This window comes from Callorhinus ursinus, unplaced genomic scaffold, assembly GCF_003265705.2.
Source record: "Callorhinus ursinus isolate GAN/ISIS: 27379988/994484 unplaced genomic scaffold, GSC_fseal_2.0 scaffold54, whole genome shotgun sequence".
NCBI lineage: Eukaryota > Metazoa > Chordata > Mammalia > Carnivora > Otariidae > Callorhinus > Callorhinus ursinus.
Genome location: NW_027397116.1, coordinates 6,720,261 through 6,792,349, shown reverse-complemented (window position 1 = coordinate 6,792,349; position 72,089 = coordinate 6,720,261). Strand labels below are relative to the sequence as shown.

The following is a 72,089-nucleotide window of genomic DNA, read 5'->3' as shown; positions in this document are numbered from 1 at the left end:
CTTTTAAAGTAGACAGCACCGAGATAATCCCATTTGCTTGTATCAGTCCAGGAAGAGTGTGTTGTGTTTGAGCACCGTGCAAACTCTTTTATTTGCTGTTTTATAAGCCTAACGTTCCCTTCCCACCCAGAATGGCCAGTTAATATACCAGGGCTAAATGTTTGGAGAATTACTCTACCATATGGAAGTAGCAAATGAAGAACATAAAAAGCAGAAAGATCTATGCCCTGGTGGATAGTGGTCTCAAATTCACTCATTATTCATATGAATGTAAGAAACACAGGGAACAGGAGAAGGTCAGTGGGGTCCATGGAGGCCATTCCTTTCCAATATTCTCTTTTTTTTCTTGGGCAGCATCTAATTGCTTCTGTGCTGCATACAGTTGGGCCTGGAATTCTGTTCCAAATATTTATTATTCTAAAAAAAAGAAGAAGAAAAAGGTTCCTGGTGTCTGTTCTGTATTTAGATTGTTGAGTTTCAAGTTGCTGGCAGACAAGGTCTGGGCAGAGGTGGGCTTCAGAGGAGCCTCATGCTGCTTCCCGGGAGGTTCCATCCCTCTTGGAAAAAGAAAAGCCTACTTTAACCCCAAGGTTTGTTTATCATTTTCCATAGGAGGTGTGCTACTGGAAAATGTTAGGGAGTAGGGGGCGGTCAAGGGAGACAGACATTTTTCAAAAAGAAAGCACGTTTCCTGGTTTTCGGGAAAATAGAAGGGTGTAAAATGGCCTAGGCATTACCTCTCCCAGTTATTGAAGCCCCTCTTCCTTCCTTCCTTCCTTCCTTCCATCCTTCCTTTCTTCTCTCCTTCTTTCCTTCCTTCCTTCCTTCCCTCGTTCCCTCCCTCACTCTTTCCTTCCTTCCTTCTCACATTTTTTTTTTTTTTAATATCCAGAGCCCACTCCAATAAGGCGCCTTATCTGGGAAGTCATTATTTTACCCTGGTCTTCCTTACTCCGGGAAAATTTCCAGTGTCTTCAGAATAGCTCTTGACCCTTGCTTGCTTATACCTTCAGAGGTCTAGGATGCTAACCCCCACCAGCACCTCAACTTCTTGACACTAAATGCCTCGGTGACCAGAGACAGCCAAATCAACAGCAGCTAAAACTGGGAAATGAGAACAATAAAACTTAGACTAACCCTCAAGTAACTTCCAGCTTTGCTAAGACAGCAATATCCATGCATATTAACTAATTCATTAAACAATACCTGATAATATATTGAGAGCCTGTGAAGAAGCTTTAAAGCTATTATGTTAGAATCTACTGTCACATAAATCTAAGTCCAGGTTCTGAAGCTCTACAACCAGCAACTTGGAAATGTTATGGGGTCTCCCTCTTACTACACAAAGATTTTCATACTATTGGTCCTTAAAGGATGGGTAAGAGCCATGCATTCTTCGTCTAGTAAATAGAATTACTAATACTCCGGGGTCCATAATTTCTTTATTTGACTCCTAGGAGTTTTGGGAGGCTTCATGCCCTGGTATATGCAAGGCAATTGTATTATCAGACAAAAGGATCTTTCTTTTGTAAAAATCTCAGTCCATCAAGTAACAAAATGATGCATTTGGGCTGGAATTCTCTCCTTCCTGAGACTGAACATTAATCATCCCATGAACGGGTCTGTTCTTCCTCAAAGCAAGGTTTGGTCCATCTAGAGCACTATTCTCACACATGAGAGCTAGAAAACTTTTGACCACTATGCGCTGCCTGCAAAACAGGATGGAGTTTTCAAGGAGGGCTATTCATTACCTCACAAATCCTACGGTATGTCTGCCTTGGGTTTATTAGTTCAGTGAAATTTTGATGGATTTTAAAATATATATAAATAACTGTAGTAAAAAGCCTGTGCAGCTTTCACCCACACATGAACTGAAGAAACTAATAGGCCCAAGTGCTATGAACACAAACACACCCAACTGGATTTGTTTGGTGGGGTGATGATTTCACTCTTGGAAGCCCTGCCTGCTACTCTTGGATATGCTTTATTTTTTTTTTCTTCTAATATAATTTCACATTCAACAAGGTAAAGCCGAATGGCTTCTCATTGACGTATGCCTCTATAAATACCTACAAAAAGAGAAGCAGCTTAGGTTAGAAATGAAACATATAAACCTCAGTCAAGGCAAAGGGGAGAGATTTATAAACTTCCTAATGAATTTTACCACAATAAAACCTTGATCGTGTAGAATGTCAAGTATATTTGTTGACACTGTGGTCTCAGGCCCTCAAGATAGAAGAAGCAAGGCAGGTAAGAGAAGTTTAAAAGTAACAAAAAGAGAGGAGGAAGAGTGAGTAACAAGCACATTAAGGGAAGTGGGAGAACGTTCTGCCCATGTTAAGCAGTTTAGACTTCCCTGGATTCGGGCTCTATTAATCCCTGCCTTAAATATGGGGACGGGGGTGATGAGCCCTATGAACTACCTTAACTTCCTAGACCTTGTGGCCCATTCAGAATAAGACTTGTTATCTTAATGTGTTAGCACTGGCAGAACCTGGGAGACTTGCTAGTTCAACCCTCATGTTCTACAGATGAAGAAATTATGACTCAGAGAAGGAAAGGGACTTTTCAAGGATCTTTCAGCCGGTCAGCAGAAGAAATGAGGCTAAATTAGATCTATTTCCTCCCCCGTTTGCATTTCCACTCCGCTCCCTTCTTGATTTTTGGTGGGCCCTTCTAATTCCCCATCATTCTGTGTACGCCCCTCCTCTTCACTCTCTACTGCATCCCCGCAACACACACTCCACTGCATCCCTGCAACGTGTGCGTGCACACACAACACACTTGCACTTCTGCTGTACGTACGCTGGTGCAATAGGAGCTCTCCATCAGTTAGGACAGGCTGGCAAAAAATAACAAGGAATATATGTTGACAGCCCAGTATTTACACACTGAACACAAATGCAATGTAAATGACCTTCTGGCACTCCCCGCTGTTACATATGCTGAAATGCAACCTTTGAGAAACTCCTGATGGAATTCACCAGTTCTTTCCCTGAATCCACCAAATTATTGCACAACACAAATCCAGCTGTGCTAGCCCGCCCTGTGGAGGAGAGAAGCTGTGGGGCTAGTGGCGTTTCCCAGTGGATTCATTTGTTGAGGCAATCCTGCTGCGGTCACCGCTGGGAAATAGCCATTTGTTTTGTTAGAATTTTTGGATTCGGTTGGCTTCTTCCATGACACACGACAGATACATAAACCCTCTGGTTCAAACACTTCACCTCCCGGGCACGAATACTCCCCACCCACATCCCCACCCTCTGAGGTCTTCACCCCTACACCCCACCCTCTCTCTCCTCTCCACCCTAGGCTTAACAACAATCCCTACTAACTTATTGTAAAAGGCCAACATGAAATAGTAAAAAAAAAAAAAAAAAAAAATCCTTCATTCTAAAAATTTTTAAGAGGGCTTCTGTGAAGCACTCTGCTCTCCTTGCCATGCTCATTGCTGCCACTGACAAGCCATCAGAGAAATTTTAATTTTGAGCTGTTTTCTTAGTGGTAAGAACGGATTTAGACAATTGAAATGGATGGGTAGCATTGTGGGGGTCCGGTGGAATGGTATCCCTCCTTAAAATATTTAATAATAGAAGAGCAAAAGTTCAGGCCAAGAATTAGGAAGCCATTATGACTGCTATATGGAAGAGTAAACTCAGGTTTAAGACAAAGAAGGACTTTCTGCTGAAAAGGACTAACTACTATACTCTCTGTTATTGCAGTGAGGTCAGATGACCATCTATGCAGATGCTCCTGGCAGGAATTCTTGGGAGAAACCCTGGACCAGACACTCTGAATCCCCTCCCCCCCAGCTCTCCACACCTGTGGTCACAGAAACCCCTCTGACAGTGGGGTTGAGAACAGACTGTAACATGGGTTTGGAAAGGATCACAGGAATTGATGGATGTAGGGATTAAAAATAGACTCGTTAGCAGGATGTTCCAACCAACTATGGGGTGATTCTGCCTCTCACAGTGGACACTGGAGCTAATAAAACCTTCAAAGACCTTCTATAACGAGCAAAAAGAATATTTTATAAATATCACACCCAAAATTTATTTCACTTCTGAAATGCACAAGCACACTTGAAAAGTTTATTCCCTTAGGTAATATAAATAGCAACTTTTAACATAAAATTGAGGAAATAATAGTCCCTACTTCATAGAGAATATGATGTTTGGAGGAAGTGAGGCATGAAAACTGCTGGACAGATCGTCAAGCATGGTCAGTAATTAGAAAGTGCTAACAGTTTGTCTTACTTACAGTCAATATTGCATTTCTCAGTAAGTTATTTCTTTTTTTTTCAAGATTTTATTTATTCATTTGAGAGAGAGAGAGCCCAAGCAGGGGGGGAGGGGCAGAAGGAGAGGGACAAGCAGACGGCTGAGCGGGGAGCTTGGTGTGAGGCTTGATCCCAGGACCCTGAGATCATGACCTGAACCAAAGTTGGATGCCTCACCGACTGAGCCACCCAGGCACCCCTCAGTAAGCTATTTCTGAGTAGATATTGCCTAGGTGGATACCCACACTAGGTCAGAAGTATCCCGATCCCAGCTGCATCTTCAGTCACAGCCCACAGTGTTGAACACAGAGCAGTGCAGAGAGGGAATGCTCATGCACGCACCATGTTGGCATCTTGGTGCATCCTGGCGACTATAAACGTAGAAGGAAGTCACAATGAAAGCGAGCACTGAAAAAGCTCCATTTTCCTCCAAAAGTAAACAAAACCTAATGAAGGTAGAATAAAAGGGGCAAATAGAAAGAACTGGGTCAAGAGAGATTTGGTACATAGATTTGTGTGTGTGACTAATTTAGCGGGTTGGTGGTGCTTTGCAACTCCATGGTATTTTCCAGCTGGCTCGAGGGAGTAGAGAACTTAGGGCCAAACATTTGGTGAGTTTCCTAATGAAAGAAATTAAACAACAGCCACTCTGGCTTTTTGTAAGCAATGCTGTGTTAACCAAACTCCAGAAAGAGAAGCAGTTCTGACTCTACTCCATGTCCATGGGTCTATAGGCTCAGACCGAGGTGAGCACCCCCAGGGGTCCCATGTTGCTGCTGGTTCCCTTCACCAGGCCAGAACAAAAACAGCGACATATACTGAAAGAGACTCTCAAAAAGTGACTTCTGAAAAGTAAGCAATAGATACTTTTTAACCTCCAAAAGCAAAGGCACAAATTGCCCAGAGGCAAATGGGTCAATGCCCAGCTAGCTCCCAGCCAGAACACAAGATCGATGAGCTGGAAACCTTCAACTCTGACAGGACTCTGGACTCAACTCAAACTCATTGGATGACACAATCCGATTTGGGATCAACGCAGCTAACTAACCACCCAGCAGAGGTCTCTACTCCAGGGACAAGCCTCGCGGTGACGGCCTGTTTCCTCAGCTAAAGTCTGTGCAGAGTAAGTGGAAAAGATAAGGTTCCAAAAGCCAGATGTTCCTGGACATTCATTTTTAGGAACTGTCTGAGACATCCAGTTGCAGTGTTCTTAGACACAGAAAAGTTAAAATGGTCTCTGGCTACCTCGACTTCACCCAGAACAAAAAAACTGCCTGCCACATGCACAATCATGACTCCTCTTTCAGCACAAATGATCCAAATTGAAACCCCAGAGCCCATGGTAAACTTTTAGTGGCATATCTTATAACTAGAATATTGGTAGGTCCTGGGAGTCTCAGCATTTTAATGTAATGATGTAATGGGGAACATGACTCCCCAAGGTTCCTGTCCCCTGGTGTATATGTCCCATATAATTCCTTTCCCTTGAGTGTGGGCAGGACATGCGAATATGATGGGATAATCACGCCCTTGATTAGATGACATTCTATAAGTTTCCACTATAAGATCAGAGAGAGAGATTCTCCTGCTGGAAGAAGTACGATGAAGAAGAAAAAGTACATTGAAGCAGTACATGTGGAGAGAAGACCATGACAATGTGGAGAGAAGTCCATGGCCATGTGCAGAGAAGACCACGGCCAGGTGGAGAGAAGACCAGGTGGCTAGAACCTGAGAGTGGCTTCCACTCTCTGACAAGACTGACAAGACCACCCAGCCAACAGCAAGCAAGATGACACCCCTTTCCTGTAGCCACAGGGAAAACAATTCTGCCAACAGCAGGCATGGGCTTGGAAAAGAACTCTGGGTCCAAAGAGAACACCACCCCATTGACACCTTGATTTCAGTCTTATGAGACCCTGAGCAGAGGACTCAGTTAGACCATATGCAGACTTCTGACCCTGGATACCGAGAGACAATAAACATGTCATTTTAAACTGTTAAGTTTGTGACCATTTGTTACAAAGCAACAGAAAACTAATACAGAGCCCCTGTTGAGTGACTATATGTTCTCATTTATCAACTGTGCGACCTCATGCAGGTTAAAGAATTCTTCTGGGCCTCCCCTTTGTTGTCTCTAAAAATGTGAATTATAAACACATCTGCTCAATTATTTTCATATGTTTAAAGCAAAGATTAAAAGAGATGTTATTTGTGAAAGATGTTATTTTGGACATTATAAAGCACTAATGAAGTAATTGGTAATATTCAATGAAAATCTGTGAGGCCTATGAAAATTCAAAGGTCCTTATGGGCTAAAAGGGGAAAGATAAACTCTGACTCCAGCCTTTCAAGACAGGGTGGGATTGTGAGAGTCCCTGCTCCTGTGACCTATCTCCAAAGCAAATGCCAGAGGAGGTTTGGGTTCATCCAGTAGAAGGTGTAAACATGGGGAAATTCCCTCTTTCATGGAAACTGCCAGAACCTCACTGTGCAAATGATCTACTTATCCATGTTGTATATATTTATTTTACTGTGCCGAGTCTTAGGTATGCAAACTGTGGATAAGGAAGCAAACAAGGCTCAGCTTCTCTTTTTTAAGGCAGTTAAAGCACTTAGGAAGACACAGATAAGAGATGAACAATTACAAACAGGGTAAAAATGTTATATTAGATGGAGGAGCACCTGCCTGTCATGGGGATGTATAGGAAGGTATCCCAGAGAAAGGCAGGCTTGACTTGATTAGTAAAAGACAATTAAAGGTAATTAAACAGGTGAGTTTGGCAGGATATTGGGAAGAGGCATTTTATGGGAAACAGTTAAAGACACAAAGGCTTAAGAACGTGACACTTTTAGGGACAAGCACATTAGTGCCAGTTGGCTTTATAAAAGAGAACATAAAGGTATGTGACAAAATTACAGAGTTTAGAGTTAGAGAAAGACCAGACCATGAAGGATCTTACATCCTTTGTTCAAGAAGATGAGAGGAGTCTTAGGTGGCTTTTAAACAGATTGGCATCTCAAACTTGGGCAGCAGTGTGGGTAATGGATTAGAAAGAAGAGAGAATCCACCTTGAAGGTAATTTAAGAAATCTGGGTAAGAAAAGGTAATGACAACATCAGTGCAGATTAACAGAAGGGTGAATTTAAGAGCCAGCCAGAAAGTAGTACAAGCAGACCCAACAGGCCAGCATGAATCTAGGTGAGAAAAATGTCATGGTTAGATCCGAGGTTATTCTAGCATGAGCAACTGGATAATGGCAAGACTCACGAGTACACCAGCTCTCAGCCTTCTAGAAGGGAGAGAATTTAGGTGAGGGCTTCAAGAATTTCCCAAAACTTGTCAGGAAGTTAGAGAAAGAAAATTATTAATACAGATAGCCACTTATGTCCTAGGTCCACAGAGCCCAAACATTACCCAGGAATGTTTTCTCACTAATAAAAAAGTGGGTTAAGCAAAAAAATCCTTTCTGGGACTAGAACAAGGTAGTAGCGCTTATGTGTCCCCTAATGCCTTCAATGGCTGGGCATTTAGATGTTTGATAAGCTTCTCATAGGACCATTTCTCGATGGGTATGTCCCATCAAGCATTTAGAAAGCAGAATCTGACATTTGTTGACTGACTGGCTTATTGGCTTAGGAATTTAAGGTAACCATGCTTAGTTCAGCACATATGTGCACTTTAAAAAGGAATCATAAAGTATCTCATATAACAAAAGAAATTTTAGTCTCCAGAAGTTACTCTTGCAGTAAAGGAGGTGAGAGTGGCCAGAACTCACAAGGATTGTCAACACTTTTTTAAATTCAGTTTTTAGAACCACGTCATTCAAAATGATGTTTTCAATTATTCCTGCTTTCAAATTGAATCTTGCTTGAAAATAAATACACCATACCGCTTTTAGTGCGAACACCCCGTAAAAGGCACTGAGAATGTGGAATCGATTTTTAGATGGTGCACGAGACCTTATATTTGCCAAACCACCCACTCCTTTTAAAACAGATCTCAAGTTGGTCATCTGCTCGGGAGCATTGCTTCATTATTATTGATCTCGCTCCAACCCACCAGCACTAACCCGAAAACACCTTTCTCAGTATTCATTGTTGTGGTTTTTGTATTTCACTGTCTCCATGCCTATTTTTTGACCAAATATGTTGTCTCTTCTGTCTCTTAGATTGGGTCCAACTTCATTCTTTACTAAGTGCCCCCAAAACATGACATGGTCCTATCATGGCTAATCACCTAGTCTTTTGTTTATTCTTATTCAAGCAATACACAAGCAGATTGAATAACCACAACCAGAAAGGAGATGTTTTTTATTATGACTTGCTTCTTCGCCTATCACCCAGAAACTGATGGTTGCCTTCTTTTTATTTTTTTTCCCTTTCTTCTCCATGAGAGTAAAAGGAGAGAGATGCAGTGACAGAAATCTTGGATTTGGAATAGCAAAGTTCAAATTCCCATTAGAGGGGACGGACTCAGCTTGGTGAGAGCTGAAGAGCTGGGGAAAGGGCAGCCAGGGGGGTGTGTTATGGGAATGAGAGCAAAGAGGAGGCCCTGCAGCACCTACCCAGTGCAAAGCCCAAAGAAGGAGGATGAATACAGGAGAACGAGTAGCTAGGGTAGCACTTAAGAGGGTCAGACCCAAGATAGAGTGATTGAAGGAAATGGTTAGCACCAGTAAGAGTGACTGCAATTATTTTTTTTTTAAGATTCTATTTATTTATCAGAGAGAAAGGGCACAAGTGAGAGAGAGAGAGCATGATCAGGGGCAGTAGCAGGCAGAGGGAGAAGCAGGCTCCCCACTGAGCAAGGAGCCGGATGTGGGACTCAATTCCAGGACCCTGGGATCACAACCAAAGGCAGACGTCTAACCGACCAAGCCACCTGGCAACCCGAGTGACTGCAATTAAAGAGCAATGTCTATTGCAGCTCACCCTTCTACATGGTTCTCAGATCATTTTGGCCGGTGGAGGTAGGTGGCATTAACCCAGTGAGCGAACGCAGGGAAAACATCTCTACTCCGTGCAACTGTGGGAACCACACAACCAAAAATAACTAGGGTTTTATTTTTGCGTAGCAGGTGAGGAAACACAGCCTGTGGTCTCTTACAGAAGACTGTGTGTAATTTTTCACACTTTACTATAATCCTAGTTCTGTCAAACTCAACACGAGCCAGCCAGCACGTGCTTGCCTCTGAAATCACCGCCTGATTTTATTTTCAGTTTGAGATTCTACACCCATTATTCCATTCGCTAACTCCCCACTAAAGCTTTGACTAGGGGGTTTATTTATTCAATGAACAGTTGAATGACTTGGGGGTGGGGTGAGGTTAGAAAAAAGAATGTAATTAATCAACTGATGCTCCATCTATAAGACATAAATGGCTTGACCGTTCCCTACCTGGATTTAGTGCAAATCATAATCGTTCACTTGCCCTCTTCCTGACAGTCCAAAAACATAACAAGATGCCATATGTCCTAGTATGTTTTCTAGATTTCAGTCATTTCTTTTTTCAAACGTTTCTGTTTTAGGTGGTTTTTCACAACTTTGGAAAGTGAGCACTATCTGGCTTCAGATGGCTTCTTGGGCTTTCCTCTATGAACCTTTTCTTCCAGAGCTAGACAGGGGAGACCATGCTGGAAAGCTCAGCTTACAGAACCTCATTTGACAAATACAATACAAGCCAAAAACTTGATATTTCACAATACGAACTTTTATGGAGCAGCTTTATGTTTCAAATACAATATAGCATTCAAAGAGCGTATGATCATCCAACCACCTCCCCAAGTCCCAAGGGTTCAGTTAAAAATATATGGGGGAGAAACAAAGCTCCTTCACATAATGGCATCAAATCTATTGCTCTCCCTTTGATTCCTTCCTCTCCCCTCTGTGTTCTCCCGGGTGGCCAGGTGAATGTCCTTGGAGATTCACTTTACAGCATAACCAGGGGCTGGGGGAAAGCTCCCCACTTTAATCTAGAAGGAGTGCATTGGAAGCCCCCTCTGGAGCAGTGGTATTGTGACCCAACTGTCATTATCACAGATGAGATAACGGATGAGAAAACGTTTTGTAAACCATAAAGTCCTAAATGTTAGTGATTGTTTTCTCATTGTTAGTAATTTACGTATTAATGTTGTTACTACTCCTAATAAAAGGAATCACCAGCTTTCCCGGTTCAGAGTTCCAGTTTAGGCTACAAGGCCTCAGAAAGATACGACTTGACAAGCTACCAGAAAAACGGGGAAAAAGTACTAACCATCACTGCTGTAGTCTCTGGAAAGAGTTGCCATGTTTCCAAGAGCCCATCAGGACCCTAGCTGACTCTAAAAGTAATCTTCATTGCTGAAACGATTCTCCTTTATCAATGATCACACATCCACATATTCATATCGTGAAAGATGTTTGCTGCTGAGGTCTCTAGAAATTCCACTGAGAAAGGCTTAAAAACCTGGCCACCTTCTTCTGGGCCCCCCACCACCATCCATGGCCTTTTTTTCAGGCCTGACTAAATTTTCCCAACCATGTCACAAGTTGGGATTACCCAAAAAGAAAAAGGAAAAAAAATGTGATTCAACCAAAACTCTGAGTAAGCAAACAAATTTGGCACTGAAAGATGCAAATAGTCAAGTCTGCAGACAGAGGTGGTTACTTGACTTACACAGACAGTGATCTTGGGGGAGCTCAGATGAATGTAATGTGAAGCACTTTCGAATTTTTGCTTTGAGTATTTTTCAGTAAATAAGTCCATTTAAGCTCCGGTGTCAAGCAGCTTGACAAACTACTTTCTCAACCATGACTTAAAAAAGAAAGAAACAAAAAAGAATAATTTATAACAATCAAAGATAAAATATTAGTCTGAAAGAAATACACTTTCACATTTAGAAGTTAGTTTTATGAAGAGGATAATCCTCCCCTACTTTTCCAGGCCTATAAATGCAATTTTTATTTTATTTTTTTCCCCAGCCTGGATTGCTACAAAAGATCGAACACGGGGAAGAATTATTTCATTTCTTGGGGCGCCTGGGTGGCTCAGTCGTTAAGCATCTGCTTTGGGCTCAGGTCATGATCCCGGGGTCCTGGGATCGAGCCCCGCATCAGGCTCCCTACTCAGCGGGAAGCCTGCTTCTCCCTCCTCCCCTCCCCCTGCTTGTGTGCCCTTTCTTGTTGTCTCTCTCTGTCAAATAAATCAATAAAATCTTAAAAAAAAAAAGAATTGTTTCATTTCTTTTCCATGGGGGGACTTGGAAACCCCTTGCTAGATGCTGCTTGCCAATGGATCCAATCTACTTTTACAGTCTAATGAAGACCCAACCTTCTTCTATCTGGGGACAATCTGCATGTGGTCAGTGTCTGCCATTGTGTGTCTTATGCTCATTTTCAGTAATTAACCCAAAGAACAGATAACATCTTGGCTGTTTCAGCCTTCAGGGAAAGAATAATTTTTTAATGCCAATTAGAATATAAAACTTGATACCAAACCACTCATATTAAAGTCACAGGCAGTTCTGAAATATGTCCAATATAAACAATAACCCTAGTTTATAAAATTCTGCTCGAATTTCTCCTTTGCACTTCAGAGGGTCCAGTAAGGTACTCTTCCAGAACAGGAAAAGAGATGTCACGCTGGTGTTCAGCTTCACTAGAGCATTCCCCTGCCTCATGAAAGCCAATTCAGGAGGGAGAAAAAAAAAAAATATATATATATATATATTTTATGTATATATATATATGGCCCAATATTTATTTTTTTTATTCCACTTGGTAATAGCTTATTGAGTTTCATGGTAAATATCTATATTCAGGCAACTTAGGTGATCCACTTTTGACTAAAAGAATGCAAATGAGAAAAAATGGCACTGCTTCTCAACCTCTAAAATTTTCAAGTACAGCCATGACTAAGAAGTGGACAGAGAAAGAAAAGGAGTCCATCTTTTATGCTATTTTAGATTTCCAGCCATACTGGGCAGCTAGCTTGAGTCTACTTAACCGGCAGGACAGAAAGGTACATATCAATATACAAAATATTTCCACAAACGTCCACCAAGGAACTTTTGCCATTACAAGAACTACAAACCAGTCACCTGTCTCATTCAATGTGCTAATAATATATTTTGAGGAGATCTCAGGACAACAGAGATTTAATAGGACAACACGGCAAATGTATAATACAGGTTATTTCCAAGGAATGCCCTTGGTCATGCAGATGGGTTTGATTTTGATTTAATGTGAAATGAGTGCTTTGTAATCAGTCAAACTTAGGTTCAGGAGCAAGCTCTGGCACTAACTAGCTGTGTGATTTTAGAAAAGTCACCCAAACTCTCTGAGCCAGTTTCATTACCTATAAAAAGGGGATAATTATATGTATCTCATAGTCTTATTGTTAGGATTAAGTGAGTTAATAGAGATAAAGCAATTAAAGTAGTGTCCGGTACATAAGAATCACTCTATCACTCATAAATGCTAGCCATCGTTATCAGCAATATTCCCAAACCTTGCTCCTGCTGTGTTCTGATTTTCTGCAGCCATCATTACTTCTAGCTATCACTGAAAGAGGTCAATATATGCATTTCTGACAAAGAGATCGTTTCGGAAATAGACAAGTAAATGGAGAAACACTAATTGAAGACCAGAGAACCCACCATTTTCCTGGACATCCAAAGAGACCTGGAGAAAGTAGAGCACAGTGTTTTCATTCCTGGCCCTCTTATATGTCTGTGAACAGACTCCAGTGGTATGTGCCTCAACAGGGAAAGTGGCTTGTTTGCCAGAGCATTCCAGAGAAAATGGCTGCAGACCTGAATGCCCCCATCTCCCAACCCGCCACCGAATAAGCACAGCTAAACTGGCTTCTCACCACACTGCTAAAAATGGAGGGTCTGTAGTCAGTCTCTATGTATGTTCTACTTCCTCAGAAGGACCTTTCTAAGAACAGAGAGAGGCTGAGTCTTTTTTGCTTGATAGAGAACTATGCTCCCAGCAGATTTTGAAACCAATGCTTTCAGCTTAGAATGGTTAATTAAACTATCAAGGAAGGATTCCAGAAGGAAAACCTTCCTTCTAGAAGGAAGTGCAGTTCAAGCATGGGCTTTTGAGACAAACAGATCCTTAGATCATGCTTCCATTTACTAGCTTTGAAATCTTGAGCAAATTAACTTATTAACTTATCCTACCCTGTTTCCCCATCTAGGTTGACTATCCATGTCAGTTTGCCCAGAACAGTCCTAGGGTATATCTATTACCCTTAGTAATTAATAAAAGCTGCCCTATTACTCCAAGAGGGTTCCAGTTTGGACAATAAATTATATGGCTACCTCACTCTTCCGCTAAATTTAAAATATAGTCACCTCAAAGGGCGGTTGTGAAGGCTAGCCATAATGTATATTAATTGCTACCACGGTGCCTTATACATAGAAAATGTTCAGTTAAAACCAGCTTCCTGGGTGCCTGGGTGGCTCAGGTGGTTAAAGCGACTGCCTTCGGCTCAGGTCATGATCCTGGAGTCCCCGGATTAAGTCCCACATCGGGCTCCCTGCTCAGCAGGGAGTCTGCCTCTCCCTCTGACCCTCTTCCCTCTCGTGCTCTCTATCTCTCTCATTCTCTGTCTCTCAAATAAATAAATAAAATCTTTAAAAAAAAAAAACAGCTTCCTCTTTAATTTCTTCAGATCCCTACTGTCCAGTCTAGTAGTCATCAGCCTCTCATGGCTACTGAGCACTTGAAGTGTGGCTGGTTCAAGTCGAGGTGTACTGTAAGTATAAAATACACCAGATTTTAAAGATTTAGTAACCAAAAAAAGAAGATAAAATATCTCATTAATCATTTTTGCCTTAATTACATGTCCAAACGAAATTGTTTTGGATATATTGAATTAAATAAAATAAATTATTAAAATTATATCAGTTTTTTACTGTTTTACTGGGTTTTTGTTTGTTTTAAAATTACTACTTTGAAAAATGTACGATTACATTGGTGGCTTTCATTATATTTCTGTTGAGCAGCACTGCTCTAGATGGTCTGTTTATGCCTCTGCTACACCCTCACACACTTCATCCCATCAATGTCACCCCACCTCACCCACTGATTTCTTCCTTCTAACACTCAGGGCAAGAATCAAGTATAATTTTATCATATATGTCAGCAAGTTCTTAAATTATTCTGGGTTTTTGAAGGTAAAAGGGTAATAAACTAAGGGGCAAAATAAAATTGACTTTGAACATGTCTCTCAGCAATGGTTTCTCCTTAGGGATAGAAACATTGACCTTGAGTACATTAGGAAAGCTGACGAGCCCACGCCAATTCTGAAAAATGTCCATGTTGGCAAGAAAAAAAGGAGCTTGGTTTGCCAGAAAAGATATCGCAATCTCTCCCTGGATCAGATTTGCTAATTCTTGTGAATGCTTGTGAAACACCTTAGGTCCCAAATCCAAATAACATAAAGAACTGGGACCGAGGAGCATCCGTAGGCACTGCCTCTTTGAAAAGAGGAGTTTCAGGTCAAGAGAAACCACCAACTGTCAGCCCAAAAAATATCTTCTAAGAGCATTGAAACAGCTTCTAGCCCGACTTTTGTAGATGCCCCTGACTAAGAGTGGGAGAGTTGCAGAACAGCAAAGTATAGAGCAAATTCACTCCAAAACAATAATTTAATCCAATCAATGCCCATGCCACACTGATGCAACTAGATGGGGAAAAAAAAAAAAAAACCCATGTTCAATTTTTAAAATATTAGCACATTGGATTTTTAAAGCATTTTTATCAAAAAGTGTACTTAATAAAACCTTTCCGGGTATGCAATGTATTTTTTTTAAGATTTTACTTATTTATTTGAGAGAGAGAGCAAGAGCAGGGGAGAAGGGCAGAGGGAGAAGAAGACTCTCCGCCAAGCAGGGAGCCCGATGCAGGGCTTGATCCAAGGACCCTGGGATCACGACCTGAGCCAAAGACAGACACTTCACCAGGTGCCCGGGTATGCAATATTTTTTTAAAAACTGTTTTGTCTAGAAGAACCATGTTGGCTGAGGTGGTTGTCCCGGCATCACATGCCAGCAGTCCTCGACATAAAGACCAATGACTCAAACTGGTTTCTTAGTACAACCAAGAGATCTGTAGTCAATGTTTTGAACTTTTCATATTTTAACCAGTTGCTTTAGTGTTGCGCAGACACAAACGTTGACATTCCTCCTCAAAAGAGCATCATCTTTACTGATGGCCTCGTCGTTTGGAAGGAGGGTAACGACAGACGCTAGGAGAAGTATGGGCTGGGTAATCTGATGTTTAACGTGTTCCGTGAGACGCTTTGTGTCTGAGCTCCACCAGCTCTCATCGGCTAACTCCCTCACCCTTTTACCCCCACAATCAAATAATCCCCCTCCCTTTGATGAGAAGCCAACGCAAGGAGGGAGAGGAGTTGGTTTGGAACAAAAGCATCTGAGGCGGAAGAAAACACAGTGGGCCTCTCACTTTCCCTCTCTAACCACAACAATTGGAGGAGACTTTGGCCTGGAAAAAAATAATAAATCTATCTGCTACCAAATGGTACCCAGATGGAGCCCACAGCTGGTCTCCGGTACCAGCTGTACCTACATCCATCCATCTTCAGAACACGCCTGCCGCTGAAGAGAAGAAAACCGGGTTGACAGAGCAGTTAAAGAGCCTCTCTTTTCTTCCCCACACATTTCCTTTTATCTTTTCCCCTTCAATTTCAGAGCTTCTTGTTCTCACCTTCATGCTACGGCAGCGCTGACACAGCAAACGGCAGCCCTGCAAGCCCGGTGGTGAGTAACAGCCCCAGGCTCGGAATGCCTAATGCCTATTGTACGTCTGCGTGGGTGGGGAGCGCCAGAGGGAGGGGGTCCATTTGGTCAAGTTGCCTGCAGAGGAAGAGGACCTTGTGATGAGGACCCCAATGCATCCAGAGAGTATCTGACTTTTGATACCTGTCTTCTAATTAAATCCAAACATCTAATATGCAATGGCCTTGAGGAATGCATTGTTCAAACAGATTTGGTTCCTGCCCGGAGCCTTTCAAGCCACTGACCACTTTGAACCTAATTAGAAAAAGCAGAGGACACTGCAGACATTTAATAAAAGGAATCGGGTTGCTGCTTCATCTTCATGACCTGGGATTTATAAGGGAATTTCACTGGCTTTGTAGCAATGTAAAATAAATAGACATTAGATGATGACAGGGAAAACAAAATTGCTGCCAAAGCTAAAAAGAGCTTGGCAAAAGAAGAAAGAACTAGTACATAGTCAGTCATTATTTACTGTACAAACCTTTTCACAAAGCACAGAGGAGAGATACATAGGAATAATGGACCCTTGCAGAGGATGAAAAGGGTTTTCTATAGCTACATTATCCCCTGACAAAGACACTGACGTGCCCCCGGTGGTAGGAGATCTTATTGTTCTCCTCAGCCATTCAGAGAGCTAAACGAACAGCCCTGCTCTGCAACTTTGGAGGGCTGAAATAAACAGTCCGCAGGATGCCCAGGAACAGACTAAAACCGTAATGGATGGAATTAACTAATTAATATGTTAATCCTGGCAGACCAGCCACAGTCAACCGCGGATGCTCTGCCCAGCTCATGATTCTTTAGCCTGTAATGTTAAAATGTAAATAAGCGCAGTTACCTAATCTACCAGCTCCTGACAAAAAGATCCAACTGTTCGTTATTTAATTTAAAAGGAAGAATGCTTTGCTTTTTGGTGGTGGTGGTGGTGGTGTTGAGATGTTAGCAGACCATTGTGATCTGAAAGAATTCCATCTCATCACAACCTAAAGAAATGGTTTCATTCGACATTACATTCCCCTTTTCCCACCCCAGAAAACCTGAAATCCTGTGGTTAAAGTTGTGTGCATCCAATCCAACAATAAGAGATTATTCTTAAATATTAATGAAAAAAGATGTACTTTATAAACCGTAGGGTGTTCATAGTTGTTAAAGCACCTTAACTATAAGCTTGGCCTAGACTAGAACAAGAGATGCTTGACAGAAGATTTGAAGGACCAAAGTACATTATTTATTAATGCTAATTAATAGTCTATTGTTCTACCAGATTGCATTGCAATATCTAAAATCATAGGGAGACTCAGTTAGCCTTTTAAATGTGTATGTGTGTGGTGGGGAAGGCAATTGGTACACAGGGGTAGAAAATGAAAACAAAATGTTCCTCTTGCACCTGAGAAACATAAAGTTTGAAAGTAAAAAATGTATTCAGGAGGACATGCAACAAAGGGATCTTTCTAACAAAGATAAGAACATTGATCTTATAAGCTGTACTGATAAATTTTATATTACCCAGAGCAAAGCAAAACCCCATTTAAATAGGACAGTCAGAAAATGGTGGGGTCTGATTAATCCCACCCTCTAAAGCAGTATGGGGCCATGTAAACACGTCTAACTGAGTGCCCACCCTGACTCTGTAACTTTATGACCACAGGACCTTGGACAAGACATTTGCCCTCTCTAAGCTACCACTTACAAAACGGGAAAATTTGGAAACTGACACCTCCTGCCTCACAATGTTGTAATTTCAAAGATCAAATACCAAGATTGTGGAAGATGTTCTGAAAGCTGTAAATCCCTGTTTGAAGATGTAATTTATTATAATAAAGGAGCATCATATATATGAGCAATAGATTAGTCAGTTTCAAAGAACATGAAACCACTACAACAGTCTTGAATATAATTTAATCTTTCTTTGGGGATTTAAAAAGTATTTTAGGAAGCAGAAATGCCTCCTTCTGCCATGAATGTAGGCATCAATTACAGAAATATCCAATGGAATTCTATGGCAAAAATTAAAATTCTGATGATTTCATATATGTGGTTGTTCGAAATATTGACGATCAATAACTATTGTATCTCTTTATGCCTTTCAACTTTTTCATATAAGTTGTATGAGATATATGATGCATCTGTTAGAAAGAATGATTTAGAACCACATTAGTTGACTGAGAGGATTTCCATATTATTGATTGAGCAATATAAGGGACAAGGGGGCCCAAGTTTGAGGAATAATCAGAGATGCTGCCAATTGGAGAACTCAAGATACTTTATTTCTACCTGTTAGAATGCTTTCATAATACACTGTCATCTGCTAGAAAATCATTGTAATACATATAAAAACCTTCACTGTCTGCAATATGACAGGAACCCCATTGGCTGTGATGCCCTTGTTCAGTTCCCAGTGTTCCCAAAGATGTATGGTTGTCCTGAGGTGTCTAGTTTTACCTTTTACACCCTCCTTTAGTATTATTACATGTGCTGCAAAATTTATGAACTATAGTTGCAACTTGAAAACCACCAAATAGGAAACATAAAAAAATATACATCAGTGGGCCCTACAATGAATTATAATGGCAATGATAAACCTAAACCTCTTAGGGCAGATTTTTGAATGTCTAATACAGACATGGGCTCAGAGTCTAAGAGTTCCAGCTCGATTTTTCAAATATGTACTGTGTGTTGGACCCCATCAATTAACACCTTTGCTACCTCCTTACATCATTCATATATTTTATAATTATACATTTTTATAATTATATTTTTATAAAAATATTTAATGTCTAGTGATGGATAAAATGACTAATCCATAATCTTCAACTTATATACAACTAATCTACCAGCTTTTATAGAAGAGCTTCAAGTGTTTTTAGTTATTATATTTTAATCTTTTTAATGTGTGTCATGTCAAATCATAAATAGATTTTAAGGCTCTGCTACAGCCAAAATAACTTTCTGTATTCCTCTTTGTGTTGTCCAGTGTCACTTCCAATGTTTTAAACAAGTATTAAAAGTGTAGTAGTATTGGAGACCACTCAGATGACCGTGAATAGGTTATTAGCTATAATATATTCATATACTGGAATACTAGAAGGCCAATAAAATGATGAGGCAAAGTGTATAAAGTTTAGGGGGAAAATGAAGTTCAAAAACCATGTGCATAGTATTCTAGGTAGAGATCAATGCTGATAAAGGATGAATGTATAGACATTCAGTGTATCTGTGGAATAAATCTGGAATGACATATGACACACTGTTTCAGTGGTGATTCATGGTTGGAACATGGGTGATTTTCATTTTCATATTTATATGTTTCTGTAACTGCTAAACCTTTTATAATCATGAAATTTTTGTTGTTGGGAATTTTGCTGGCAAGGTTGTACAGGGAAAATTTCTATCTCCCACAAACAAGTATTTTGGGGGAAGGCTCTTTGAACAACCTGGAGGATTATTCAATATTTAACTTAACAAACAAGTAGCTATATATAGTATCCACTATATTCACATTGGCAGAGATTCGTAGAGTTTGAGCCTTGCGTTCAGTAAGTGTCAATGTTAATTTTTAAATGTGTTTTCTTTTAGTTAATTCTTTAACAATCTTCCCCAGGATATAGAAAGGAAAGGAAGTTGTGTCTTGGCCTGTTGGTTTAGAATGGTTGGCAAAGACCCAAAGGAACAGTGTGAAGAGCATCCCCACTCTCTCGGGGTGATGGCAGCCCAGCTTAAATATAGTTTTCTATATTATCTCTTTATTTACACCTCTATCTGGATATGGATAACATAGCCTATTATATTCCTGTTTTCAATTATGAGAATACAAAGATAAGAAAGATCATTGCTGCCCTCAAGAGGCATACAATTCATCCTGTGTCTACACAGTCCTGAAACTCCAAACATTGATATAACCAAGAGAATTAGCCAGAGGACCAACTGTAAAATAACCACCCATTTCACTAAAATCAATGAAAGTTTCTTTTCTTTCTTTCTTTCTTTCTTTTTAAGATTTTATTTATTTGAGAGAGATAGAGGGAGAGAGCACAAGCAGGGGGCAGAGGGAGAAGGAGAAGCAGGAAGCCCGATGATGTAGGGCTCCATAGCCATGTGGGTGTCTCTCTGCAGACCTGCCAGTAAGCAGGCATAACACTAGTCCCAGGGAAGAAGGCAAATTGGAAAACAGTGAGGAGTGAGGACAGCCTTGGAAAGCTAATGGGGAGATCTGTTTCATGCGTAAGCTATCATCTGCACATACAGAAGCATCCGCATGCTTATGAACAAAGGGTAATTGCCGGGTGGTTTATTAATTGAAAGTAAATGTTCTCTCTTCTCTGTGAAATAGCTTGATATTGAAAAACCAAACACATGATAAAAGGATGTGCACAGTCAGCAGTGAAACCTCAGCTTTGAAAAATCTGCCAGGAAGGAGAAAGTTTAGAATGGATTTGTTTTCTGGCTCCTCACAATAAATAAACCACCAAGAGACTCTCAAGGATCTGAATAATGAATCAATGTCTCCCTTCTCCTCCCCCACTTCACTCTGCCTCCCTAGCTCTTGCTCTTCTGTGTGGTCATCTGCGCATGGTGAGCAAGTACCCAAGGAGATGCCATATTTTCTGTCCTTCTTGAGAGGCAACTAATACCTGGTGGGGGGGGAGAGAGAATTCCACGCATCCCATACCAAACAACTAGGAGCTTACTGAGACAAAACAAAAATTAGATTTCTAGTTTATGAGTCATTTTCCCCATTGTTGAATCAATATGGTGGACATTCAACAACTGTGTTCATGAAGTGAATGTATGGCTATATTGCAGATTAGGTTTCCTCACATGTATTATTCCTAGGTTCAGCATCAGTTTGCTAATTTACACAGTTAACAATGTGGCTGCATTAGAGGGACCTAACTGGCTATATTGACCAAATCCTCTACAAATAAATTGAAGTTTGCTGCTGAGTACTCCTGTCAATGGGTGTACTGAAGTATTCTCCTGGGGAGATACATGGCTTTGAGCCTCTAAGACCTGAGCCCAAAGTATCCTTTCATGATGCAATAATTAAAACGACAAAAACATTATTTCACTATGAATGTTTGCCTCTGAACCAAAACAGTACTGGGCTTAGGCAAAAGCCACACATATACACAACACACCCTATGGGATCCAATACTTGCTAGTTTTCTCTCTTCCCTTAGACACGTAATTTGTGCCATGATGGGAGTTTAAGTCAATGAGGTACCTTCTCAAGATAATATTTGTGGGTAAATGGTATCTAAATGTGCAAGGAAAGACTTTAGTCACCCTTGCTCTTTATCAGTGTTCCAACCATTAAGGAAAGGGTTGGGGAAGTAGCACTTTCAAGAACCTGCACCATGTTTTCCTCTCTTGAGTGAACCAGTCTTCTTTACAAAAAAAGACAGACATCTCAGCCCAAAAGGAGGCAAAGGTAACTGTGTTCTTGAAACGCAGCCCTGCCAAGAAGTCATCTATTCTTCTTGGTGTTGGAAAAATTCAACCATATTAAATGTATTTTCCAATCAAGGGTTCGAGGGCTCTGGAAAATTCTTCCTGGACTACATACAGAACAACTGAAGGACATGATTTTGATGTCTCATCCATTCTTCAATCCAATGTTATTTCTGGTTTTTTTTTTATCTCTGGAAATCTAAAAATCACATCCCTGGGCTTCCAAGTATGAGAGTCTCTTTGACTACCATGGGCACAAAGGTAGATTTTTACTTCTTTATTTGATATTGCTATTTTCCTTCCATTTTCTCCCCAGTGCTAACAGAGAAGAAGAAAAATCCCTTCAGAAGAGTTCTAGATCGGGCTTGATGGTTAAAAAAGGAGGTAAGGGATGTGAAAAGCAAAAGGAAAGGGAAGATGCAGCCAGGGGAGAAGATGGAATGTAAGCAAGAGCCAATGCAAAACTGAGCGCACCAGGGAGAGTCGATAGGCCCAGCCAGCCTGGGTGACATGGCACAGCTGAGCTTACATTGCCATCTGTGCCTCGTGTCATGGAGGTGCATGTAAAGGTTGCCATTTTTAACGCTGAATAAAAGTGATTAGAAAGATTATTTTATAAACCTCAAAAGCAAATTATCCCCTTCACCCCCATTGTTGTTGTTGTTGCTGGTTTTTTTGGGGGGGGGTTGTTTTGTTTGTTTTACCATAAATGACATTCACTTTTTCTATTAAATAAACTTAAAAGATCAAAGTCTCTCCAACAATTTCTAAATCCTCTGATGCTGGAAACAAGGTTGAACAACATGAAAAATCATTCCAACAGCTGTTTCTATACAATAGCTAATCAGAATGGAATCTCATGGTGTCACTTAACCAGCTGTCATACTGAGGAAAAGTGAATGTACCGATTGATGTAATGCTCCTGGGAGATGGAAGGAGGAGTGGTTTCTTTGAAAAGAGAAGGAGAAGGGTCAGGAAGGTAGGGCTCTAACCTGTGAACAGTGGTTGAATTGTTTGGAATGTTGATTCAGGAACCTACAAAGGCCCCATTATCCCTATTCTCCAGGTCGATTGTACACCTGACAAATGGTAATGACAACATTAGCAGACCAGAGAGAGTTCTCTGGTTCTCTAATGTGAGGTCAATATTAAGAGTGATACCCTCTCTCTCTTTTTCTCCCTCAACCCCACCCTCCATCTTTCCCCTATTTTGATAGCTGTCTACTGTTTAAGCAAAGCACTGGGTTTCCTTACAGCTAAGACCCAGGTAGCCTCAGGGTCAATATAAACAGGTTGATGTGAAGTTGATCTTCCCCGGCTGAAACTAGGTGAGCTGGTGTCAGCAGAGCATTCCACCTTCAGTAAAGATAATTCTTTCATCATCAAGGGTGAGGGGTGGGAGGACTAAGAAGAGCTGACACAGGTGTCCAAGTTGCCCGCTCGTATTTGCTTTTGAAGCTCCAATTGTGATGACATCACCCTATCAAAGGACTGTGTTTGTTGATGTTTGTTTATGTGGGTTGTCAGTATATAACCACACACAATTACAGCTGGAATCAACCCCCTATATTAAAAAGATGGAAAAATTGAGCCACTAAAGAAACTACTTGGGCAGAGAAATGTTGATGGAAGCAAACAAGGAAAATGCAACCTGGGTGGAAAATTCCATAGTTTTAAAAACAATCTGGACAGTGTGGGCAGACTAGTGGTTCAGAAAAAATACATATAGTTGACTCTTAATCATGCCCACCAATAAAATCCAACCAATAGAATAAGAAATCCAGAAATAATTTTCTATTTAGGTTTTCAAATCAATATGTGAATTTTTTAGAAGTAGACTTATTTTGTTTAACTATGTTTGGCTTAGGACTCTTTTGGCTTTGGCACTTCATTAATCTTCGGGCCAGTATGTAAATTCAAAATAGAAGCCAGAGTGACCTTTGTGTTTGCCTGAACCTAGTGTTGTCAATGGAAAAACACACACACACACACAACTTTGTAGAGAGAAAATGAGTCATACTCATGAGTTTAGTTTTGTGGCATGAATAGGGGCATTTCTTTCTTGAATCTCACTGAGTTGGAACGGCTGGAAACGAGGCATGACCCAAAGCTGCGATGCAGGAACAACACTAATCACTTATCTATAAGACCTGTCCTAAGATAAGGCTAGATCTTAAAATCACTATGAAAACTGAATGGTAAGTGAAAAATTTAGATAAGCAACTGGTTCTTCAGTTTCTGTAATACTAGAATGAGTTGATGTTGGAAAGACCCAGACTTTTCCACTTAAAGAATGTTCTGGAAACTCAACATCAGCCTATAAAGATGGAAAAAAAATCTACATTTAAAAAACCAACCCAATACGTTAAAGAGCATCTTCTAGTTTCAAAAATGTGGAATGAGAGCTAGCAAATGTGTAGACTGCAGAATCTCAGAAAAGTTGAGCACTCGTAGTAAAGGATCTAAAGATACACATTGTCCCAAGCTTGCTCTGTGACTCTAGATTGCCTAAAACTGAACATGTAAACTCTTGTAACTATGATCTGACTTTACCCCTAAAGCTCAGTAGAAGTAATGAAGAACACTACCAATGTGGTAAGAGCATTGGTAAGATCACCAGGGAAGTCAATGGTTGAACATTGTTGAAGAATAGAAGGGGGACACTATTTGAAGTCTTATTCCTACACATTTAAAGAGGTAAAAGAAACTGTCAAACTTCAGTTCAAACCTACACCAGAGGAACCTTTTCAGAAATGTCTCCTAGAGCTCGATGAGAAAACGTTTTGGGTTAGGGGAACTAAAGACATCTCGCTTTTTTTACTTCATCCTCCACACACCAAGTTGCATGAGATTTTCCACCCAAACCTAGACAGTACTAGAAGCCACAGAATTTGGTGGGCCCATGAGCAAACTGAAAAATGAGATAATTTTCATAATGCAGTTTCTTCATGCTGGCAAGAGAGAATAAGGGCGTGATGCTCAGCATTTTGCCTAATTTCTTTGTCTTGCCTTAGTGGATGATATATGGACTAAGAAAGTCCTCCCAAAATTTATCAATATACATGGATCCATATGATAAATCAAGTTTGTTGTAGCACTGAATATTTTCTTCTGATCACTGCTTAGCAGAGGAACTTGAACCAGAACTAGAGGTATTCTGGATCAGTTCTGTTCAAATGCACTTTTTCTCCATATGTATATTTTTTAAATGTACCAATGTCTCATTATTTTTGCACCATAAAGGTACAAAATACACAATCTAAGTGAACACCCTAGATGACTTCTTTACCACTATATTCTAGAATCGAGTTCAATTCTTGGCCAGTGGTAAATGTTCAAAATACCTAATTTAAGCTTGTCCTTTTAATAGCATGCGTTGCTTTTAATACGAGTTGTTTTTAATTCTAACCATTTTTATTACATACATTTCAATCTTAACGAATAGGGGATTCTAAATGTAATTCCATGTTTTGTCAACAAATGAGGTTTACATAGAAAGCCTCAATCATTTAGTTGTGCTAGAGTGGTGGTGCCTTCAGAGAGAGAGCTGGGGAGTACAGGGCAAGTTTCCTCCCTGACATCCTTTCATGACTTTGCACTCAACAGTCATGCTTCCCTTGGAGTTCTGCTCCTCTCCACACATCATCCGTCGATTTCATAAATGTTTATTGAGCACCTACCTTGCATTATACCAGGCATGAAAGTCCTAAAACTCCTATAGGCTTTATTCCTATAAAGGAAAGTGCTTGTACTTTATGATAATGACTTTCCATGTGGCTCAGAAACTCTTTTAACTCATGTATGATTTTGTGCCTGTGTTCTAAATGACTGGGGTTTCTAGATTTCCAAATTCTAGGTTAGTGGGGGCATTATTGGAGTTAATCTTCTTGCTTTCTACTTTTACTCGATGCTGGCATGTTGCTCTCCAGCATGTTTTATGTCTTTGATTCTAATGACCCATAAGTCAGGAGGCTGCAAAAGTCTCCCTTACTCTGTAGTGCTGATTCTGGAAGTATATCTCAAAAATATTCAGGTTTGATGAAAAGCTATAACAGAGTGGGATTTGATTTTTTGAAAGCCTCAGGCTCCACATTCATATAACTCAGAGATTACAAGCCTAGCTTCTTTCCAAATTGTTGCTCTGATTTCATTCTCAGTGATGTGTTCTTGAATTCATTCTCCAATCACTGCCATTTTGCTGTCACACTGCACCCAATTCATGCCATGCCCCAACAAGAGGTGCATGCAACAGTGTTGAGGGGCCAGGCAAATTTGAAACAGCCCATTGGCTATTAACTAGTTTTACAAACAACAATGAAACAGGAAATAACAAAGCATGATCCCTGAATTAGTACTTCAGCAAAAATACTCAAGAGTTTTTCCACAGACTGTAAATTGCTCCAGCTGTGTTTTCACGGTTTATGAAATTGAAAGAGGCAAACTCTGGAGACAAATTACAATCTTGTAGCTGGTCAGAGATGATTTTATAGTAGAGGTGCTCAGTAATACAGCAGGGTCTTAGATACACACAGAGCTAGGAGCCAAGCTCTACCGAAAATGCAAACAGTTTACCTTAGGCATTGTCCACCGAGAGGGATAAGGACTGGCATATATCAAAACACAAATCAACCCAAAGAATAAGGTCTGTTTTATTGCTATGTTTTACCAGGAGAGGTTGAGGGTATAATATTTTATTATGAAAGAACTTATAGAAGGAACAGAAGAACAAGAGCAGGTGGCCTTACTCTGGAAGGACAAAAATGGTGGGTGAGGAGTGCCACCTTTTGGCCACTGGATGCTTTGACATTTTCTAGGTAAAAAGATTTTTGGCTTAGTGAATACTGAGCTTTGCAAGCCAATTCAGAAATATTTCTAAAAGTTCTTTCCAGGTATCTCTGGGTCTCATCCTGCTTGGAATGAGCCTTCTCAGACTTCCTCACGTTCTGCCCACTTAGTTGCTGGCCAAAAGGTTGATGTTAGCTATCTTTGCTCCCTATTGCTTCCCAAAGTACCATGGAGGTAGCCAGAAAACCAGGAGAATATTGAAAATCAGGATACATTTTTAAAAATCGCCATGTACCCCTGTGGCTGAAATGGCACAGAAGGAACAAATACAGAGTCTGATTAATCTAACACAGTCCTTAGAGTCCAATAGCCCTGAACTTAACCCAAGCTATGACATTTTGGAAGAGATTTATGGCACCTGGTTGGATAAGCATGGAGTCCTCCAGAGAAAGAAATTAAACATACACGTAACACAAATAACACACAGGTATTGATGCATGTCACAGGGGCTCCCCACCTGGAGAAAAGTCTTAAAATACCCACATGAGTGCCCATTAACTGTGGCAAACTGAAAAGATGTTGGACACTAAGAACTGACCAAGGACATGGGTCAGCAAGCCATTGTGGGACAGGAAGTAACCCTGCTGGCTTCATGGTCTCTGGGGAGAATGAGGACTTCCAAAGATCAGAGCGAACAGGAGTTCTTGCTCCCACCCCAAACAGGACAAACATAATGAAAAGCGACACTATTGAAAAAGTCTTCCCTCCAGAAGTGTTTCCTGGAAGCCCCAGAGATTTCCACAACCATTAATAGGTTTTTAAAAGGAAACAACAGTTCTTTGAGGCCCCACTGCCCGCCCGGGAGAGAGCACAGGTGGACTCCATATGGTCAGAGCCCTGACTCCATCTCAGCAACAGCCGTGCATCCTCCACCTTGTCCCCAAGGGCTTACGAAGTCCCTCCTGTAGGTCCTTTGTTCTTTGTCCTGCGAGAGTGCCACAGGCAAGACAAAATCACAACAGCCGGAGACCCGTCTCTGTATTCCTTCGGGAGGCAGTCAGAAGCTGTCCATGAGAAAATCCAAGAGCCAGTCCAGACAGGCCGGTCCTGGGTGCTGAGATGCTGAGGACAGACTAAAAGGCAACAGGCTGGGAGGAACTGGACTAGTGTTGGGCACATATCACACCCTCAGAACAAGCCAGCTCACTGTTCCTTCTCTCCTCCTTCCATTCAATCTCCCCTCTTCCCTTCTAATCACAGGGCGGGTCAGACACACCTCGATCTTTGGGGCATGGCTGCCACACACAGGTCTCACTAGATAGTCACTGAGCGCTCTTCTGAGGATCATTGTCAGGCAGGACTGATGGGAGTGTTAGCAGCAAAGTTCCCAGAGGTCACATCTTCCCCTAATGATGCTGAAACACTTGGCTAAGCCCCATCGTAAGCACAGGTGCAGGCAGAGCCTGGCAGCCTGATCGACCCACTGCCTGCTTGGGACACAGGCTGTACATAGTGACACAGCCAGGAAGGTGGGTAAATGGACAGTTTCCTTATTTCGGTTCCTTTAAGTTTTTACAATATGCTCTTTCGGACCGGGTCAATCCAACCTGACAAAGAAGGACAGGGTTTGACCAAGAGTAGATCTAGATGATAAATTTCATTTTCTCACCATTGTCAAAATGGCGTTGTTCGCCACACAGTTCTGGGCTCGGGCCGTGGCCCCTCCAAGGTGCTGAAGACCTGGGCTTATAATCAGAACCAGGGAAACAAGCAACCCAGAGGGCACAATGCACCTGGAAATCCATAGGAGGAAATCCACCCACTTACCCCACAAATATTTGCTGAGATCCTACTAGGTTTCCTATGGCACTGTCACCTCAAACACACCATCTCATTAATCCCACAAGCAACCCAATATCATGGGCATTATTATCATTATCCCCTTCAATGGGTAAGGAAGCTGAAGCTCAGAGAGATGAAATCAATATCTGAAGCCAGAAAGAAATTTTCTTTGTGTGTCCACAGAATGGAAAGAATTGATGGCAGGAAAAATTTAGGTAAAAGGAGCTCTGGAAATATAGGACGTATAAGCAAGGTCAAGGTAGGGGGAGGACCAGCTGTGCAGGAGAAAGTCGAGATAAGGGCCTGGATACAAGCACTATAAACGAGTTAAAAATAATTCTAAGAATTCTCCAAAAGTTATTTTTAAAAATTGTAAGAAAAAATGTGTTCATGACTGCAAGTATTTCTGATTATGATCATTCACCTTCCTATTGTGCTCTGTGGTTTACATGAAATGTTTGCATCTTTTCTCTTATTTGTTCCTCCTAACCCAATGTGGAAGGAAAGTGGGCAGGAAAGAAAGTTCAGTCGCCATTTTGCAAGTTAAGAAACCAAGATTTGGAGCAGTGAAATCCCCTGACGGGGATTACACAGTTCAAGAGCAGCACGGGGGGTTGGGGTACAAACTGGGTTCTGCACTTGGATTCAAGTATTTTTATTTTACAATGTTTATACACTCTGGAAAAGCTGAGTAAACCCAAGGTTGACATTCTCAGGTGTAGTTAAAATAGATGGTTAAAAAGAGACTCAGCCCAACTGACTGAAGCCAATATTGTTAACACTCTCTCTCTCTCTTTTTTTTTTTTTTATGTCCCAGAGAAACAAAGTACTAAGGGTAGGAGATCAAAGGAGAATCACTGAGTCACAGCCACATGCTGAGGAGCCAAAGCCAAAGATGTTTTTGGATGGGATTTTGTTCAGCATCTAAAACATAACAAACTAATTACTAATTTTTATTCAATTCTATTTTTTCAATTGATGAATTTTCTTCCAGATGAAAATGTGCACTGTAGCAAAAATATGAATCACCACGTCATTTTATTATTATTCCCTAAAAGAACAAATTTCACCTAAGGAGAGATTATAGACAATTTACCTCAAACACATTAAGTTAAAAATATATATAGGTATAGATTATGGGTCATGTTAGCAGTAACCCGCCCTTCCAGAAGACGAAGATGAGTCTCCAGTTTTATGTCCCAGAAAAAAAAAACAATAAGAAAATGATTTTAGAATAAATTATTGGTAATAGATAAAAGATATTGAAGAAAAGTAATTAATAGCAAGTTTAAGAAATAAGATGCAGAATTATTAATTATTGCATTCTTTGGTAAATAAGTGTGCTTTTAAAGATTTCCTCAAGGCTATAACATCAAGAGTAAAAGAAAAAATGGTGGGAAGAAAAATGACCATTTACTTCATTTCTAAATTTAAAAGGAGTATGGTTATTAGCAGTATCAGGAGATTAATAGAGCTGTCAGTATAATCATTCTCAGAGAGCTGGCGCATTTCCAACTGGAACTGACATATTCAAGATACAATAATGGTTTTCTGGCTTCCTAACTAATTTGGATTTGGCTCAGTTTTTTTTTCTTTTTTTACTTTATCTTTTTTAATAGTTTTAGATTTAACAGAAAAATTGCAAAGATATTACGGAGTTTCCATATACCCTACACCCATTTCCCTTATTAGTAATCTCTTACAAGAGTATGTTACATTTGTTGTAATTACTGATACAGAATTCTTAACTAAAGGCCATAGTTTATTTAGATTTCCTCAGTTTTCCCTAAGTCTTTTTCTGTTCCAGGATCCATCCAGGACATCACATTACTTTGAGTTGTCATGTCTCCTTAGGCTCCTCTTTGCTGTGACAGTTTCTTTGACTTTCCTTATTTTTGATGACCTTGTCAGTTTTGAAGGGTACTGGTTGAGTATTTCGTAGAATGTCCCTCGGTGGAGACTTGTCTGATGTTTTTCTCATGATTAGACTGGGCTTGTGGGTTTTGGGCAGGAAGATTAGAAAGGTAAAAGTGTCGTTTTCATCACATCATAAGAGGACACATACTATCACCATGATTTATCACTGTGGATATTGACCTTGAACACCAGGCTGAGGTAGTGTTTGCCAGGTTTTTCCACTGTAAAATTATTTCTCTCTCTCTCTCTCTCTCTTTCTCTCTATCTGTCCATACTGTACTTTTTGGTAGGAAATTACTACATGCAGCCCACACTTAAGGAACAGAGAGTTATATTCTTCTCCTTGAGGGCAGAATATCTACATCAATTATTTGTAATTTTTCTGTGGAGACTTGTCTCTTTTTTCCTGATTACTTAGTCAGTCATTACCTATATCAGTATGGACTCATGGATTTTTTTTCATGGGTATTTATTCCATACTTTGTGTTGTAATTCAATGCTACTTTATTTTGTTGCTCAAATTGTTCCAGCTTTGGCACTGGGAGCTCTACCAGCTGGTTTCTGTATCCCTCTGACATACCCCCATCAATGTAAGGGTCTTTTGTTTTATTTTTTGGTTTGGTTGGTTGATTAGTTGGGGTTTTGTTTTGTTTTGTTTTTTCTTTTCATACTTCCTCAATTTCTGGCACTAGAAAATACTCCAGGCTCATCATATGTATTTCCTACCCAGTCGTAGAATCAGCCATTTCTCCAAAAAGCCCAGTTCCTTTTATTTGAGGATGATATCAGAAATCAAGCTCTGGATGCTAGGTGTGCTCATTGCTGCTGGGGTGACTTAACTATTTTTAATGTCAGTTGAAGAAATTTTTAAAAATATTTATTGAACATTCACTCTGTGTCTGAAACTATATTGAACACCCAGTCATGATTAAGACAGCCATGGTTTTCCCTCATGAAACTTACATTTTACTGGAGCTTAAGTAAAAAAAAAAAAAAAAAAAAAGTATATATATATATGAAGGTGATGAGTACTCAAGAAAACTAAAACCCAGAAGGGAAATAGGAGGGAAGGAAGTTGTAATTTTAAATAGAGTGATCAGAGAAGGCCTCTCTTGAGGCAGGTAAGACAACTGAAACTGAAAAAGCCACAGGGACATTTGAAATAGAAACATTCCAGGAGAGGGAATCACCAGTGCAAAGGCCCTGGGGTGGGAGCAAACCTGGCATAGCATGGAACAGAAATGAGGCCAGTGTGGCTGGATCATAGACAGCAAAGAGAAAAGCAGTTAAAGATGAGGTCAGAAACCAGGTAAGGGCATAGTGCTGCAAGGAGGTGGGAAGGAGGTACAAATTGTGTAGAGCAGGTGGGCCATTGTGAAGGCTTTGGTTTTCTCTAAGAAGAATGGAGGGAGCACTGGAGGGTTTAAATATTCTTGGCTAATTATAAATAGAAACTGCTATTCAAAATAAATGAAAAAATATATATTTTTATTCTTAACTTACACCAAGGATCATGAAAACACATTATGACTCCAAGTCAAACCAAAGAACATAACCAAGACGGGGCCCTACATTTTCCAACATGGCAGTAATAGAAAGTGGTGAATTCATCTTGGGACACCCCAGGTACTTCTTGGCCCTGGGATATTTCTGTGAGCTCCTGAAGGCAGCATGGGGAGACCCCTTGGTGGGGAAATTCCTAGGTTCTTCCTTCAAAGATCTGAGAAGGATCAAGCATCCAAAACATTCCCCAAGCTCTTCCAGGGTACTCAGGAAAAAGGTTTCATTATCAGCCTTATCATTAGAGTGTTTGCTAAACTGATCTAAAGATTAAAGGCAGGTTTTAGTGGGTGAGGGGAAAATGCACTTGGAGTACTCAGTGACTTTAGATGGGAGAGCAGCTAAGCACACAGGTGGCAGTTACCACCAACCAGCTTTCCACTTGCCCTAGCTCCGATTTCTTATTTTCCTCGCTCCCACCTTCTGGCTTCATTCTTTTCTGCTCTCCCTTTGCAAGACCCTTCTTGCTTTGCATTGGGCATTTCTATGGCAACCTAATCAACAATTAATGAGAGTTAAAAGCTTGGCTGCTTGATCTGGAACAAAACCTTCCATAATTCCAGAGACTAGAATAAGTGTCTCCCCCCACCTCTTCATGTGCTCCCTTTCTCTCTGCCTCTCTTAGGACACTCCTAGGGAAGCACTAGATTGGAAGAGAGGAGGTAAGACCCACTTCACCACTTTGAGCTCTGTGATCTCAGTTAAACCTCTCAGTTGGAAGAAGGGGGTGCATGGAAAGCATCCCCTTCAAAGGGTTACTTTGAGATTTAAATGAATTAAAGAATGTAAAGTGCCCAGAACGTTCATGGCAAGTGCTATGCGTTCACTACATTTTCTTTGCCTCTCCCTTCCCCCGTTTTGCTCTAGTGTAAGGTCTGTGGACATAAAGACTGTCTTGTTCATTTCTGTATCTCCTTCAAAATCTAGCAGCAACTTGTAACCTTTGGAGATTCAAAGGCTGCTAACTGAGTTAGTGAATGCATGAAGCCCTACGGTGTCACCTCGTACATGTTTAAGGAAGAATCCACACCCACACCCCCACACAGACTGCTCACAGGAATCATAGTGCACCTTACTGCACGTGTTCCAAAGCTTTCCACAGCTCAACAATGAGTGGGGGTTCTATAAACGGTGTTGACTGACTGACAGCACAGACTCCGGGAGGAATGGAGGACTATTAGGGTCAACAGTTACCACCTGTGTGATCCCTGAACCGCGCCCTCCTCCCCACCCCCTGCCTTACTCCACACAGGAAGGCCAGGAAAACCAAATACTCAAGTGGCCATTGTTGTCAAGGACACAGATTTTACCCAGGACTCACACTGGCTATATTTATGCCCCTGCCATGTGCTTTTCAGCTCCTTAATTAAAGTAAGAATTGAAAGTGCATATTGTAAAAGGGACGAAGTTGAAATGATGGATGAGCTGCCTCTGAGAGAATTGCCACTCTGCCACCATTTGATCTCTTTCTCGTCGAGTGGACTTTCCAAAGCCTGCTTGTTTGCCTGTAAGATGTGCTGGCACAGAGACTGCCCAGGGCTACCTGAAACTAGGGTCTCAGCGCTGGCACGCAGTCCAAATTTACATTACTCTCTGGATATAGTGTCTCTATATTGATAAGAGAAAAAGCAAAGTGCCTCTGAAAGTTGACTTCAAAGCACACAGTAAGGCCTCACACAAGACCTGAGAGACGCCAGTGAAAAGGCTCAGTTGGGTTACACGAAGCCTTGGTCCTGCAGGCAGCTCTGCTCAGCCTGTACAGACATGACCCTTCGTGCCAAACAGCACCCTCTCCCGATTTCTCCAGGATTAACCAGTGGCAGCTGCACTTGGGGGCTGGGGGAAGGTTGCTGCTCCATCTTGGGAATCCCTTTGAACTAAACCTGCTTCTTAGGTTAGTTGTTGGGAAGCACTCGTGTGTGTCTGAGTAGTCAAACCAAAGAAAAGTAGAGGTTCGGCCTGAAGGGGCAGGATATACCATCTCAATATTCTCTTCCTCTAGGCTGGTCCTGCAGTTAGAAGTAGAGCCAGGCTAACAACCAAGGTCTGAAACCCAGTCTCATCTGCCTTGGTCTTGCTGGCAATCAGAGGGAGCACAGCAGGGAAACAAGGCACCCGAAGAGCCAGCAGGTATGTGAGGGGAGTTTATTCAAGCCAGTAGAGCTCATTTTGTTGCCATTAGAATCACCCAGAGGCTTTTCAAATATCCTAAGGACCAGGGCCATCTCTATGCTCTCTTGGGGTAAGTTCAGGCTTCAGCGTTTTTTTTTAAAAACCCTCCAGGTGATACCTGGGAGAAGGCAAGTTTGCAAACCAGCATTTCAGACTGCTAGAGTCCACTGGAAAGGCGGAGGCTGGAAGATTTGGTGTGGGCCTCAGAGCTCCAGCGCTCTGGAAGCTAGCCAAGTCTATCAGCACCCCTCACCCCAAGGCTGACACACATCGGTTGGCACATATCCCACCTGTTTCTGTTGCCTGGAGGGTGGAATGCTCCTGGGAGTGATTTTCTAAGAGCACCAATTTCTCTATGCCTAACCAAAAGGCTATAGACATATCAGCTGAGGCTCTTCTGTTTCAACACAAAGGACTTTAGTAAGAAGAGTCTAGAATTAGTCTCTGCTCAATTCATGAGGACAAAGAACAACTGTTGTACCACCATCAGTGTGATCCTTCCATGCCAAGGGTTTGGTAAAGGCTGGGTTTAATTGTGTCTAAGGAGAACAGGAAATATTTATTTAGGATTAGCAGCAGCTGCTTCAGTGGTACAGCTGGGGACGGTGGAAGATATAATTAAGGAAAATTAAGGAAATTGTGTGAGGGAGGTCTGGAAAGGCACCAGAGGGTACAGGAGCCTTGGTAGAAGTTGTTTGTATAGGCTTTTTGTGTGGGGGCATTTGAGTGTTAATAGGCACTTAGAAGAAGTAAAAGATAAATACACAGTCTAATTAGCAGCTGACTTCAGCTTGCAAGATCAAATACAGGTAGAATCCCATTATACCTACACCACGGGTCCTCAAAATTGTTTTATTGAGTGAAATTGCATCATAACGAGCACATGCTGGAGATCATCAGATCTCCCAACTTTTTCCTCACAGTGCTCCCTGGAATCACCTAGAATGCTCTTCGAAAACAGGAGCATTTGGGAAGGGAGTAGCAGGTAAGTTTATAATCATGGAAAATACGGTTGAATTGTCCACAGTAAACGAAGTGAGCTGTATAAATAATGAGCAGAAGTCATTCTATTTGTTCTCTAGAAATGTAAATTTTGAATTGCTTCAGCACGATAAAAAATAAAATCAATTACTGTGCACAAATGCTCTGTGCCCTTAAGCCAATGGGCTTGGTCAAGCCTCTAATTCCTCACTCCATCGACGGCTCCAGACTCTTTCAGGCCTGAGTAGCCACAAGGCACCCACCTCGCCCACATCCCGGTGAAAGAATGGTTCTCCTTTCTGGCCCCATCGCACACTGCCTGGATGGTGCCATGAGTTTGTTTCATTCTGCCCAGGGTCCTGTTGAGTTTGTCTCACCTACCTCCCCTCCCCAACCAGGTTATAAATAAAAAAGCAGAGAATTTATCTTAGCCATCCTTCCTGGGACCGTGTTCATAGTCAATAAAGACTGAATGCTTATGAATTTCAATTGTGGTAGCCCAGATTCTCGCCAGAGAAAAGAACGTTTTTCTGACTCTTAAGTTTCCCTCCCTCCTTAGTCTTTCAACCATGCTAGAATCAGAATGGCTTTTAGATGTGCCCACCAAGAAAAAGTGATCTATAATGAGCAGGTGCTCTTCTTTTTAAAAGATGGAATTTTACAAGACCTCAGAAGAAGAATGGCCCGGTGCCGTTGAGTGGTTTGCCCAAGGAGACACAGAAGGTTAGATCAGACTAGACCCACCACTGGAACTCAGAGCCCATGACTTCCAGACTCTTCTAGATGTCCTTTACCGAGGCTACTGGTTATGTCAGAGCCATTCTGAAAAGGCACTCACTAGTATTCTTTTTTTTTTAAGATTTTATTTATTTATTTGACAGAGAGAGACACAGCGAAGAGAGGGCACACAAGCAGGGGGAGTGGGAGAGGGAGAAGCAGGCTTCCCGTGGAGCAGGGAGCCCGATGTAGGGCTCGATCCCAGGGACCATGACCTGAGCCGAAGGCAGACACTTAACCGACTGAGCCACCCAGGTGCCCCTCACTAGTATTCTTTTGCTCAATAAATGCTTGTGTGTCAATCGAATTAGATTTCAGAAAGAACTCATTCTCTGTTCTAATTAAAATGTCATTATCAGTGGGTCTACCTTTCAACTTGTTAATCATCAACAGTAAGCTCTATCAGATGTACCAGAGCCCCTCCTCCCTCTGATAATAGCCACTAACCACAGGCAGGCAATCCCAATGTACATTAATTAAAATTAAATGAAATTTAAAATTTCATTCCTTAGTGGCCATAGCCACATTCAGATGCTCAATAGTCGCACATGCAGTGGCTACCACTCTGGACAGCACAGAGATAGAGTATTCCCATCCGCACAGAAAGTTCCTACTGGAACAAATTGCTGTGATGAATGAAAGATCCTCATTATGTGAATAAACACCGCCAGATATAGCTGCTTTAAGTCAGAAATCTGCTACTGGGGCTTCTGGGTGGCACAGTCAATTGAGCATAGGACTCTTGATTTCGGCTCAAGTAATGATCTCCTGGTTGTGAGATTGAGCCCCACATGGGGTTCCACCCTTAACACAGAGTCTGCCTGAGATACTCTTTCTCCCTCTGCCTCTCTCCCTGCTCACTCTCTCGCATATGCGCATTCTCCCCCACCCCTCTCAAAAATAAATAAAAATAAGTCAGAATTCTGCTACTGGGTTTTCTTAAAGTAGGCAACTGTGTGCACAGTTAGCAGAGAATTTCTATAAAGTTCAATTTTAGGTTCAGCGCATATCTTATTCAATAGAGATCCAAAATCTATCACTGGAAGACTTTGATGGTTAACTGGCAAATGCTCGGAACTCTCCTTCGGTCTAGAAAATTGTTACTCCTTGTCATCACCAAACACTCCATCCAACCAGAATAGGTACTTCCTAAAGCAATTGGCCCAGCTTTTTGGTATAAGGAGCCTCCCATTATAAAGTTTCACATCCAGGAATAAGCTATTAGTCGAAGCCATGATTTTCCAGCTTCTCTTATAAGCCAGGCTTGTGCAGCGTGCTTCACACTTTATGGCTTTTAATCCCCTCAACAACTAAGGTGAGCATTGTCATCCACATTTTATAGTTACAGAGTGATTAAATCACTTGCTCATTTTAGGGTTGACCAACCCTCCCATGGGCAAGAGCCTGGGATTTTCCAGGTGCAGGTCTTTCAGTGCTATCAAGGGGAAATCCTGGACAAACTGAGATGGTTGGTAAGCCCATCAGGTCATAAAACTACAATAATCTCACAACAAAAATCAAGCCGAAGCCTTTCTAGGTCCCAAATCCAAGTGCGGAGACCCCCTAGAAAAAAAATCTACATGTGGTTGTATAATAAAGATTTCCTTCTTATGTCCCTCATATTCTTGTCCTGCTTCCTTCCTCTGTTTCTAGTTGGCCTTTGATTAGAAAGCAATTTGAAATTTTCGTCTATGTGATCAGATTTTCTTTTTGTTAATTCCCAGTTTTATTCCTACATAAATTAAGCTTTGTGTTGACACTCCAGTTATTAAAACAATCCCACAGAGTTTCAGGAGTTTGTTTACTGGCTTGGCACCTCCTCGAATACAATCTAACATTTCTGATGCATCCCCTTATAGGATTTAAGAGAGGCCCTTTAAGAGACTCTGGTGAACACATCTGACAAGTCACTTTTCCTCAAGAGTCTTCCCCTGCTCTGCCTCTTCGAGAGACAGATAAATGAGCTACCCCAGTGCTATTGGAAGTGTGGTCATCACCTGCACCACCTGATGGAAACTGGTGTGAAAAGCACATTTCTGAGCCCCAACCCAGACCCGGAGAATCAGAATCTCTAGGAGTGCAGACCAGCAATCTGTGTTTTAACAAGCTCTCCAGGAGATCTTCATGCACTTTAAAGTTTGAGAATCACCAGGCTATACTAGATCAGTGGTTCTCAAATGTTGCTGAACATTAGAATCACCTGGGGAGCTTTTAAAACTGAATGCCCATGCCACACCCAGACCAATAAAATCAGTCTACCTGGGTTGGAAACCCAGCGATAAGCATTTTTATTTTTTTACTTTTTAGTTAAATTCAATTAACATATAGTGTCTTACTAGTTTCAAAGGTAGAGTTTAGTGATTCATCAGTTGCATAGAACACCCAGTGCTCATTAATTACATCAAGTGCCCTCCTTACGCCCATCACCCACTTACCCCAGCCCCTCCCCCAGCAACCCTCCAGCAACCTTCAGTTTGTTCCCTAGAGTTAAGAGTCTCTTATTGTTTGTCTCCCTCTCTGATTTCGTCTTAATTTATTTTTCCCTTTCCAGATGATTCTAATGTACAGCTCAGGTTGAGAATTGTTAAAGGGGGATAGAAGCACATTGTCTTCTGTAATTTTTAGAATAATTTCCTGCCTCTGCAAAATAATACAATGCAAAATAATACAATGATACTTGGAGTGATTTCTAACATATTTTCTAATACATCATTTTTGGGAATGATAATGAACAAAGAAAATAATAGCAAAATATCTTTTTCTTAATTTTGAGTGGAAAAAAATTGTCTCCTTCAGGAGTGGCTCGTGGTAAACGCCCAAACACAATTGTGTATTCATGACAAGTTTCAGTCTTTCCAACAAGTAAATAAGCCAATACTGCCATAGGCAAGATTATCTTTTCTTCCTAAGGTCAAATTAGATGGCAAGAGTAAGTTGGCAAAGAAGTGACTGTTAGATATCTGTTTTCTATTACTCTCATTATGGAAAGTGATGATAGTCCGTTTGCTATTAATGTCTCTACAGCTCTGTGATTTGTGGCCAAATATTGAAGTTTACTTGATGGTGTAGTGAGTTTCAGCATGGCCAAAATGATTGGAGATAAAGGAAAAGTGTTGACATGGGGCATTTTTGAACACTGGGAGCATGGCTCTCCTCTCTGGCAGTTGTAAGGGATGGTGTCACCTCGAGAGCCCACAGCTGTGTTTGTAAGCCCAACCCTGATCGACAAGATTTAGCTAAATTAGCACCTGGCCAATTTATTCATCCCATCAATTTGCTTGAAGTTAAATTTGATGAAAATGAATTGAATCAGATCTGCCCAACTGACCAGTTTGCTGTTGTTGTGTTGTTGTTCTTACTCGAAGGATAATGTGTTTCTTATTATAACCTGAGGGATGATGCCAAAGTCACCAAAATGAAATGTCCTAATTGAGGAGGCATGCACTATGGTAACACTGAAGCTTCGTGACGGCCTCTGGATGAGAAAGCTGTTTTCATCTGGCCAACAATTAGGAGTCATCTGCCTGGTTGCCTCTTTAAAGACAAGAAGCAATGGGAACCCTGTAAACTCCAGGCTGCTTTGGCAAATGGTTCTTCTTGTCCTAGAACAAAAATCTCTTGATCATAAGAGTGGGGGTTCCCAGCAAGAGGGAGTTAGATCAACCAGTAAAATAGGCATAGCCTAGGTGCCTGTGATCGGATAAAGTAGAGAAAAGCCATGAGAATTCAGCAATACTGCTCAAAGGAGATAGAATACCTTGCTGTCTGGGTTTACAGACCACAGGTTCCAGAACAGCCAGGCCAGTACAACGTCCTATGACTTAATACTTCATAAATAGGAAAAGAAGTAATATAAGTGGCCTGGAGGTATTCTAAGACATAGTGCTTCTTTTTTTCTTCTTGCCAAGAAAAGCTATCACACGTTAGCGTGGTATGTACTTACTCCTCTTGAGACCTCCTTCTATCCAGTGTTTTCCCAAGCACAGGATTTGGGCCACTGCCAGGACCTTAGAGAATTTTAGGGACATAGCATTTTTATTTTTTTAATTTAATTTAATTTTATTATGTTATGTTGGTCACCATACAGTACATCATTAGTTTTTGATGTAGTGATCCATGATTCATTGTTTTCGTATAACACCCAGTGCTCCATGTAATACATGCCCTCCTTAACATGAGCTCAGGATAAACCCTGGGAAGAAGTACAGAGGTCCCCAGCATGCCTTCTTTGCCCACCTTGAATCCTGTCCTACATTGCAAGGGGTCTCCTGTCTGTGGACCCCAAACCCTACATATCCAAGCACTAACTACATCCTACTGAACAGCCTTCCCTTGCTCATCCCACACACACAGGGACCAGTACACCAGCCCATCCTCAGGAGGACAAACATGGAGAAGCATCTGGGGGCCTTCGGTATCTGGAGTGAAGAGTAAATGCCTGGACATCTAGGAGAACTGGTCCCCAAGAGAACATGGACCATGGACGATTCCCATGGTTTGAGCACAATTGGAGGAGGGCTAAAGCAGGGCCTCTTACAAAATGGGGCCCAGAGCAGGAGCCCGGTTGTTTTTGCCACGGGTATACTAGCTGCTCTATCTTCAGCAGGTGTCCTTCCAGCCTCCCGTGGAGCATCTCAAAGGGCAGAGCGATCTTCACTTCTAAAGGTGCTTCAGTATTTACTAAGAATCACAATCTCAAAAAAGCTGCAAGAGCCAGGAAGTAACCTAAATGAGTGAAGGAGGCTGATGTAGGTCCAAAGAAAGTTGTGGGGAATGCAGTGAGCTGGAAAGAACAAGTTCTTTCCAAAGGAAACAGCCTTCAGCTGGGGATGGGATTTGGGGGGGGGGAGTTTGGGCTCAGTGCTGATGAATCAAATTTGCAACAACAACAACAACAAGAAGCCACCGATGTGAGATCCTAGTACAACTCCTTGATCCTAAATGTTGGCAACTTGAATTAGTTGCCTGAATTGGTTTTGTCTTAAACACTCCGGGGGTCCAAGAAGCCACGTCTGCTAGTGGTTTTCCACTCACGGGCTACTGGTTTGCAACCTCTGAATAAATACCTTCATCATTAGATCGCACTGAAATCTGCTTCCTTGGGAAGCCATGCACCTGGAGGAACCAAGAATTATGCTTTGGCACATGCCGTAGTTTGAAGCTAACCCTCATTTCCCAAAATACCTCCTCTTTGTGCGACCACCTTCAAGGTCCCATGCGGCCACCGCCACCCACCCCTGGAAGCCCTGCCCCCATCTGAGTTCCTGAGTGGGCCACACCGTAAGCGACAAGCTTCCACAACGACTGCTCTTCCTTGCTAGTAACCATTTTTCTTGGGTTTGCATGCCTGGCTTCAGAAAAGGAAATGATGACTCAGTCTCTGAACTTCTTGTACAAGGCGGGTGATTTCAGTAAGTGGAGGGAAGGCTGACACTGTGAACAGCATTGCTGATTAGTCGGAGAGTATAAAATGAGGTGTGTATTTGATCTACTGTCGGAGTAGCAGACGGAACACAGCAACCATGACATGGTCGAGGTAGGACTTAATGGATCATCCTGAAGTGCCTGGGACTGATTAGCCGTGGTACAGCTACACGCAGTTTTTAATTGATTGATTTGAGTTTGTGGTCAGAAAATGACTGTCGGCTCCAGCTTATCTATAATTATCGGTAATCAGAACCAGACTTCTCTCTCCTTAATAGGCCAGGACTCCTCCAGCATGCTTGACTTTTCTGCTTTTCAGGCTGCAAGTACTACCTAATAGCTTTCACTGCCATAACATGATACCTGCTGACCGTCAGGGAAAAAGACTCTGGAGGAATGAGTAGAAAGGTAACAGGAACGGGGCTCATTCATTAGCTTAATAGCTTGTCTATTTTGCGTTCAAGACAGTTTCAAATTAATGAGAGGTCTCTGATTCGCCATTTAGCGAGTCTATTGTCGGCAAAAAACAAATGAAGGATTCAAACAAGAATCCCTGTAACTCTGGCCAACATCTCGTTCTTAATGTTAAAAAAAGAAATGATCCTGATGCTAATTAGGGGCTGGAGCTATTTCTGGGAGTCAGGGTGTCCCAATCCGGGGGAAGGCACCACTAACTCTCCAACAGACCACCCAGATCGGAAACCTAGAAGTTATTCTAGAGCACTTCTCCTGCTCACGGCCCCCAGTCCCCACCACAGCCAGTCAACAAGTAAGGAATACAGAACAAGTGTCTCAAAGCCACATGGACCTGGGCTCAGATCCTGATATGATCCCGTATGAGTTGCAAGGCCTTGAAGAAGTTTTTTCCCTTCTGGGCCTCATTTCCCTCCAGTCCAATACGGAAATAAGCTACTTTAAGGGAGATTAATAATTAAATGAGACAGTGTATATATCAAATGCTATGTATGTGCTTAATGCTTTAAAATATTGTTATTGATTTATTGTCTATATCCCCACCGATACAATCTTAAGTCCTGGGGAGTGAATCTCTTGCCTACATGAAGGAGGAGGGGGGAGGGGTGCGGGAGAAGGAGGAGGACCGGGGAGGAGGGGACGGGAAACAGGTCAGACGTGACGGTGGTGAGGCGGGGGACGGTGGGGACTGAGATGGAGACGTTTGTGAAGGTGGTGCCCGCTAGCTTCATTACCTCTGAAATTCTGTGAATTCCCCTTGCTGCCACTTCCGGGCCCCGACCGGCCTTTTAGGGGCAGGATCTTTGCCAGTGGTACCACCACTTACTAAAGCTAGGGGGCGCATCTGCGGAAAGCCTTGCCACCACCTGCTAAAGCGGACTGATTAATCATTGTTCTCAATTAGCTTTTACTGTTGATCTCTTAAAGCCACGCTTTGCTACTTCCATCCCAAAGATGGAGTATCGAACTCCCTCCAAATCTCCCTGGGATTTTATGGGGAGACAGTTCCTTTGCACCCCCCCTTTTTTTTTTACTTAGAAAGTGACTCTTCTACCACTCTAAGGGAAGGTCATTGACTCCATTTTAGAAATGAGAAAACCCAGCCCAAGAGAGGTTACAATAAACTTGCTCCAAGTCACACAGCACAGCTAGGATTCCCTGACCTCAAAGGCCTGGTAATTTCACCATAGAAATGGTCCATCAGGGACGCCTGGGTGCCTCAGTCAGTTAAGGATCTGCCTTCGGCTCAGGTCATGATCCCAGGCTCCTGGGATCGAGTCCCACATCAGGCTCTTTGCTAGGAGAGGAGGCGGCTTCTCCCTCTGCTGCCACTCCCCCTGCTTGAGCTCTCTCTCTCTCCGTCTCTCTCAAACAAATAAATAAAATTTAAAAAAAAAAAGAAATATTCCCTTCAGTTCTTCCTTATGAATCTGTCATTATAGATGCTGTTTTCTCTCTGCCTCATCTTATTTCCTGAGGGGAGAAGTGCAAATGCTGGTTTGACCTTCTGAGGAATGAGTCTGCCTTGATTCACTTCAATCATTCTACTCTCAGCAAGAGGCAAGAAAATGGGATTAATAGAAATAGAAACGTGGTATGTAAGTACCATACCACTGGTACTTAGTGTATGTTCCTCCCTTTAAGTGGCTCTGAGCTATTCAAAATGCAAGAGGAAAACAGCCTGGGCCTGAGACAAAGACATGCAGTGGAATTCTGGCTCCTTCCTTCCTATCATTCCATATGAAATTTTCCTTAGCGGGCCAGACCCTGCTTTAGACCTGGAGATAGAACAAGAAACAAAGCAAAGTTTCCACTCTCAAGCAGCTCACATTCTGGTAGGAAAAGAGAGAAAATAAACAAATGAAGAAATAGATAAATAAATGTCAGGTGGTAATAAATACTGTGAAAAACATAAAGCAGGGTAAAGGATAAAGAAAGTTGAGGACTGTGCTATTATAAATAGGTTTGCCAGGGAAGAGTTTGAAGGGGACGTGACATTTAAACAGGGATGGGAATGAAGTGATAGATTCCAGGTAGTGTAGACACTGCAGGTGCAAAGGCCCTGAGGTGGGGACACATCAGTTATGTGTGGAGAATGGCAATGAGTCAAGGGAACAAGAGAGAGAGTTGGGGGAGGGGGAAGTCGGAGTGGAGATTGGGGTGATTGGGCAAGTGGAGGCAGGAAGAAGCAGATCACAGAGGGCCTTACAGGACACAGTAATTACTTTGGATTTTTACTCTGGGAGCTTTGTCGGCGAAGGATTTAAGCAGAGGAATGACACAATTGGCCTTTTTTTTTTTTTTTTAATCGGCCTTATGTTTTTTAAAGGCTCACTTTGGCCACAATATAAGAGCAAAGATTACCAGTTAGGGAGCTACAAGACACCAGGGTGGCTCCAATAGGGGCTCAGGCATGATGGCCATGAGTGATAGTAGTGATGATCTTGAAGGTATCAATGGCTGGCTCTCCTTCGAAGGGAGTCGTGTAGCAGCTGGGCTACTTTCACTGAGATACTTAGCCTCTCCTGGCTTCGGTTCCCTCATCAGGAACATGAAGATAACAGTACCAACCTCAGGAAAGCACTGGGCAGATGAAATGCAATCATCTATAGGAAGTGTTATGTCTGCTGTTGGTTTCCTTTGTTATTTGGGACAAAGTCTGCAACATTATGGAAAACTCTATTGCCAAGATACCTAGCCCAGGATGTGAGATACAAGCACTTTGTGTTCAGAGTGGCAAAAACAAGTTTGAGTCCATAGCAAGATTATAGACACGTCTATCTCCTCCTTCAAATAAGAAAACAATGATGGCTATAGATACATCTGCCAGGTTTTACAGGCCCTACGAGGACCATGGCCCATGAAAAATGATAAAATGATGAGCCAAGTGAGCAAGGAGGGACTCATGAGAGTTTTATTCATAGAATAAAAACTGGAAATATTTGTGAAAACAGCTTAATAGTGATTATACTTGGTCAGTGACGTTGCAGAGAATTTTCATTTGCTTTGTGCTTTTCTATATTTTCCAAAAAAACACAGTTCCAAGGGCATTTTAGGACCATTTGCACCTATACCCATCTAGCAAGAAGGATTAGAAAGTCTGAGAGAAAAAGGGAGACAAATTAGTTAGGATGAAATTATAGGGGAGGGAGGGGTTAAAAAATGGGCATTTTGGGGGATCAATTCTGCACAGGACACTCCAAGTAGCTATTTAATTTATGCAAATTAATTTAATGATCTCTGTCCTGCCCTAACTACAGACAGGATGAAAATGACAATGTTTACAAATGTATGGCTGATGACAGGAAAAGGGTAGGACATAGTGTGCCATTCCAATGAAGGTATGCATCCAAACGAGCTCTGAAGGAGTCAGGCTTGTGCTCCAGGTGCCCTCCCGTAGGGTACAGAGCCAGGATGTGCTTCTTTCTAGATCAAGAACCCCTGATGTGTGAATGGAACCCATCCACACTAGTGAGCCCCAAGGGAGTCCCAGCCTGGACTTCCTACACCCTGCTGGTCACACAGGCACAGTCCTGCTGTGTAACCAGCCCAACTGCAGAGCCTTCCAGGTTGGACTGAGATCAGGGGACACATCATCAGTGTCACTGTTCCCAAAAGCAATGCTGACAAACTGGTACAAACCTCCCTGGGTGGCTCCTTAGATATGTGGTTACAAGGCAGCACTCTTGATCTGTCCGTTGTGTACCTTGGCTCCCTAGAGTCTCACTTCTTCTTGCTCTTGAAGGCAACGCGGACCTCTGCAGTCCGTCTGGTTTCTCCCTCTGTGGATATATTGAGATCCTTAGATCCTGCATGTGTGTGGACAGGACAAAGAGAAGTGGTCTGCCCTGTAAAGGGTCTGTAAGGTACGCCTTGCCACTGCTACAGTGAATCACTTCATACATAAGTCTCACCAGTATGAGGCTGAAAGCCTCCACCTCCAAGGTTCTCAGCCTTGCCAAATAGCTCATCTGGTCATCATATCTTGGTATGAGGACACTGCAGAGGAGTAGAGAGGAGCCAACTATCCTGCCACACAAATAAGGAAGAAGAGACTCCGAAGGTTTAAGTGATCTGCCTCATCCTACTGAAATCAAACTTATTGAAGCCTTTTCTCCTTCATGAACTTTCCATGGCTAATCTAAATCAAATGCATGCATTTAACCCCACAACACAAAATCTCTCTCTCTCTCTCTCTCTCTCTCTGATTTCAAGACAATGACCAGGGCCCCAACCCGCTCATAAAACACTTTCGTGCAAGTCATGGAAGGTGCCCCATCCTCTCTGCAGATAAGCCCCACTGAGGCTCGAGCTCAGCCTCCATTCAGCCATGGGCATGAGGCCCTGCTGCCGGTTATAGCCTGACCACCATATCTGAAGTCCCTCCACGTGGCTGGATAATTTAGATGGCTCTCAGCAGGCTGAAATTTCCACTTAAATATCTTGTTGACATTTTAAATTAGGTATTATCCTCTTGCTTAAACCTTTTTCCATTGTGTCTCTTCCCATCAGCAGCGCTCGCAGACACCTCCGCTCTCAGCTTTGGAATCAATATTTATTCTAGCTGGCTTGTCTTCATCCTCCCATCCAGGTTGACACCAAATATTTCCAATTCTCTTTTGAAAAATAACTTAAGTATATTTTCTCCCTCCAACTACAACCCTCTGTTAGCCTGTGGATTTCATTCCTCGACTCCTGTAACAGATTCCCAGTCTGTTTTATATTTTAGCCTCTTACACTTCCAGATCTTCCAACACAGCAACAAGAATCATATTTCTTGGCCACCACTTTCAATAATGTTAATCCCTTTCTCAGAATACTGCATCTGCTAAAAATAAAATAAAAAATAAAAAATTCCCAGGCTTTTATAACGCTTGACTAGTTTTAACCCCACAAAAATGCCCCCAGTCATATAACAATTTGTAGGTTGGGTTGTCCGGCCACAGAGCTGAGACCAAGCTTGGTGTTCAGTGTAGAAGGTGTTCCCTTGGGATCAACACCTGTGGAAGGGAGGGGGAGAGCGGGATTGAGCAGAAGGAGATATAGGTCGTGATCCAGACCCAGAGACCTCGCAGGCTTAGCCAACCCCACAGGGAGCTCCGGAGCCTGTCAATTATCCCACTCAGGGCTAAAATGGCTGAGCCTTTACACTCCTCCCTCCATCAGTCATTGCTCATGAACCACCCAAGGGAGGGGTGACCCCTGAAGAGGCTGAAAGCTATTGTCTGCTGAAGATAACAATAGCTGGAGACACATCCTCTCAGAAAGGAGATTGGGATGCACATCTCCACATCCACCACAGCCTTTTATGCCACTTGAATCCACTTCTTCATATACATTCAAGGAGCAGTTTTCCCACTGGTCTACCAAGTATCTCTTCCTGGGGAAAACCAAGAAGAGGAGAGTCATTGGGGTGAAGTACAGCCCCTAATCCTACACCTGGAGACCCAATAAAAAATTAAAATAAGCATTAGGAGGCACAATAAAAAATTAAAATAAGCATTAGATGTTAGAGGTAATGAATGCTATGTAGAAAAATTAAAACAGACTAAAGAATGGGGTGAGGTTGTAATTTTAAATAGAGTGATCATTGAGAAAGGGACATTTGAAAAAATACCTGGGAGTGTTCGTTGAGCATGCAAAAAAAAAAAAAAAAAGGAAGGAAGGAAATAAAGAGAGAAAGAAAAATCTGAGGGAAAAGCAATCCAGGCAGACAGGACAGCAATCGCAAAGGCACTGAACAGGGAAGGTGCCTGGCTTGTCCTATCAAAAGCAACATGGAAGTCAACATGGCTGGAGCAGAGTGAGTGATGGGGAAAGTGTTAGGAGATAAAGTCAGGGCAGTTGCTAGGGGTCTGATGAGGTACTGCTTTGTGAACCATTATAGGACTTGGCCTTTTACTCCTAGTGATTTGGGAGCTCGTCAAGGTTTTCCAGTGGTGGGTAGCATGCTCTGACTTGTGTGCTGAAAGGACTACTCTGGCTGGTGTGCTGAGTACAGACTAAAGCAGGGAGACCAGGTAGGAGGTGAGAAGCACTTCAACAAAGTGAGAGGTAAGGTGGTTTGGGCCAGGTGTTTGCAGTGAGGCTGATGAGAGCTGACTGGATTCTGGATATATTTTGAATGTAGACACATATAGACAGATTTTTATTTAGATAGTTTGAACACGTGGTATGAGAGTAGGAGAGGAGTCAGAAATGACTCCAAGATTTTTGGCCCGAGCACCTAGGAGGATGGAATTGCCATTTATTGAGATGGGAAACTGAAGAAAGAGGGAAGAAGGGAAGAGCAGAAGCTGAGATTTGGACATAATATGTCTGAAATGCGTTAATCTTAAAAATAAAACTGTCAGTTTATTTTACCAGCAAAACAAAAATGGGTTTATTCAGGAATAGCTGAGAACTGCACTCCAGCACAAGCAAACCACAACAAAACCACAGGGGGTCCAGAGAACAAAGAGAGGAACCTCTTTTATAGGGGAAAGGAGGGACTTAGGAGGGGCTGTTATAAACTAAACGTCCATTGGAGTAAACTGGGAGTCGAAAGTATAGTAGCCTCCCATTGGCTGAGCTGTGACTGTCTCTCATTGGTTAGGCTGTTGCCAGGATCAGAAGAAATCTTCCTTCCTCCTGCTGGGATAGTAGCGTCCCCTAGCAAGGTCTATTCCTTTTGGGTCTGCGCAGAATTGACAACCGGTGCTGGACCCGAGAGCTCCCCCTGCTGGCCTCGCAACTCTATTCTCAACGAGGTTTCCTTTTATTAATTTTCACTGACGCGTAGTGGACATCCAGGTGGAAAGTTAAATTGAAAAAGTTTTGAGTTCAGGGGAGAACTTCTGAGCTGATCCTTTAAGCTTGTATCAGATCCCATCACTTCTTTACTCTAAGCCCTCCAATTAATTCCCAGATATAAACTAGGGAATTGTCAGTGTAAGGATGCTTTTTAAAGCCATGACAAAAAGATGAGATCACCAAGGGAATGAGAGTACCTAAAAATAGAGAGGTGGTCCAGGGATGGGTCCCTCAGTGACTCCAACATAATCTCTTTCCAGCCCTTCCTACAAGAAACTGAAAATATCCCCAGCTAGAGGGCCCGGGCCATCTGAGGTTCACAATACTCTCGGAGGTCTGAGGAAACCTGGGGGCCACCTCCAGGATTTGTGTCCGTGTTGCTGGTATTCTGCAAGGCTGTGGGAGATGTCTACTGTCCTAGCTGGGGGTTGAGTATTGGAGGAAGCATGATGAGAAGCTGTTAAAGTAAGGGATGTAATAATGACAGATAATTTAAAGATCTCAGCCAAAGACCATTAAATCTTCCTCCTAGAGAGCCAGAATTTTGCTTTGAAATTGGCATAAACTACAACTAGTTGCAGGGAGGTTGCACTAGGGGCTGCCCAGTGAAAAGGAAACCATTACATTCCGGCCCCATACTCCTGAGAGCATAATGTGACAGCTTTGACCACTGGGAAAGGAAATAAGCTAGTAACCAAAATGAATCGAGTTGCTCGGGACCTAAGATAAGCAAACACAACTTGTCTAAGTGTAAAACATTTACCTTGCCAATTTGGACATTTTATCCAAAAATCATCCAAAGCAACTCTCTGGAGCCACTGTGCTAGGCTTCTTATCCCAAGACAATGCTGTATTGTGGGGAATAGGATCCAGGCTTTTGTGGAGCCGAAGCTTATACAGTTTGGGATAGCAGGGTGGTGGGGGCAATTTTAAGAAAAAGGATGCAAAAATAGGTATAGGTCTTAGAAGAAACCTACGCAAGTTGAAGGCCCTAAAGCTATAGTTTCATTAGCTTTACAGAAAGCCCATCTCTGACCCCCAAACCAGATGACAGAAACCCTGGGAGCAGTAACTGATCATTTAATCCACTATGATCGAGTTTATCATAGAAATGCCAAGAAACATTCAGAGTTAGCCGGACATCATGGGGAAAATTCATCTTGGTGTCTGTTTCCCACTCAAAGTCACTCAAATCAAAGGAAACATATATTAAAGTCACATAGATGAAAGGAGAGAGCGTAAATATTCTCATTTCTTGGGACACAATAGAGGAGGCCCACCTCAACCGCCACAACACATCCAACAGTCTGCACAATCTAGCGGCACTTCACTGAGGCTGGTACACTGTAGTCTGAACCAAAGCACCAGGGATAGTATCAGACAGGAATTTGGAGAGTCCTACTAGGCAGCAAATCCAAGGAACATGCTACCAATATTGTATTGGTAGGTCACACTGTTACTCCCACACTTGTCCTAAGAGGTATCATTATTCATATAATGCTCTGTTGTGGTTTCAGAATTTGTAAGAAGAGAACTGAGGACTTTGCAGAATTTGTGCACATTTGTAAGGGCAAACTGATTGACTATTCCCATTGAACTGGGGAATAGTTTGAACAGAATTGAATGATGGAAAGGATGAAAACATTTCTGCATAAGAGACAACATTATTGCAAACGAGATATTCCACTGCGCCCCCCCACCTCCCAGAGGGATAAGACATTTTGTAATCACTGGAGTATAATAATGAGTCAAAAATGCAAAAATCAGTCTAATTGTGAAGAGTAAGTCATGAGTACTTGTCCAACTGAGTAAAACTCACTTATTTTCTCCTAAGACAGAAACTAGAATTAAATATAAGAGCTAAAGTCTCAGCTCATGGAGACACTTATCAGTACTATGTCCAAATACTTTTTGTACCTTACAACCATTTTAGTGATAGGTCTCTGAATAAGATTTTAATGCTTTACAGTCTTAAAGTATATATAGATATGTGTATGTTCTCTTATTCCATCCTTACAAAATCTAAAAGAAAATATCATCACCCCATTTAAAATTTATTTATTCATTTGACAAATATTTACTGGGTACTCATTATGTGCTTAGAATAGTGAACAAGACAGACAAAGTCCGTCTTATGGAACGTAGCCTCTAGTAAGGAAGAAATAGTATTTTTAAAAATAATAAAATTGGGGCGCCTGGGTGGCTCAGTCGGTTAAGCGGCTGCCTTCGGCTCAGGTCATGATCCCGGGGTCCTGGGATCGAGCCCCGCATTGGGCTCCCTGCTCGGCGGAGAGCCTGCTTCTCCCTCTCCTTCTGTCTGCTGCTCTGCCTACTTGTGCTCTCTCTCTCTATCTCTGTTAAATAAATAAATAAAAATCTTAAAAAAAAAAAAAGAAAGCTCTGGATTTTAAAAAAATTAAAAAAAATAAAAATAATAAAATTGCAGATGGCAAAATTGCCATAAAGAAAATAAAACAGGGGCAGAGGGCTGAGAGAGAGCAAGGCCATTTTAGACAGGGTAGGGAAAGCCTTTTCGAGATGGTAGCACTTGAGCTAGCCACAGAGCTTATGTACTATGATGCCAGGCCTGTGGAAATGGAGGAAGAGCATCCCCTGAGAAAGAAATGAGTTTAACAAGTTTCCAGTCATGGATGACTGCAGTGGAGTGAGTAAGGTATGGAAGGGAAGAAGGGTCAGGTGTGCCTGAAGATGAGGGCAGACAGGGGCGAGTTCCCAGGGAGCTAGGAAGGGCATGGAGAAGGGTTCGTATGGTATTCCAATGCAATGGGCAGGAAGTGGAGGGTCGGAGTAGGGAAGTGCTCTAATCCAATGTACACTTAAAGGATCAATCTGGTATTCAGCCAAGAAGGGGGGAAGACAAGAGTAGTCGTTTAGAGGCTAATTGTCTAAGCCAGAGATGTTGGTACTTTGGATTTAGGCAGTAAATGCGCAAGGGAGAGAGGTGTTCACATCTATTTGAGAGTAGAGCCAACAGGGGCGCGTGGGTGGCTCAGTCCGTAAAGCGTCTGACTCTTGGTTTTGGCTCAGGTCACGATCTCAGGGTTGTGAGATCAAGCCCCGCATCGGGCTCCCCACTCAGTACAGAATCTGCTTGAGGTTCTCTCCCCCTGTCCCCCTGCCCCCCAGCTCGTGCTCTCTCTCTCTCTCTCTCTCTGAATTAAATAAATAAATCTTAAAAAAATAAAAGAAAAGAAAAGAAAAAGAAAAAGAAAGTAGAGTGGACAGGACAGGACTGCTAAATAGGAGGTAAGCAGTGAGGGAAAATGAGACATGATAGATAATCCTTAGGATTCCTACCTGAAAGCTTTGATGTTTTTACCTGAGATAGAAACTGAAGCCCATTAAAATGAAAATACATGTAATCTTATCATCACATCTTAAGTAACAGAGCCAAGATTCAAATTTAGATCTTTCTAGCGCTCCAACACTCTTGGACTGGCAAATTAAGTCTACTGATTTGTTTACTTATTGAAAAGTTCCCCTTTTAAACTGTGAGCTCCTTTGTGACCAGGATCTGGCAGTATCTGACCAGGATCTGGCAGTATCTGACATCTAACCATAGCAGTCAACGACACATTAATGGTTTTTTGATGGTGAGAACATTTGTAAGAAGGTATGACAAGTCTATCAGCTCCCATGTCTCCCACCATCCTTGACTGATTCAGCTATCTGATTCTTTCAGAAGGCTTTATGTGCTTCTTATCTTGTTGGCTTTGGATTCTGCTATGAGGTACTAAACTTATTTCGGAGGCCAGCAAACATTCTCCTCCTAAAAAACGTTGTGTGGGTGCAATTGCAAACATATGTTCATGGAGATAAAAACACATGCTAATTATTGTCCTACAGGCAAAACTGTCTTGATAGAATCAACAAGAGCCTCTATTTATTTGAGAAAATCAAATATAAGATCTCATCAGCTATCTTATAACATTCTATATTTGATTACTAGCTGAAAATTCTAAACTCAGTATTAGTTTCTTATAAATTTTTTAGAAACCTACAGTTTCCAATTATCAGTGCAATTCTCAGTCAATCTTAGCATGATTTTGATCTCCTTATAAATCAGAGTTCCACATATTTACCAACCATCTTTCAAGAGAATATTTAAACTCGACACATCAGAGCTTTGATTAACCCAACCACTATTACATTATTCAACTGGTTTTTCCATCTCAGGTCTTCGACATCTTTTTCAGAAAATCAAAGGAAATTTTTCTTCACACTTCATATAATCCTCTTTACTCTGTGTGTAATATTAAGACTTGAGGCCCTCCTCAAAGTTATCTTGAACTAATTTACAAAAAAAAAAAAATCATTAGTTACCAACTTGCCTCTTTCAACGACAAGGTATAATTCAAACTGCATTATTCCATCAATTCCAATTTTTCTAAGTACCCTTCAGAGAAAATTGAAGTCTAGGAGTGAGGGAGTTAGAACAGGAAACACATTCCCCCTGGCATTTATTCTTGCAACATTGAACTGTGCCCGGGGTATCTACTTCAATCTGAGGAATTTGGCATTCCTCGTAAATAAGGGGAATATTTTCTGATAAGGCCCGTGAAAACCGAGATTTTTCTCACTCCAGATACTGATCAACTTAAAACGCTTTGGCTCAACTCCCTTTCTGATAAATACCAAGACCTTACCACGTTATTAAGAAGTTTACTGATACAGTAAACTGTACAGATAAAAAATAATCTGATACAGATAAAAAAAAAAAGTCCACTGAGACTTCCCTAAGTGAGGATATCTTTAGCTATCCTCGGTGAAACTTTTTGGAAAGTTACCTAGGGGTCTGTTGGGCAACATTAGGTGTGTCAGTGTTCCTCATTCTTATGATTTTATCCCCTCAAAATGAGGGGAAATGATTTTTACACTACCCACTAAATTTGAAAACTGAATTCTTTCCCTAACCACTAAAGCCATGGCCTCCGAAAAACACATCCTATTAATTTAGGGGAGGAGAGGGGATGATAGCAAGCAGAGGAGGAATGATGTTTGTAAAGCACATTAAAGTATTCCAAGTGATTGTCGATATATTCAAGAATAAATGGATTGGAGCTTCCCAAAACTACTAAGAGAAACTGAAGAAGGAAACACTGATCATTCTGAATAGATCTAAACATTTTTGGAGCATATCTAGGGACTGCCACTTCTGAATGCAATTGAATAACTGGTACCAAATTTGTTCCCCTGCTGTAAGAAATCAGGAAACTGAATATAGGAAGCAAGAGTTTGGGGACCTTGAAAAACAGACATAGTACAGCATTGCAAGTTCTGACAACAGGAAAAAAAATGAAGGACATCCTAGGATCAACATGGCTTTCTGGCTAGAGGCAGCTACTCCCCAGACAACAACAAAAGGAGGTGGAACCCTAGCAGAGCATAGGCATCTTGCTGAATTTAGGAGCCAGAGATCAGAGTTCAAGGAGGCCAAGCGAGCTGAAATGTGAGGGACAGAGTACCAGAGAAAAAGAGCTCTGGAGATATACCTAGACATTACCTTGAGTCCTTTGTCAAATATCTACTATACACAGAGAGGGTGAAACTCTAAGAGACCAGGTTTCTGGGCTCTGGGAACTAGAAGTTGCATTGTGACCAGCTAGAATGGAGAGACTTCGCTGAACACCCTGAATATTTACCAGAGCCTCCTGAAGGAGCATGCTTTCAGAGGAGAATTATATTAGCCCTAGAGGAAAGCAGGCTTTAGACTCACTCTAAGAAAGCTTCAAAACAAGCCTCACAAGGACTCGGTTGAACTGCAAGTCACTTAACTCTGCCAAAACAAGATTCAACTTTCTAAAGGAAGACTAGTAAATCCAGACATTCAACGGGATCCCATGCACAATATCCGGCATCCTAACAAAAATTATTTAAGATGAAAAGAAGGAAAATATGACCCATAACCAGAAGAAAATAAGTCAGTACAAACAGGTACACAACAACAGAGTTCATGGAATTAGCAGACAAGTACTTTAAAATAGCTATTACAGAAACGCACAATTGTAAGGAAAATATGAACATAAGGAAGATAGAAATGAAACACACACGCGCACACACACAGAAAGGAGAAAAATCAATGAAACTGACAAATCTTTAGCAAGACTGAAAAAAAAGAAGAGAGAGAGAGAAGATAAAAATTACCAATATCAGGAAGGGAAAAAGAGGCTATCACTACAGACACTGAAGACATCAAAAGGATAACAAGATGAATGAAAAAATAAATTATTTTCCATAATTCCATAGGATGGAACATTGCTCAGCAATGAAAAGTAACAACACAACAACACATTACAAGACACGACAACATGGGGCACCTGGGTGGCTCAGTTGGTTAAGCGACTGCCTTCGGCTCGGGTCATGATCCTGGAGTCCGGGGATCGAGCCCCACATCGGGCTCCCTGCTCAGCAGGGAGTCTGCTTCTCCCTCTGACCCTCTTCCCTCTCATGCTCTCTATCTCTCATTCTCTCTCTCTCAAATAAATAAAATCTTTGAAAAAAAAAAAGACACAACATGGATGAATCTCGAAAACATTATGCCGAGTTAAAGAAGCAATACACAAAGAATCCATCCTGAATAACTCTACTGGTATAAAATTTGAGATTAGGCAAAACTAATCTATAGTGGGAGAAGATCAGTACTTGCTTAGAGTTAAGGTGGGATACAGGTGGGGACTGACCACAAAGAAACCCAAGGGAAATTCAGGGTGACAGAAGTGTATATTGGGATTATGATGGTGTTGGCTACACGGGAGAACACAGTTTGAAACTCCAACAGGAACATGTTTTCTATGTAAATTTTACCTCAGTAAGTTTCATGAAAAATAAAAGCCAAAACATTCAACAAATATATATACCTACTAACATATTGTTGTTGCAAGGCCAAGTAAATTTTATAAGATTCATACATCAGAGCAATGAAAGATTAATTTTAAGAGTATGATGTACCTGATTCTTCAATATGCCATCTAACTTTGTAGAAAATAAAACATAAAGTCAGAATTGTTTAAATGTGACCTCATTGTTTCTAAAATTCATATTTTAGAAAGGAAGGAGGGATGCTCACCAGCCAGAGGCTGGGGATTACCAGTTCTTTAATTCATGAAAATTACAGGTTTGCTTTCATGCAGGAGTTCAAATTAAGACCCTTCCAAGAATTTGTGTGTGTGTGGTCAAGAGGCGAAGAGGTTCTTCCCCGAGTCAGGTAGCAAGGGGAGATCTCATGACTCTCAGCAGAGGTGGGAAGAGAGCAGCCTTGTAGCCCCAAGGGAGGAAGCTTCAGGAAGGCTATTTTAAAAGGCAGATGGATAACACACACCTCAGCAAGCTCAGAGCGTTTGTCCATAAAACACGAAGATCTATTTAAAAAAAAAAAAAAACAGCACCCTGTTTGGCAAGGGACGTAAAACATTGACAATCTCTTTGTTGAGACGTTACCTTCCTTGGTAAGCACAGGCATGCAGCACTATCTTATTATGGAGGGGCCAATTACCTCCTTTCTTGGTGGGTCTGAGGCCATCAACCCACACATTATGGTCAAAAACATTTTCAGTAACCAATTTTTGTTTTCTCGCAGAGAAAAGGCAGGAAAGAAACATTACAAAAAAGAAACATGACAAAAAGAAAACATTACAAAATGTTAAACCTGGTTGCCTTTCAATGCCAAAAATATGAATATATTTTCACTAACTTTCTATATTTCCAGATATTGTCTTATAAGTGTTACTTTTGCAATGGAAAAAAATAGTAAACATGTCATTATGGTCTGCATTTATTGGTAATGAAAAAAACATTCAGGGACAACAAATTGTTCTGTTGTACTCCCTGAGCTTCTATAAATTTCTGTTACTTTTGCAAGAAAATTGCTGCATATTCTAGTCTTTTCTATTAATACACAAAATGTGCCTTCCTATACCACAAACAATTTTACCCATGTTGGTTCTTTTTTTCCGCTGCATGTGTCCAATACGTCAATGTTCCCTCCTACACACCGCAAGCCACAGACCACGCATGGCCACCTGGGGAAAGCAGGAGTCTCCTCTGATTTTGTCCACCGAGGGAAGGAATTCGTTCTGCTTCATCTCAGACTAGTTTGGTAGCTAATAGGCTCCAAGTGTTAACAGATGAGGTGTTTTTACTCGGGAAGAAATATCAAGTATCCCAAATAAATGTAGGAAGTACAATGGAAGAATTGCCTACAAGTACAGAAATGCCTCCCCTTTCCGGATGAGGATTATTTTTGAAACCGGTGACAATTTACAATGGTACTTGATTATCACACAAAGGCGCAATCTGCAGCCTTTGGCTGGCAAAAAAAGGTTTCTCTAGATCTCTTTACATCTTCTTAAAGATTAATGAACTTCAACAAATGCCAATATGCTACCCGTGCCAGAATTCAAACAGATGTGTTCAGCAGGGGAAGTTAGGTTTGGGGTTTGAAAATATTTTTGTCCTTCCTCTCTCAATAGATCATCATGGCAAACTTGTCAAAGGTATAGCTGGCTTATGAATTTAGGCCGTCATGTGAGGCATAGTGAGCCATCTCCATGATTGGTAGTACCATCTAATTTCTTTAAAATAACTCTCAAAAACATCTTTTAAACCCCGTTAGCAAGCCCTCCACTTATTTCTTAGCTCCGTGAAGATAAAGCAGTTGTTTGGGAACAAGGAACCAGGCACGCCCTCTGATCTGGGTCATTTTTCTCATGTTAGTGGTGCTGGTGTCACACCATTGAGAGCCAGAATTCAGACACTACTAGATTCTTCTCTCGACTGCATTCAAAGACCCTAGGCAGGGTTTGTGCAGGGGGTGTCTTCTCAATGTGTATTTTATGTTATCTCTGACTCTGTACCAAATAACAAGTGGAGTGAATTTATAGTAGATCCTAAAACCAAATGGAAAGCAGAGCAAATGGATGATCAGAAAGGAGGAGGAAACTGATATTTATTGAATGTCTACTGTGACCCAAACATTTGACAAGCATTATGTCTTGCGGTTCGCAGCCCTCAAACCAGCAGCATCAGCAGCACCTGGGAGCTTGTTAGAAATTCAGAATCTCAGGTATCATCCAGGTTTGCATTTTCACAGATCCTCAGCATCGCTTTATCTCATTCCATTTTCACCAAAACTGTGGATAAATAGGGTATTACCTCTAATTTATATCAGGAGAGTAAAGGTCAGAAAGGTTAAGAAACTAACATAAAAGTCAGAACATAAGTAATAAGAAAAGCTGGATTGGGGCCCACTTTAAAACTTCTTGTATTTCCACTCTATGAGACAGAGTCCTAAGACTTGGTTTTCAATTCAGACTCCACCATTAATATCTTTCTGGGCTCATATACGCCAGTTAATCTATCTGGGTGTCACTTTTTTTTATCCTGCTTATTTCATGGAATTGCTACAAAACAAATGAAATTAATATATGTGAAAACACTCTGCAAAGTATATAGCACTGGCCAAAATTAACCTGCTAATGGAATCTTACAAGCGACTCTTTCTCACTTCGTTTTTGCCAAGGAAGAAAGACCAAGAACAAAACATTGGATGCCAAGTATCTCCACATCACATAGTGAGGGATCAGACTGCGTAGGTGGTTTTGAAGCTGGCTAGGTCAGCCCTCATCCATTACCCAACCTCAAGGGTGTAAAAAGTTTCAAAGGAAGAGAAGAGAGGCTTGCTCTAAAAAGCGTTTTTATTGGAGAACGGGGCAGGGTAAGATCATTTCTCCCACATCTCAATCCTATAGAAAGGGGCCCTAAGAAGCCCACACAGAGAGCTTGCTATTTGTCCTCTAAAAAAAGACAATTTAAGGGCGCCTGGGTGGCTCAACCATTAAGCGTCTGCCTTTGGCTCAGGTTATGATCCCAGAGTCCCCTGTTGGGCTCCCTGCTCAGCAGGAAGCCTGCTTCTCCCTCTCCCACTCCCCCTGCTTGTGTTCCCTCTCTCGCTGTGTCTCTCTCTGTCAAACAAATAAAATCTTAAAAAAAAAAAAAAAAAAAAGACAACTTAATCTGGAAGGAGAGATCTGCCATAAACCTTCCTTTCCCCTGCAGGCTTTCCAGACTAAAGCAATGCTATGTTTTGGTATTGCCATGCTGACTCTTAAACTGGGCAACAAATTTCAATTACATATCTTGGGGCTAAAAGTGACTAGTGGATTTTTTATTATTTAAAAGTGTCTGAAATGTTTTCAGGAACCTGGTCGAGGTTTCACCCAAAAAGAAAGGAAAACCAATCCACAGATTTGGTTTAAAGGAACAATGTGAGGGGCACCTGGGTGGCTCATTGATTAAGTGTCGGACTCTTAATTTCAGCTCAGGTGGTGATCGAGGGTCATGAGATTGAGCCCCGCATCAGGCTCCATGCTTGGAACCTGCCTAAGATTGTCCCTCTCCCTCTGCCCCTCCCCCTGCTCACTCACTCTCTCTCTCTCTCTCCCTAAAATAAAATAAATCTTAAACATAAAGGAACAATGTGAAAAAAATTATTTGCTGCTTATATCCTTTGGGGAACTGCTTTTCCAACACCCTAGTTCCTATTATTAGCACCTTAAAAATCAACACAAGATCAATAGGAATAGCGTTTCCAAAGCAAAAATCTAGTTTTATAAAGGTCATGGGAGAGAGAGATGGAGCAAGCAAGGAGGCTTTCCCCAAATTACGTTCTATCTTAAATCCAAAACCCTAAAGGACATCCTAACCTACCCTCTTACAGCTGCTCATCACACAGAGCTAGGTGAAGCTTCCCACCATGCGGGAGACCTAACGCCTTTTTCCTGTAGGAAACCACAGAGGTTTAGAAAAGTAAAAGATGATTCCACCGCAGAGTGAGCACCAGCTGTGCCTTTGGGATAGGGTGGGAGGAGAGCAGCAGTCTGGTCACCCCTCCCGGGCATGGCTATCGAGAACTGAGGTCCCAGCCAGACTAGTGAAGGCAGGGAAAGCTAAGAGCAGAAGCTTAGGCTGACCCAGAAAGCTAAGTAGGAGCTGGGAATCTGAATATGGGAGCTAAGCCACAGGTAGTTGGTTTGAGACAAAATCACACACAGAGAAACCTGAGAAACCAAAAGATCAATATATGTGTTGGGAAAAAGAAACTGAAAAGATCCAAATTGACCAACATGTGCAATTACCACGTTTGCCAAGACAACTTCAAGTTCATTCCTCCATCCCAAATGTTTCTAAACATTATATAAAGACAATCTTTCTCTATCCTATAATTCCATCTGCCCCCACCCCTACTCCTCTCCTGACCATTCAAATGTCCAAGAGTGGACTTTTAAAAATTGTCATATCATTGTCTTCCATAAAGATCTTTCACTGCCTTCCACAGGCTTTAGGTAAAGTCAAGCGTCCTTAGCTGGCGCCTGAGGTCTCTCGTGATCTGGCTCCTGCTTACTTTCCAACACATCTCTCACCCACTCCCATCCCGCGACCCACGATCCAACCAGATGGAACTTCTCAGTTTCCAAACACATCCCACCTTTGAGCCTTAGCGTATCCCACGCTGCAGAGTTTTCCAAACTTGCTGATGATAAGAATCACCTGCAAAGCTTGTTAAAATGCCAATTTTCAGGTCCAACTGCAGGCCCCACCGATTCAGACCTTCCTAGGAAAGGATCTGGAAATCTGTGTTTTTAACAACCTTCCAGGAAAACTTATCATGTAGCAACTCTAGTGAAAGTTCTGTGGGGGCAAGGACTCTGGCTTTTTCGTATCCAGAATTCAGAGTATTCAGAATTCAGAGTAAGTGCCACTCCCTTTGCCTACAATGCCTGCCCTCCACTCTGTGTTTGACCTGGATAACTCCTGTTTTGTTCACACAACACCAGTACCATTCATGTAACATAATAAGCAGTTGATACATACTGAATAAGCAAAAAAAACAAAAACAAAAACAAAAACAAAGAAGAAGAAAATGAGTGAGTGCATCACATGACTAGAGCAGGAAATCTGGGGGGGGGAGGATGGGAGATTACAAATGGCAGACAAAAACAGGTGTCCCCGCACCGGGACAGCATCTAGAAGGCCTGAGCATAGGGATCCTGGATTCAGAAAGAAGAAATTCAGGCCCTGGGGTCTGGGCTACCAGATAAGTATCTGGTCACAAAAAGGACAAAGGTCACAATGCAGAAATCTTGTCAACAATAATGAGGAAGAGCAAAGAAATTTGTTCACTAGAGAGGCAACTAGAAACACACTCAGCCATAGTGGGCCTTCAAAATAAGATGGGAACCCAGTAACTGGGGAAATGATTGCTAAAATTTGAGTGAGAGCAGCCACAAGACATTCTTTTTTTAAAGATTTTATTTATTTATTTGAGAGATAGAAAGTGAGAGAGCACAAGCAGGGTAGAGGGGCAGAGGGAGAAGCAGAGTCCCCACTGATCAGGGAGCCCGACGTGGGGCTCAATCCCAGGATCCGGGGATCATGATCTGAGCCGAAGGCATACGCCCAACCTACTGAGCCACCCAGGCACCCCAAGACATTCTTTTTTTTTTTTTTTTTTAAGATTTTATGTATTTATTTGACAGAGACAGACACAGCGAGAGAGGGAACACAAGCAGGGGGAGTGGGAGAGGGAGAAGCAGGCTTCCCGCGGAGTGGGGAGCCCGATGTGGGGCTCGATCCCAGGACCCTGGGACCATGACCTGAGCCGAAGGCAGACGCTTAACGACTGAGCCACCCAGGCGCCCCGCCCCAAGACATTCTTAATAATGAGTTACTGAGGGCCCCTTAGAAGGCACAATGGGGCTGGTCCAGCACGTAGTGGCATATACAGGAGGGTGTTTCAAGCCAACTCTGAAGGTTGGGAGGAGATGCAGGGTCCAAGAGCCTGCAGCTACTCTGGTCTGCTGCCTTCCTCCCTCCCCAGGTGCAAAAGAGATCATTAAATTTGCTCAGGTTTTTCTGCCTCCTTATCAACTAAGTACTTTTCTAGGGTTGTAAGTTATTAAAGGAAATAGCAGAGTTGATTTAATTATATGTGGGAGTATGTGAGGACAGAGATTTTAAAAATGTCCAGAAAAATCTGGAAGCTGGACAAATAGGGAAATGAAAAAGAAATGGAGAAAACCTCAGACTGTGCTCTTTTGACATCAGACCCACCTGGTGAAGCTGGGCATGTTTATTAGTTTTCCACAGCCACATTTATTTATGTAATAAAAACTCATCCATAAAGTCTTCAATGGAGGCAAGAAGAAAGCCAGGTGTAGTTGAGGTTTTGTGAAGCTCTCAATCTCTCCCTTGTCCTTCGCAGATGGAAGGGAAGAGGCTCGAAGACTCAGAAAGAGAGAAAACTATGAAATTTACAAAATGTAACCACTTTTCCATCCGTGTTTAAACCATGTGTACTTGAGCAGAAATGTAACCCATGTGATCCTGATTCATTTATACTATAACCATCAAAATATTGTTTTCCAGGAGCAATTTAGTGTCCACAAAGATTTTCTGAATCTTTTCAGAAATATTTTTAATCCATTCTCCCCATAAAAACAGGAAGTTGCATTTGCCAACTGTCAACTGACTCAATCATGAGGAGAATGTTTAGATTCCCTTCAAATTTTCAAGGCCATGAATTTTAGCAGATTTTCATTGGCTTCCACCAGGTTTCCTAAGCCCACCAGGAAAGACCAGTGCTTGCCCAGATGGGTGGGTTGATTTCCCACAGGTGTTACCAGAAGTTGACTTCCACCAGCAGGTAAGGTTCCAGCTCATCCTACATGGCCTCTGTGTTATTTTTCCATAGTGGTCTTGTGCTCCTTCTTCTTCACTGCCTTTATTCTTTCCCTTTCCACTTTTATTTCCACAATGAATTATATTTAATATTTAGCTTATGTCAGGCTCTGTTCTACTCAATACCGTTATCAATGACTCAGATGAGGACAGCTCAGCTGCTTAAGAAGTATGTGATAACATCACAATAAGAGATCAAACTCATCAACTAGATGATAGAGATGCCTGGTTCTAATAAAATAATGAGTTACAAGGAAAAATGAGAGTACTATCCTTAGATATAAAAGATCTATACATAGAAAAATAAATGCACAGCAGAGGGTGCATTTAAGGACTCAGAGTTTAAGAGGAGCCTCAGCAAACCAAAGTGGTTTCCAGTGGAAAGAAATCTAGATGGGAAAGAATCCCATAGTATAGAAATAGTATAGGAATTGGGACCATTTAGCCTGAAGATAAAAAAGACTTTGGGGGTATAAGTCCACTCTAAATAAATTAGAAGACATATAAACAACCACCAATACATTTTATAGTCAGATCCACCCAGAAATCAATGAACTAGATGATTCTTAAAATGCTCCTAGATCTGAGATTCTGTGTTTTCCCCCACCAAAGCTCATGCAGCTCCTTGCCTTCAGAGTGTCTCTGCTAGTTTAGAAATGTATAAATACCAATGACTGGTTCAGAAAACTCCAATATAAAGTTTTCAACTTCAAAAATGTCACTGGCTAGATGAATGGATAAAGAAGTTGTGGTATATATACACAATGGAATATTATGCAGCCATCAAAAGGAATGAGATCTTGCCATTTGCAATGACGTGGATGGAACTGGAGTGTGTTATGCTGAGTAAAATAAGTCAATCAGAGAAAGACATGTATCATATGACCTCACTGATATGAGGAATTCTTAATCTCAGGAAACAAACGGAGGGTTGCTGGAGTTGTGGGGGGGTGGGAGGGATGGGGTGGGTGGGTGATAGACATTGGGGAGGGTATGTGCTATGGTGAGCGCTGTGAATTGTGCAAGACTGTTGAATCGCAGATCTGTACCTCTGAAACAAATAATGCAACATATGTTAAGAAAAAAGAAAAAGAAGAAGAAGATAGCAGGAGGGGAAGAATGAAGGGGAGTGAGTCAGAGGGGGAGACGAACCATGAGAGACAATGGACTCTGAAAAACAAACTGAGGGTTCTGGAGGGGAGGGGGGTGGGGGGATGGGTTAGCCTGGTGATGGGTATGAAGGAGGGCACGTACTGCATGGAGCACTGGGTGTTATGCCCAAACAATGAATCATGGAACACTCCATCCAAAACTAATGATGTAATGCATGGTGATTAACATAACAATAAAAAAATTAAAAAAAAATGTCACTGGCTTTTTGACTTGCTTTTTATTTTCTCAGGCTCTCCTAAAGAGAGCTGCCCTATCACAGTTACCTTCCCTAAGACTAAAAGACATAATGAAATCCATGCCTGAATGTGGAATATCTCACCAGTTCGTAATCAGCTCCCTTTTGCATAGACACAAAGACTTTCCAAGTCTTCCTGAAAATGTCTAAGATCCAATCCCTGCTCTCTTTTCAGGATTTTCAGTTATTGAATTGAGTACCCAGAAGTGGCAAATATATTCCATAATGGAAGAAAATAAGAGTCATGATTTCTTATGACACTTTAGAAAATGGGGAAAGAGGATAAACTCTTTCTGTGTAACTATTCTAAAGGTTGGGTGTTTGGCCACTTTTTTTCCCCACATAACCATTAACAGTTGTGATGGAAAAAGCTCCAGAACCCAAGACTGGCATCTGAATGACAAGTTAAAAGAGCCTGGTAGTGAGCATTTGCTGTGTGCCCCATCTAGAATATTTCATTGGGGAAACTAAGACAAGCAAATCAATTAACTTTACAAGAGAAAAGGAAAAAACATCCATTTCTCTCTACACTTACCACTATGAGAATTGAAAAGACTCCACTTCCAAGAGAACTATTAATTTTTACAGTGTCAGCATGCTTTTTTACAAACTGCATTTTTATGATACCATTCTCAGTGTTGGAAACATTTTATACTGGAGAGGAAAGTCTAAGCTGTTGCAAAGTGCAGAACAGTATCACATTTAAGCCATTTGATCTATTTTTAAAAACACTGCATTTAGCCTACAGAGCAACGTCTTTTAGTGTCTTTTAAATAGTCTTTCGGAAGACATCTCATAAGCATTGTAATCTTGCTCTGTCGCTCTTTTGTCTTACCTCACGCCATACTCTGCATGCTCCAGGAGTATGTGCTGTCCATGAAGTCAGATTGCTGGGTGTCACATGCACAGCCCACATATCAACAGAGATTCCTCATGCCCCAGCATGAACTAATCTGCTGCCTCCTCTTTTGTCAAGAGACAAACAGTCAGCGTGATTAAAGGGATGAGAAAGAGTCACTGCAAGAAAAGGTGAAAGGAACCGGAGGGGTTTACCTACAGAAGAGAAAGAGTGACTTGAGTATCTTAATTTGACCTGCTCTGGGTCTGAAACAGAATGGAGAGCAAGGTGTGTGAGAAAAAGGCACTTCTTACAAATGGAAAAATATGAGAAAGACATATTACGGAACATTAACTTTGGGTCAAAAACAAATCCTTGATGCTTTTGGCATATGCCTCGAGAGGAGACATGAGAAATAAGTTCCCATTACACAGAGATAGGATGTGTCTTTCCCAACAAAGAAGCACTATGACATCCTCACTTGGGGAAAAAGAAAAGGACCTGAAAAGGCAAATAAACTGAGAAAGATGCTAAATGCTATTTGATATCCTGGATTGGAGCCTGAAAATAAATAGGACCTTAGGGGGAAAATTGGTGAAATCTGCATAAATTCTATAATCTAATTAATAGTAATGTACCCAGGTTAATTTCTGAGTTTTGATAAGTGTATGATGGCCACATAAGGGAAAGCTGAGTGTAGGACATACATGTGTTCTCTGTACCTATCTTTGCAATTTTCCTGTAAATCTAAAATTATTTCAAAATAAAAAAGTCTGTACAAAAAAAGATAAAGAAATGAGAGGCATGAAAGATGACAGAGACCTACAAAGAAAGAGTTTCCGGGAGAGAGACAGACAAAGAGGTAAAGAGATAGAAAGGGAGACCTAAAGAGAGAAAGAACAGAAAGAGACAGGGAAGTGATGAATTCATTACAAAGAGGTATAGCTCAATCCCAGGTTTTATTTATCTCCTTTGTGGTCTCATTGTTCTGTGCCTTTAGTATCCCTATAGCATTAGTCTAGAGGGAGGAGCATATGAAAGTTGGACAGTTTTCTGCTAAAATCTTCCCCTGCCCACTTACTGCTGACTCAAATACTACCAGGATGGGAAGAAAATTCTGCAATTTATATTTTGTTTGCACAAAAACAGGATTTAGTCATCAAGGGTAACCCATGATGTAGGTTGTCCAAACTCTCAACAAGGAAAATTATTTTTCCAGCAAAATTGGAAATCTCCCTGGGTCATTCCCACTCCCAGTTCTAATATTGAGTTTCTCTGAAAAGTGCCATTTTTTTGTTCTAAGCCTGTTAACCTTTATATTTGGAGATTTCACCCTGCAGCCCAGGGGAGAATGTTCAGCCCGTTGTCCTACTGACAAGGACCAGAACCCTGTAACTCTAACTTTTGACTATCCTTTTACTGGAATGCCTCCCTTCCAGGATGACAGTTAGGGACATTCCTGGGAGTCATCAAAGCCAAATTTGGGGCATAAAATATTTGCCAAAGCTTGTACAGGGGCATGGCCATCAGCCCAGGAAGGCAGTGACCAAGTAACTCACACGTAGGAAAATTATAGGATGCATATTCTCCACTGAAGAGGAAAGAGGTATTCACAGCTGAAGTTTCTATGGGCTCATTAGTCCCTTTATGTCCAGGTCTCTCTTTCCATTAAGGACCAGCAGAGCCACAGTGGTTAAGAGTACGAAAGAGAGGAAAAGCCTGTGTCAAAAATACAATCTTAAGGGTCTCCAGGGGAGGTATGGCTGCTTTAGGAATTATTGTTCATCTTTATGTTCCAGAATTTTATATGTATCCACATCATATATTCTGTATATGGGTTTAATTGAATCAAACTGAATCAGATAAAGACAGAATTTTAGTGCTAGAGTTTATCCTCTCATCCAACATGTTCATTATTTGACCCCTTAACCATAAAAATACAATGAGAAGGATGAGTGTGTTCTAGTTGCCCTGGTCAGCAGGGGCAGAACATTCCTCTCACGGCCATTACCATCTACAAATGAATAGTGCCCACGGGCTGCAGAGCTGCAGGGGGACTGGAGAGACAGACTGCTGCATGGTGAGGGCCCCAAGGAGTTGGGACAGTGATGATCTGGGGGAAGGCAGCCATGGGCAGGATAGAGAGACACTAGCACCATCTCGGAAAACCTTGAGTGAGCCACAGCCCACAGTAGTTTTGTACCCGAAAATACTGATTTCATATCACTTAGCTCTCAGAACCTTCACTTCAAAGGAACAGCGAAAGCCTTGACAGTTCAAATTCCAAACTGAAACACGAATACAGACTCTGACAGCTCTGCCCATGGCACATGAGCTGCACAACCAACAGTCGATGGCTGCCCTCTCCTTCTCTTTGATAGAATAGTTTCTTCATTGGAAATGAAAAAGTGATTAATGGTAGGGAATGATTATATGTTACCAGGCCCCAGAGAGTCATGAGAGGGGAAGAGGAACGAAAGAGAGAAAAAAAAAAGCAAAACCTCCCTTTCCCAGCACTCTCAGAACTATGCTCTTCCCTAGGGGAAGCTGCCTCTGACTGGAAAGGGAGCTTCTGAGACCCCAGGTATCCAGAGGTGCACGCACCTGCCTCAGGAAGCTCACTGGGGAGAGCCTAATGAGTTACTGACCTCCTTAAAGCATCGGGAAGCCCAGCTACTTTGCTGGAGTTGAGGGGGCAATTGGCAGGGTTAATCCCATCCCTAAGGGCAAAATAAAAATAAGAGGTGATCACTCAGCTACAGAGAGTAAAGGGAAGTATTCTGTTGCCAAGGTGGGTAGAATCCAAGCATTATAGGTTGGGAGCAGATCTGGAAATACAATATAGCCTATTCTTTGTTCTACTCAAAGACATTTGAAGGAAAAAAATAACGTGTGTTCCTCAGGTTTCACATCTCTGAGAAAATAGCCCTCTGTGTGAGGAACATAATTGTTCCAAAAGCCCCCTTGAGGTCTGTGCCCGAAGTATTGTTGGCCCCTTGGTTCCTGACCTCTCTTGAAAGGTGTCCAAGATCAACCTGTCTTTGACTGGATCCCATTCAATATTAAGGCCTTAGAGTGCGGTTGTGACGATTGTTTAAAAGTCAAAGGGAAAAGCAGCCAGCCTAGGGACATTTTATTATTTTCATCATGTATAACAAGGAAGCAACTTCTTTTGACCACTTTAGGATGTGCAGCCACTTAAGTCAATATATTCAACTAGAAAGGCTGAAGTCAGTATTGGACCTCGCTCAGAATCTAGAGAGAGAAGAGTTCCTTCTCGTATCAAATATTAGAATGTTTAGTACAATTCAGGGGCCAGCAATCTATGACCCAGGATGCTTCCCACTGCCTATTTTTTAAATAGAGTTTTATTGGCAAACAGGAATGCCCGTTCATTGACTGCATTCACAGTACAATGGCAAAATTGAGTAGCGATCACAGAAACCACAGAGTCCCACAAAGCCAAAAATACAAAGTATCTGGTCCTTTATAGAGAAAATTTGCAGACCCTTGGGTGAGCCATAGTTTGTTCTTCTAAATAAGATTACCTTGATTCTGGAACAGAGAAAGGTACCCCTTAACAGACAAAACAATCTCTGAATGGTCATGGATGGACATATATTTCCAGAGGTCCGTGCATTTTTCTGCCTCCTAGAATCAATTCTCAGTATATACTTCCTCTCTTGTAGAAGCCTATCAGATTGCCAGGGTTGCTGGAGTGGGGGTGGGGTAGTAGGGATGGGGTGGCTGGGTGATAGACATTGGGGAGGGTATGTGCTATGGTGAGTGCTGTGAATTGTGCAAGACTGTTGAATCACAGATCTGTACCTCTGAAACAAATAATGCAATATATGTTAAGAAAAAAAAGAAGAAGAAGAAGATAGCAGGAGGGGAAGAATGAAGGGGGGCAAATTGGAGGGGCAGATGAACCATGAGAGATGATGGACTCTGAACAACAAACTGAGCATTCTAGAGGAGAGGGGGGTGGTGGGGGATGGGTTAGCCTGGTGATGGGTATTAAAGAGGGCACGTTCTGCGTGGAGCACTGGGTGTTATGCACAAACAAAGAATCACGGAACACTACATCAAAAACTAATGATGTAATGTATGGTGATTAACAAAACAGTAAAAAAATTTAAAGAAAAAAAAAAGAAGCCTATCAGATTGCCATATTGGAATGAGGACAAAGTCATGAGGACACTCAGTGTTGCACACTATAAATAAAACTTAACTCTACAATGGCTTTTGTTCAAAGAATATTTAAAAACACCATGGTTTGCTTTCATGGGTTTGTATTTTTCTTCAGAACTAAGTAAAAATCTCATGAAAGTATTTTCATTTACTTAGGAATCATCTGAAGATTGTGGAAAGGCCATCACAGTTTTCAATGATTTTTTTTTTAATTTCAAGCCATCCATTTTGACTTCCTTTTTATTTTCAAAAGGGAACCTAAAAAGAATTATACTCTAACCCTCTCAACATAATTCCCTGAAGGCTAAACGATCAAGGTGACTCTCTTTTTGACTCAAGAACATTTTATGTGTCTCTCTATGTTATCTGTTCAGCTAAAAGAGACTGATGAAAAATGAATAAAACCCATGCTATTCCAGTTCAACAGTTTCTTTTCAGTTTTTATTTTGCCTAACCGAGTCACTTGGCCTCAGTTACCCCAGTCATGGGAGCTTTGCTCGTACTGGATACCCTTCACTCTAATCCCCAAAGCCTCATATCCTGTTTTTCACTTTCTCTTGATTTTAGCAGATGTTGCCTATTAATGTGTCTGAAAGCCTGGGATGTTCCAATTATTGACTGAAGAAACAGGCTATTTTCACTCTGTGTGCTTCCCCACACTTACTACCCATGTGTCACTTGCAAGAGTGCAAACATCGGGATAAATCAATCACAAATTAGAATATGTGGCATGACCAGGCCATAAAGATTCAGATTCTGGGGATCAGAAAAGCAGAAATGCTACAGTTGTCCCATCCATTTTACCATCACAACAATTTATAAACTCCCACTTGTCTAAACTGATCCAGGCAAAGCTTCCTTGTTTTTAAAAAATCTGCCATCCATCTTACCCTCCCTGTCTGAGTGTCAAAATACAGTATCAATCAAGAGCTAAGCTCTGCATGTGTATTGTGTGTAGTCTGGTTGGTTGAATGTTAGTTCACTAAGAAAGTTGGTAGAAGCTGAGACTAGAAAAGGTGGAGTGAACCACCTTGTTAAGGCATTTGGTGCTTATTCTCAAGGCTGCAGAGAGCCAGTAAAAATGTTTAACTGGTCAGAACAATTGGGTTCTGGAGCTCCATTCATTTCTCATTGGCTGGTTGACTGGGGACATTTGACCAGTTTGTCCTCGAGTTTTACCAGCAGTTGAAGAAGGAAAGTAAAAACTACCTTATGTAGCTCAGAACATGGCTCAGAAGAGTACATGAGATATGCTTGCAAAATGTGTATGATGATAAGGTTTTACAATTATCATCATCGTCATCATAATGGCCTAAGTTATCCAACGAATTTCAATGCACTGAAACCAGTTTAGCAGAGCAGACCCAAAATGCCTGGGCTTGAATCCTGGCTCCAGTATTAACTATGTGGTTTACCTAAGCCTCAGCTTTCTCTTTCAAAGAAACAGACATAATAATTGTACCTACTTTACAATCTACTAAACAACAAATATTTAGGGTGTGAATGCTAATTCATGTAAAACATTTAGGACAAGCCTTGACACGTGGTAAGAGAGATGGGTTAGCTTTACCATCATCTTCATTAATAGCTCACAGTGGGAATGTTCAGTGGGTGTGAAGGACAGAGTTGCTTTACCTCACTAAGAAGTGTGTGCAGAGTCACTGCAGGGGATAAATTTGACCCAGTTTATAGATGCTTATCTGAGATTGGTGAGCAGTGTGCCTAGTAGCTGCTCAAGAAACGTTAGCTCCTTCATCCAGTAAGCATTCAACAAACATGTGTCGAGGACCTAATTTATGCCACACAATGTGGAATGTAACTGAGCAAGACAATCTAGAGTTTGGATTTTACAGGCCAAACAACACACTGTGATAAGTTCAGAGTGCTAAAGGAATTTGCTGCAGAGCCAGCTAATCCAGTCCAGGGAGACTGGAAAGGGCTTCTTAAAGGAAATAATGTCTAAGGCAAGACTTACAGCAGGAAAAGGAATTGGCCCCGAAAAGCAGCACAGGGCAGGAAGAGTATTTCATCAGAGGCAACAAGACATGGGAAGTCCCAGAGGTAAGCAGGATCATAGCAATCCATAGATTAAAAGAAAATTAACATGGCTGGAGGGTAGAATATCATGGGGAAATGTGGCAGAGAAAAGAGCGGGTCTTATGGCAGAGGACACTGAATGTAGGTTATGCATCTTGACATCATCCAAAGGCACCAGAAAACAGAGGGTTTCAAGCAAGGGAGTGTGATGTAAGCATCTTTGCATTTGAAAAAGAAATTTAAACAAATGAGTGACTATGTGTAGAGAATGAAGTTGTCGAGCTGAGAGAGAGTGATGACTTCTACTTTCAGCACTTACCCATCAGCCAATAAAGGCCAGTGGCAGAAAGGTTTGAAATATCCAAGGAAATGGGGAAATGGAGAATGACGAGGGATTGAGGACTAAGCCACAGTTCCTAAGACTGGAAGAGGTCCTCGTTCTTATCTCTGAGTTTCAGTTGTGCTCCGCAATCAAGAACCATAGTGTTCCGATTTATAACTACTGCATGTGACGGGGGTAAAAAAATGATATAAACTCCCATGCTTGCCATCCTTCCCATCTCCCCCACCCTCACCGGCCCTTGAAGAAAAATCGATCCTTGCTTTGGTGTTCAGCTTTTATAACTGTCTTTGCTGCAATGAATGCAGGAAAAAAAGCTCCAGCATCAAAATGGAAAGACATCAAGAGACCTAGCTGATTTACCTAATAAATCATGGATCCGGAAAGAGGCAAGAAACATAACTATGTTTGTAAAAGTTTGGGAAAGCTTGACATCATTGCAGAGAGATATTTCAGGGTGCAGTAAAGGGTAGGAGACATTAGGAATGAGATACATGGGGAAAAACATGTTAACAAGTTTTCCTTTCTTATAAATGATGTAATCACTTAGAAGGGCAGTAAGATGTAAATTGTTTTTCAATGGTCTCGAATGCAGGACAGGCATTTCTTTGATGGCAACGCCATGCTGCCGTGGTGGCACAAGACTCCTCAGCTAGGTCATGCTTACCTATATAATGAGGAGGCTTCCCCAAAACTTAGAGATCCATTTCCATAAAAGGTCTGCTTAGAATTCTCACTAAGGGGGAAAGATCAAAGGAAAAAATAGCCGATTTTTCCCCCACATCCAAATGCATAGGATATAAGGAATTTTGGCAGACACTGTTCTTTTTCCCTTCCAGTTTATGCTCACTTAATAGTATTTAATAAGAGAGATCTTGGGAAAGATGAATGAAAAAGAAGTTCCCAGGGGGAAAAAAATGCTGCCTGAACTACTCTGAGCCACTGCACAGGGAAGGGAAGAGTGTCAATGGTATAATCATTATCTGCTCGGAACAGAGCAGAGTAGGGACTTGTGTGCTTTCGCTGTTTAAAATATTGTACATAAATGAATCAACCAAAGAGTGGAAGCTAAATCAAACAATTTAACAGAAGACCACAGAAATGAGAGAAAAAGACCACTTTCACTGACAGAAATTTAACTGTGATGTATAAGGAATCCAAATGTATTTTCACCTTTTGTCATCAGAAAGCGAGGATCCCAAACAATTGCTTAATCTGTTTGAAGGCCAGGAGTGTTTGGGAGCCTAAGAGAGTGAGCCGCCCAAGGCAT

At 41.6% G+C, this 72,089-nt stretch overlaps 1 long non-coding RNA gene across 1 annotated transcript; it reads left to right on the top strand.

Annotated features, from left to right (window-relative positions):
• The first annotated feature begins 15,925 nt into the window (after positions 1-15,925).
• Positions 15,926-42,032, top strand: LOC141371045 (uncharacterized). Its single transcript, XR_012375652.1, has 3 exons — positions 15,926-16,054; positions 21,843-21,910; positions 39,914-42,032. It is a non-coding gene; the product is annotated as an uncharacterized lncRNA (long non-coding RNA).
• Positions 42,033-72,089: the final 30,057 nt, after the last annotated feature.